The sequence below is a fragment of the Mesoplodon bidens genome (assembly GCF_964165515.1).
Source record: "Mesoplodon bidens genome assembly, contig: HAP1_SCAFFOLD_1048, whole genome shotgun sequence".
NCBI classification, from domain to species: Eukaryota; Metazoa; Chordata; class Mammalia; order Artiodactyla; family Ziphiidae; genus Mesoplodon; species Mesoplodon bidens.
Genome location: NW_027671852.1, coordinates 11,379 through 83,467, shown reverse-complemented (window position 1 = coordinate 83,467; position 72,089 = coordinate 11,379). Strand labels below are relative to the sequence as shown.

Genomic DNA, 72,089 nt, shown 5'->3' with positions numbered 1-72,089 from the left:
CAGTGTGAACACCCTGTCACCCTTTTTGGTGACCTTCACCCATGGGAGCCTAGACTATCTGTGACAGTGCCCCTATGCCGCAGGTGGCCGCCCTGGTCTTCTGGGAGGATCACAGGCCCCACCTTCTGCTCTCTCTGTGCCTATCACCGGTGAGGAGTTTCCTTCCCCTGACGTGCTCACCTCTGCAGGCACTCTGGGGTCTGTTTCCAGCTCTCTGCACCCAGCTATATTGCACCAAGGCCTCCCAAGAGTGTGCCCCAGGAAGCAGGGCTTCTCCTCCTCACCAGGACCAGGAGCGACCAGCCTTGATCCAGATGCTGGCACCCTGGACTGAGAAGGGTCCTCCAGTCCCGGGTCTCTGGCTGAGCGAAGCCTTCCTTCTTCGTGCTCAGCTGGGGTGTGCCTCCCCCGTTCTGAGAGGGGCCCGCTTCCCCTGCCTCCAAAAGGGTCCACCCTCCTCTCCCAGGTTGACATGGGGGCTTTCCTGCGCCATGCTGAGGGCTGAGGCCGTGGGTGGCTGCTGTCATGACATCCATTCTGCTGGCCCAGTGCCAGGAATTGGACCCTCCTTGGGGTCCAGCTTGGGAAAAAGCAGGGCTCCTTGTGTCAAGGGGCCAGACGTGGGCTCCCGCCAGTGATCAGAGGGCTTCCTGAGGCAGGAGTGGAAGGCAGAGGGCAGAGGCGTTAGGGGAGACAGAAGGACAGGCCTCTCAGGGGCACTTGCCATCCCTCGCTGCACACGTCACAGCATCCTGCCTGGTCCTTCACAGGAGCCCTGGGCAGCCTGAGACAGGTATGATTCCTCAGATAAAGAACCAACTCAGACAGGTGCAGGGGTCGTCGGGAGAGAAGACGGTGGTCATCAGAGGGGGCCACGGATCCTCAGCCCCATACGGAGCTGGTACCTAACCCTTGCCTCCATCTGGGGAAGATCTGCCCCCATGGCTGCTCGTTTTCCCATGCCCAAGTCTGGCTGAGCTCACTCAGGTGACAAAGTTTCAGCCAGTATCCAGTGGGCCCCCAGCCCAATATGTGCATAGTTTCCATTCCTACCTGGTGTGTCTGGGCGATTCTGTGGCAGGTGAAGAGCCGCAATGGGTGTGCCGTTTCCCCTTTCTTCTCTCTTCTTCCCTGACCCCCACCACGGGAGAGCTTCTTTCCCTTCCCTTTGTTTTCTCTCTCTCCCTTGTCTCTGTGCCCCTAGGTCTCTCTCATGTCTCCCCTCCTACCTTCACTCCCTTTCTGTCCTCATCCCCTCCATCTCCCTCCCTGAGCCCCACCTCACTCACCTCCCTAGCCCAGCATCCTGGGCCATCCCGGGGGGGTGTCCGGGTCTTGCCAGAGTGCTGGACTCCCGGTGAGGTGGCAGGGCCCCTGGCTCCCACTCTATGCCCTCTTCTCCCCACAGCCTTCAGTGGGGCCCTGGAGGAAGGAAGGGAGGAGAAGGAAGCCCTGCAGCATGGGTTTGAAATGCTGGTCCCTGTGGCACTGGAGAAGGGAGTCTGAGTAGTCTGGGTGGGAGCTACCAAGGCGAAGGAGAAGAAGGGAGGGAAGGAATATTAAAGTGAAGGTACTGAGAGAGATGAGGAGACAGTGCCTTTCGGACAGTAGGATGACAGATGCTCAGTGTTCAACAGGCAAGTGGACCGAAAACCCTTAAAATCAGAAGCAGAGGTGGGCAAATTGGGCTGCTGGATAGGCCAGAACACACTGATCTCTGTTTTTGGTATTAGCGCTTTAACTCAAAGGAAGCATTGCAACCTTGAACTATCAACCACCTCTTCGCTATTTTTGGTTTTGGACAGGACCATCAGAGAATGTTTCCCGAAGTTATTATGCCTGAGAGTGCCTACGAAAATCATTGTCTCTTACGAATGTCGGTGACCTCTGCGCCTGCCCTCAAGCCCTTTGGTTCTTGCCTAGAGTACATGTTGGCATCAGACCCTTAATCATTTTGGGGCACATGGACTCCTGAAAATGACATGGATATAGTTTCTGGAAAAATACCCATAAATACACACACACACACACACACAAGTTGAATATAACACTAGAGACTTCCAGGACCTCATGATGAAGACATCCACTGTAAGCTTTTCCATGGAATTTCCAGGGCCCCTTCAGACCTGACCTCTAACCCTCACCCTACTGGACCCATCTTTTTCCCCGGTCATCAAGGGCCACCCCCCAGGTCTCCACTCCTGATTTCCTCTTCCTTTCTCCAGGATGGCCAGGAGTTACCTTCACCAATTAACATTGACGTTGACACTCCCTACGTAATAAAGCCCTGCAAGGTGACGAAGAGGATCAAACAACATTTGGCGAGTTGCAGGAGAGGCTTTATCAGCCACACAATCTCAAATGCCTTTTGATTCCAGGAATGCTGTATAGGCTCTGTGATTCTGAAGAGTCTAGTCCTGCAATTCCTGCAGCAGTAAGTACCCTTGGGAATCTGAGCAAGGGGAGGAGGGCTAAGTCAGTTGAGGCCACCTAAGCACAGGTCTGCTCATCGGAGTTCTCAAGTCTCATTTGAGGTCCAGACCACAGAGATCGACTGTCCTCATTACTCTCCCTCAGGTATTACTTGATCCATGAGTGTGGAGACCGACTGCATATCCATTGTGCTTATCTCGAGGAGGCCTGCTTCTCCCTGACAATTTCCTTCCATTCCGAGGACCCAGCCCCGTGAGTATCACAGGCCAGACTCTGCTCCTGGGTCATGTGGCTCCCCAGCAGACACAGGCCAGCTCCTGCATACACCCACCACCCACTGTTGCTCTTTGTCTCCTAGAAGCAGCTTGTGCAAGTACTTCAAGGACAGCAGGAATATAAAGAAGCTCAAGGACCCCCGTGAGTGTGCGATGGGAAGACTGGGTGGGAAAGGGCAGTGAAGGGTTCAATCATAGGGCCCAGGGCCTGGCAGCCCCTGACCTTTGTTCGCTTCCCCTCCCCTCACAGACCTGCGGGTCCAGCTGCTGAAGCACACAAAACGTGTCATTGTGCACACCCTCTGTGTGTTGCCCAAGACTCAGCATGACTTCAGCTCCTTCGGGTGCACATGTGGTTCCAGATGGTGAGCGCCTGCTTCCTCCCTCGGGCGGGCCCAGGAAGCCGCGGGTGGGTAGGAGGTGGAGGTGGTGACTGGGCACCTGGGCTCTTCCCTTTCAGGAGATGATGCTCTGCTTCTCTGTCAACGGGGTGTTCGAGGAAGGTGAGTGTGTGTAGACCCTCTCCCCAGATGCCTCACTGCTCCCTCCCCCTGCCCAGGGTGTGCATGGCAGACAGGCATGGGGACACAGGCTGTGGAATTTGGTGGCTTGCATCCCAGGTCCTTACTCTGAGAACTTGGGCCATTACTTAACCTCTCAGTTTCCTCATTTGCACAGTGGGGTAGTAGTATCCACCTCTTAGGTGGCTGTGAAAAATGCATCCCGTAAACTTGTATAGTGTTTGTCAGGGACCAGGTCACTGGACCCAGACTGCTGCTGTAGTTGCCCTCCGCATTCCCGACACCATGGCCCCCGTGAACAACTGCCATCTCAGCATGAGTGTCCAGTCACATCCTCACAGGGGACCACCGTGCGAGCATGTACAGCACGTGCGGCTCTAAGGGGTACTGTTGTTTGTTTGCTGTTGAAGTGGAAGGAAGTTCTCAGGGCTGTGTGCGTGCCTTCACCCGGACCTTCATCGCTACCCCTGCCAGCTGTGCCAGGTGAGAGCCCTGTTGTGGGCGGGAATGCCCATCCCAGCCTGGGCTCAGTGGCATGGGAATGTGCTGGCGCACATCTTAGGTTTACTCAGTATTGTGGAAAGCCAGCAGGGAGATCCCAGGAGCAGTCTAGCCTAGTGGTTAAGAAGAGCATGGGCTCTGCAGTCGGCCTATGGGTTCTCTCCTTGACAAAACACTCACTCACTGTGTGATCTTGGTCAAGTCAGATGACCTCTGTGCGACTCAGTGTCTTCTTCCGAGAATGGGGGTCAGAGCGTCCAGCCCTTGAACTGTGGTAAAGGGTAAATGTGAAATTGCCCGTGGGTTGGGGATAAACCTATAAATTGAGTGAAGGTGGTAGACAGTCTCTCCAAAGGTGGGCTCTGTGGGGAGGGGCAGAGGTACTAGTCACGGAACCTGGGAGACAGACACAGCAGGGGTATGGAAGGAATCTAGTTGCTGAGTGGCAGTGGGAGCAAGATCGTTGTTTGGGGTGTGGGGTCGTCCATCTGTCCAGTTGTCTGAGTGCCCATTTTTCCTCCAGTCTATGCATTGTGAAAGACGAACTGTTTGTGAGGGACGCCAGCCCCAGTGAGACTCAGAGTGCGTTCTCCATCCCAATGCCTACACCCTCCTCCCTCTCCCAGGAGCAGCAGGAAATGGTGCAGGCTTTCTCCACCCTGTCTGGGATGAAACTCGAGTGGTCTCAGAAGTGAGTGCTGGGTGTGCATGGGAATGAGGTTGGGTTAGAACGGCAGGGGAGTGAATCATGGAAACTCGAAAGCAATTTGGAAAAATATCTTTTTGAATATTTTGCTTCCAAAAAATAAAAGTGAGCCCATGAGAAAGGTATCATACTAGTATATGTGTAAAGGGTTTTCAAGATAGTATAATGCTCAGTGACATTATCTTGTATATGGAAAATCCAGGACAATCCACACACACACCAACCAACCAACAAAAAAACAAAACACCCTACTAGAACTGATAACCAGGTTCACCAAATTTTCAGGATGCAAGACCGATATACAAAACTTATTTATATTTCCATGTACTTGCAATGAACAACCCAAAAATGAAATTAAGAAAGCAAGCCCAGTTACCATGGCATCAAAATAGTACAAAGCTTTGAAACTAATGTAACAAAAGAAGTGCAAATCTCATACTCCAGAGTGTAAAACGCGTTGAAAAGAATAAAGAAGGCCTAAATAAAGGGAAAGACACTCCATTTTCATGGGTTGGAAGGCAATATTATTATGATGGAAGTACTACCCAGAGCAAACTAGGTTCAATGCAGTCCCTATCAGAATCCTTCTTTGCAACAGTTGACAAGGTTATCCTAAACTTCATATGGAAGTGCACCAAAACAATCTCGAAAGAGAAGAACAAAGTTAGAAGACTCACACGTCCCAATTTCAAAACTTGCTACAAAGCCACAGTAATAAAGACTACGTGGTACTGGCCTGTGGACAGTGTATGAATCAGTGGAATAGAACTGAGAGTCCACAGATAAACCCTCACATTTATGGTCAACTGATGATCAACCAGACAGAGTGCTGAAAAATCTGATGGGAAAATAATATTGTTTTCAAAAAATGGTGCTGGGACAAGTGGGTATCCGCATGCAAACCAAAGAATTTTGACCCCTGACTCCCACACCATGTACAAACCTAGCCTGAAAATGAATCAAAGATCTAAAAGTAAGAGCTAAGACTATAAAAATCTGGGAAGGAAACATAGGTGTAAGTCTTCACGAATTAGGCAATCATTTCTTACATATGACACCAAAAGCACAAGCGACCAAAGAAAAAAAGTAGATAAATTGTTGACTTCGTCAAAATTAAAACCTCTTGAGCATCAAAGCACAGCATCCAAAAGGTGAAAAGCCCACCAACAGAATGGGAGAAAATATTTGCATATCACATATCTGGCAAGAATATGTGAAGAACCCTTGCAACTCAACAATAAAAAGGCAAACACCCCAATTTTTTTTAACTGGGGAAAGGCTCTGAATGGACATTTCTCCAAAGAATACATATAAACGGCCAAGAAGGAAATGAGAAACTTCTCAACATCGTTAGTCATCAAGGAAATGCAAATTGAAACCACAGTGTGTTACCAGGTCACACCCACTAAGATGGCTTTAATTAGTGAAACAAATGATGACAAGTGTTGGTGAGGATGTGGAGACATTGGAATTCTCATGTGTTACAATGGGAATCTAAAAGGGAGCAGTGGTTTGGGCAAACATTTTGGCACTTCCCCAAAATGTTACACACGGAGTTACCATAAGACCCAGTAATCCCACTCCTAAGTATCCTACCAAGAGAAATGAAAACATGTATACACTCTAAAACTTGTTCAGGAACGTTCATAGCAGCATTATTGATAATAGATGAAAAGTGGAAACAACCCAAATGTCCTGTAGCTGATGAAAGGATGAATAAATCTTGGTATATCCATATAGTAGAATACTATTCAGTCATAAAAAAGAATACTGTTCTGATACATATCATGACATGGATGAACCTTGAAAACATGATGCTAGATGAAAGAAGCCAGTCACAAAAAGTCAAATATTGTATGAAATGTCCAGAATTGGCAAATCCACAGGGACCAAAAGCAGATTAGTTGTTGCCAGGGTCTGGGGGAAGGGGAGGAATAGGGAGTGATCACTAATGGTTAAGGAGCTTCTTTTTGAGGTGGTAAAATTACTCTGCAATTAGATAGTTGTGGTGGTTGCACAATCATGTGAATGTACGAAAAAGCACCAATTTGTATACTTTAAAGTGGTGTGTGCATTATATCTCAATAAAAGATGGTTGGAGACTTGTACTTTAGAATTTTTCATTTGCTATTTCCTTGAACATCTTTCTTGATCAGTATATATTGAATTCCCTTGTTCTTTTGCCCAGCTCTCCTTTTCTGTTTTGAATTCTAGTGGGCATGAATGCTAGTGATAGATGGCTTGCTTTTCACTGGGTCTTTCTTCGTCATTACACATAGTGTTCATACTGGTACATGTGTCCCAGCAAGAAAGTGGCATACATATAGCGGTGGCATTGCATGGTCAGCGTGACTGTACTGTGGTACTAATGGAGATCACCTGTTGTTCTCCCACTGCAGGTGCCTTCAGGACAACGAATGGAACTACACCAGAGCTGTTCAGGTCTGCAGTATGCTCAAGGTGAGGTCTGGGACTCAAGTGGGGTAAAGATGAACGTTTCTGGCCCTTCAGGGAGGCCAAGAAGGTGGAGGCCGGTGTCCTGGGAATGGAATTCGGGGAGCGGGCTCTTCTGACATTCTGATTCCTTCTCTCCAGACCGAGGACAAGATCCCAGAGGAGGCCTTCAAAGAAATCCCCTAAAAGGAGCCCTTGGATGCCATCCTTGTCTTCATCCACATCATCTTTTGTCTCCAGCCTCAGGCCACATTCATGCCTGGGGTTGCAGGCCTGGCTGACCAAGCATCCAAAGTTACGTTGTAGGCCAGGTAACATAGCCACCTGAAGGGTCAGCTGTTCTTTGTCTTTTCCCCACTCACGATTGCTGTTTGTTTTCATAATAAAGAGTGCTGTTGCAAGCTGTATGTCGAGTGTCCTCCATTGCTCTTCCCTGCCCCAATCACTAGACAGTAGGTCCAGGACTGAACGTCCCTGCCTTTGGCCCCGAGGAGGAGGCACCTTCTAACCCAAACAAGTGGGTTTTTTATACACTTTTTTTCCATTTATAAAACATGAAGATTCTGCACAAAAATGGAATAACAATGGGATTTATAGTGCATGCCTCAAAACTCCTTTATGTCCCTTCTAGATGGGTTTACATATATCATGCATCAAGTAGGGAACTTTAAAAATACATTTAGACAATTGAAAATGGAAACACAGCATACCAAAACTTGTGTGACAGAGCAAAAGCAATGATCAGAGGAAAATCTATTGGTCGTTAAGTAAACGCAAATCAAAGCCACAATAGGATGCCACTTCACACCTACTACATTGCCTGTAGCTTTTTTTAAAAAAGGAACATAACAAGATGAACTTTGGTGAGGATGTGGAGAAATTGGAACTTCTGTACATTGTTGGTGGGGATAAAAATGGTTTTGCTGCTGTGGAGAACAGTTTGTTGGTTCCTCACAAAATTAAACACAGAAGTACCATATGACCCAGCTACTGCACTCCTAGCTGTATACCCGAAAGAAATGAAAGAGGTGCCAAAACAAATTATTGTACGTGAATGCACACAGCAGCATTACTCATTATATTCAAAAGGTTGAAACAACCCATCTGTCCATCAAGGGATGAGTGGGTAAACAAATTGTAGTATATACACACATTGGAATATGTATTTTTGCAAAGATTGAAATCCTTGTCATATGTGGTCACAGAAGTTGTCCTTCTATTTCATCAGTGGTCAGATAGTGACTTGACAGAGATTTCCTGAAGGGCCTGGAGCCAAAAAGGAAAGGAAAACAATATTGTCTAGTCCTTGCAGATTGGCTTCTGATCTGGGACACTCCACCAATGCTTAGCCAGGCTGCCTCCAACTCTGACTTAGCCTTCACCTCCGGCTTTTGAGGAGCCCAAAGGTCAGCCACATGTGCAAGCTTGGCTTTCTGTCAGACATTTGCTGAGCCTGTGTCCTACCCTGTAGATATGCAATGCACTCTGGAATCTCTGTGATGCCCTTCAAAACGCTTATTCCCCCAAGAATTTTCCTCATCACCCTCACCCTTCCCAGGCTTTGGGGGCTCTCTGCTGCTTGCCTTATCTTCTTTACCTTGCCCCAGGCAGCTATGGGTATGATACGTTTTTAGATGTTTTTGAGAGACACAACCAAGAAAGCCACTCCATGCCTGGGAGGGGCCGTGGGAAACAAAACTCATCCTCTGTGCCATACCCTCAGGGGTCCTCCATAGAGGTCAGAAGGCACAATCACAGTTTTGGGGGAGAACAAGATCCATATTATGACCCCTGAGACCAGCAAGAAGCACCCTGAATGTGGCTGCCAGTCTCATGGGAGAAGCAAGAGGGAAGAGATATGGGAACATATGTATATGTATAACTGACTCACATTGTTATAAAGCAGAAACTAACACACCATTGTAAAGCAAGCAATTATACTCCATTAAAGATATTTTGAAAGAAAGGAAACAGATTGGGTTCAAGTGGTAGTTTGCAAAATGCAAGACAGAATATTCCTGACACCACATGACACAATGTGAAAAAAAAAAAAACTCAGGGTATAAAACTATATTACAGTATGGATCCTCAGAAGAAAATATTAATGAATGTTAATGATTTTGTGGTTCCTCAGAAGAAGATATTAATGAATGCTTCTGGTTTTTTTGTTTTTATTTTTTTGTGGTACGCGAGCCTCCCACTGTTGTGGCCTCTCCCGTTGCGGAGCACAGGCTCCGGACACACAGGCTCATCGTCCATGGCTCACGGGCCCAGCCGCTCCGTGGCATGTGGGATCATCCCAGACAGGGGCACGAACCCGTGTCCCCTGCATCGGCAGGCGGAGTCTCAACCACTGCACCACCAGGGAAGTCCTAGGTTTTTATGTGTAATTATAAACATTAAGAAGTCAAGGCAAAGGAACGCGTGAGAGTGTCAACTGTGTTTATAAATGGGTGATTGGAATGCAAAATAGTTATTCGTTCAGATCTATGGTTTGCTTGTATAAAAGGATGTTTGTGTCTGGGTCAGCGTCTTCCCAGTTGCTTAGGGTGAAGCACTATACCTGTTGGCTCCTTACGCAGCATAACAGGACAATTTATCATTGATAAGCAGATATGAGTATCTCCTCGCTGATTAATAAGCTGCAACACTTTACATGACTCACCCAACATTTCCTGATGCCCGGTTCCTTACATGTAAAAATCAGGGGTTAGTGCTAACCGCCAGCTTAATTAACATATAGCACACGTACCACTCTCCCTAAAGGATCCCAGTTAATCTCCTCTTCTTCCTCTGGCCCCATGCAAACTTTGATCTGATTTCCATTTCTATATATTAGCTTTTCTTGCTCTAGAATTTCGTATAAATGGAATCACACATCCTGTAATCCTTTGTGTCTGGCTTCTTTAACTTAGCATAATTTTTTTTTTCTTCAGATCCACCCATGTTCTTGCCTTTTTATTCCTGGGTAATATACCATTGTATTGATTTGTTTACCTTTCATGTTGTTTTAATGAAGTTTCAGGAGGAAGTGAAACTCCACCCTTGTGTTCAATCAGCCATCTTCCTGGTCAGTGTTCTCTTCTTACACAATGGATATAATTTCAAACTTTACCACTCCTTTATCTCTCTAGGGAAATACTCTCTTTAGGTCTTTTCCAGGCTTTTCTCTTTTTCCTTTTCCCTCAGTGCCAGTCACTCCATGTGTTGTGTTTGCTCTGTCCCTTCCACGCTTACCCTGGGTTGTGACCGTCTCCTGAAGAGAAGACTTCACTGCCGAGTCAGCCCTGGGCTCCTGGGTGCTTGGCTTTAACCCATACCTGGCTCTGGGCTCGTCAGTGGTTTAGCCTTCCTCCCTGACCCTACCACTGGTGGCCCCTGCCTTACCACTGTGTTTTCCCATTACCTCCCTCTCTCCCTCCCTCGCTCCTTCCCTTCCTTCTTTCCTTCCTTGAAGAAGAGCATTCTCCATTTATTACATGGGAATTCTTATTTCACACTTTAGAGCACGGTTATGTATTTATTATGATTGGAATATTCTATGTATTCATTATTGGAATATTATTATTCCAAAACCACAACTATAAGATTTTTAAACTAAATATTGTAAAATACTTGCACTCTCATCATTTAAATTGTTTAGGCAGTTCTCAACCTTGTTTACACACTACAGTCACTTGGGAAGATTGAAAAAATCACCAGAGCCAGCCTACACCCACAACAATTAAAACAGATTTGGGGGCAGACCCAAGCAATCACATTTTAAAAACTCTTCATGTGATTGCAGTGTGTAACCAAGGTTGAAAACCACTATGTTAAAAGGCATCAGCTTTGGGGTTATGCTTGGCAGAAGGCCTTAGGAATGCCTGCCAGCTCACTTTGCTGACTTTCCACTCAGTGCTCTTTTTGGAGACCTAGTGATTCCATTAGCTTACAGTGGGGATTGGGAATTTATGGCCCACGAGCCTGTTTCTCTATGACCTGCAAGCTAAGAATGTTTTACATAGTCGAATGGTTAAAAAATTCCAAAGAAGAATCGTATTTCCTGGCATGTGAAAATTATTTGAAATTCACATGTCCCTGTCCGTATATAAAGTTTAATTGGAAGACAGCCATGCTGTGTCAGTGGCAGCTTTTGCTCTACAATGCAGATATGAATAGCTCCATCGGAAAGTGAAAGGCCTGCAAAGCCTCAAATATTGGTCATCTGGCCCTTTCCAGGAAAAGGTTTTTGAGCTCTGGCTTAGAACAAGTGTCCTTAAAGCAAATGCACAGTAACAGCGGTAAGTTGATGACAGTTCCGCTCGCTAAGCCTGGGAAGAAAAGTTACTGTAGTTACTTGCGACTTCACTGTAGGGTCCTTCCTCAGTAGTCCACTCATTCATCGTGTTCTGGGTCAAGTGTGGGAATTGACTAACAGACTACCATTCGCCATCACGATAGCTCAAGTCACCAGGCCTAGAGCTTGATTTATTTATTTTTATGTTCTTATATGTTATTATAAATCAATACTTATTAATATTTTATTTGTTTTTACACTGATCAAATGCAACTTTGGAGTATGTTCAGATATTTCAAGATCCAAGGGATCTGTTGATCAATTAGCCACCTTCAAAGATTGCTGTAGGTCAAACCACTGTGACTACCCTTCCAGCCTTGCTGCTTATTAAGGTAAACAGCACTCACCTTGAGGCAGGAGGTTAAGTGTTCCTACTGGGCCTGCAACTCCAGGACCACAACATCCCCACTGAAATGAGGGGATCTCCCATCTCATGTGTGGCCTACACAAGTCAGCCACTTCAGAACACTTCGAAGATGAAGATGCCCTCCGCACTAATGTGTTTCTCAGTGCTGTGGGGAAGGGAGGCTCCTCTGAGTCCCTAACAGCATCTGTTTGGACCACGGACACATTGACTTCAAAGGCATTTCATTCAAGTGACCACAGGCGACAACTCCTGCAACTGTTTCACCATTGTGTGCCATGGGACACCAATATTTCATCCTCTAATGTCAGTTGGATCCTTACTGTCTTCAGATGCACCTAAGCCAAATACTTTTCTCAGATTCCCACTTCCTCCAGGGCTCTTGGCTTGAACCAATTTTGGTGTCAAGGACTCTATCAATCAAAGTTCCCACTTGCCTATGCCAGCTATTCGTTCTAATAGCTATTTCATAAAAATAAGATGTTGTTAATAAAATATATTACATAGCTGACAAAAGCTCTGTGAGGGCCAGAAAAGCCAGCTTGGATGCTGTGCAGCCAGGGGAAGTCCACTCACGCTTTGGGACTGCTATAGCTGAAACACCACTGCTGCCTGTGTGCTATCTGATATGTATGCATTCCAGGCACTCTGCTGTGACTGCTGCATAAGAACCAGAGACCCCTCCCATCATACACAGCTAATCAAGTCACTGAGCCATACGTGGCTCCCATGTCATTCAGTTACACCTCCAATTCTCAGGATGGTGCATATGCTTGATACAACCGAGATCCCAATTAAAACCGAGCTGTAAGGCGTTCTGCTTAATGTGTACACACACACACACACACACACACACACACAGACACTGGTTTCATGTCTTTAGCTTTTTGTTCACTAAAGAACAGGAAAGCATATGAGTGTTAGGTATGTCTGAAGTGTTGCCAATGGAATCCGATTCATAGTTGATTTTATAGAACGTTATAATTTTTGCTTCTGTAAATGGTATATTCAGAATGAAAACGGTACTTTGTACTTGTCACAATTATTTTGTGTATATTTGTCTTATACTCAACAAACTTATTAATCTCTATCATTAATCTTAATTTCCTTAGCCTCTCTTGAATTTACATGAAGGTAACTATGTTTTCTTGAGAGCTTTATTTTCCCTTGTACACATTTATTAATTCACATGTGTGTAGATGCATATATACATGCTGACTCACTGTACTGCCTAGGAAATATAGTGTGATGCTAAAACAAAATGGTCATGTAAGTCATCTTTGTCTCTCTTCTGATTTTAAAGGGAATGCTTCCAACGTTTCGCTCTTAAGTATGACGTTTGATGCAGTTTACTCTTTTTTTAATATTTGTTGTCAGTCTAAAGAAACATCTTTCAATTTATGAATTGCTGACAATTCCTGTTATTGTCAGTTTTACTGCTGATTGGTTGTTTCAATTTTTGTAGGCCTTTTTTACTGAATATTTTGTGATAATCCTCCTTTCCTCCTTCCTTTATTGCACTAATGGGCTAAATTAACGTCACAGATCTCCTAATGTTAAACCAACGTGGCATGCTTGGGGTTAAACACGACTTTGTCATCCTGTGTCTCCTGTCCTAGCCCTGGCAGGATTTAGCTTGCTATTAATTTATGTATATTTTTGCATTTGTGTAACTATCTGAGGTTGGCTAATAATTTTGCCTTCTTGTGTATTCTTTGTCAAGAATACTTTTAATAATATTAAGATTTTCTGTTTCTTTAGCATGGAAAATCGTGTTTTTCCCTGGGATTTGCCTGTTTTCTCTAAATTTTAAATTTATCAGCATATCTTTTCCATAACACTGTTGTATCTTTTGAATCTTTGCTGAAAGTGAAAGTGTGACAGCTTTTCTCATTTCAGAGTGGCTTCTCCGTGCCTTATCTCTAATTTTCTTGACCCTTGTTGCCAGATGTATCCTTCTTTTCTTCTCTCTCTAAAATGTTTGCAGCTAGCATTTTGTTGTTGTTGTTGAACTCTGTCATATCTGTTATCCATTCCATTAATTTCTGTTCTTATTTTTATTATTTTTCCTTGACAAGAGTGGAAAGACATGAGATTAATTTTTATAAAGTAAATGATCCATGAACACGCTTTCCATCTACCACCAAGTTTTATTTTCTAATTTTTATGTTTGAATATAATGAACACACAAATATCCAATCCATTCATCTGTTTGGAAGGGGCCCAAAGCTTTGCAGTGCTGCCACTGCCACCACGTGTATTCAGTTCCACTCTTGGCACATCAGATGATTAAGGAAGAGGGAACTGGAGCACTGAAGTAATAGGATCTCTACTATAAGTACAGCTGACCCTGGAACAACAGGGTTTGAACTGCGTGGGTCTTCTTATACATGCATTTTTTTTCAACAAATGTATAAAAAATACATGTGTAGAACACCGTGTACAAGACAGGTATTGAAGTGGATACCCTATCCTTACACAGGCAGAAGATGTGTGATATTTAATAAAAAATTAATGATGTGTTAGTTTTCTTACTATTTTATAACTTTGCTTTCAAGGACTTACATACCCGTACCAGTACAGTACGTCTTTCTCTCTCTCTGTCTCTCTCTGTCTCTGTCTCTCTCATAATCGGAGAAACTGCACATCAGACTATCATCACCACAGGTATGTGCTTTTTTTAGTATAACAATGTTTCCATGCTGTATTATGAATATGACTGTGATACTGTATGCCATAAAAGTTTTATAATGATTCATTCATTAGCATATGGTCTAGGCTACCATGAAGCAATGGTATCCATCACACTAGACAACCATAAAGCAATCATATTGCTGCTTCTTTGTTATCAATGCACTAATCCTTATACCTCTAAAAAATATGAATTTCTTCTTCACACTATCTTTCTACTTTTGGTGTCTAGCATTAGTAGTACATATAACATCTACCATGTTTTGTATCATATGAGACAGTATTGATGTTGGTACTGACGGACAGACAATTCATTTTGTAAGCAGATGATGCAAACTTTCGGTATCAATAAATACAGTACAGTACTGTAAATATACTTTCTCTTCCTTATGATTTTCTTGATAACATTTTCTTTCCTCTGGCTTACTTTGTTGCAAGAATACACTATATAACACATATAACACAAAAATATGTGTTAATCCACTGTTTATGTTATTGGGAAGGCTTCCAGTCAAGAGTAGGCTAGTAGTAGTTATGTTTTGGGGGGACTCAAAAGTTATCTGAACAGTTTTGACCGTGCAGGTGGTCGGCGTCCCCAAACCCCGCGTTGTTCAGGGGTCAAGAATACATATGTATTTCATTTAAGAGAATAGCATACAATATACAAAAGAGTATGTAAACAACCTCGACTTTGAAAACATACCTGTCTGGATTCAAATCCTGCTCTGTCCCTTACTGCCCATGTGACTTTACACAAGTGCTCAATCTCTCTGCATTTCAGTTGTATCATGCAGCAGTCAGTGGTCCTGTTTGCCAAGTGTTTCCACTTCTCCCCTGTTCCAGGCGCCTGGCAGAACTGCACTTCTTGCTTTATCCCCTTTGTTTGGGCGGGGACATAAATGTGACTAGCTCTGGCTAATGGGTTTGAGTGATATGTGAAATAATTCTGGGCCACAACATATGGTTGTTGGTGTGAGACCTCCCTCCAGGCACAGGGCCCACTTTCCCTCAAGCACAGCAAGTGACAACTTTCTAGATGGTGGCTGCTCTGTCGGGTTCAGTCTCCACGTCATTCCAGTAAGAAGAGATCAGATCTCCGACATCCACCATCCTGTGATGGACGTGCACCTGCCATGAACATGTAGTGGGAGTGAGGAATAAGCCAGTGAGATTTGGGGCTTGTCTCTGACCACAGCATAGCTCAGCCTCTCCTGACTCACGTGTCTCATCTGCCAACTGAAATAACACCCTCTCAGGATTTTTTTGTGGGTGAAATGACTTAACTTACATGACGAGTTTATCTCAGTTCTTGACATATAAAGGAGACTCAAAACATGGGAGCTTTAATTATTACATAATAATAAAAGTGTTTTGGAAAAGTTTGGGATATTTGTATACAATGAGAGGTATGGTGTCTGCTCATCCTGACAGGTAAGTTGTACTTTGTTTTCCAGAGGGGCGCACTATATTTGTTGATATAGATAAGACTGCTTAGTGATTTGCACTTATGCACTTGTCTTTGCCACCACACTATCAGATATATGTTTAGAAATTGAGTTTACCACTGAAGAAGAAAAGGTGAATAGATTTAAGCAGGTGAGAGACTGGCTGATGAGATAAGATAAAATGCATTTCAGAGCAACAATAATTTCTTAAAGAGAAGAAGAATAGATTATAATAATTATAAACATACATTCTCTTGCTCTTAGTAAGCAAAGGCACAAGGTCTTAAAGTGGTAGGAGATTTAGTGTGGACAGGTCTTCACAGAATATTTTCTGGGAACACTCGTTCCTCAGATGCTCTGTGGAAAAATGTATCATTCCCGCATAAGTTGGGGAAACTATCCCTCCCTTTGACATTCATATTGCATATTACCATATTATCTAAAAAACATCCTATGGTATAGGAAATTCATTTATCTGTAGTCCTGTATGTTCCACACGTCTCTGAAGTAGAGTCCAATTTCGCTGTTTTTTTGTGGCCCTAGTGTTTTGCAAAACAAGCTTGGAAATGCTGAAGTGAGAGAAAAATAAAGTGGATTATTTAAGCATCATGTAATATAAATGATCACAAGTGACAATATTCTTGAGCCAAGTATCAAGAAGTATTTCTCCCCCATAAATGTAAACACAGTTTTGCTATTTGCTCAACTTGACTCATTCAACACCACTTGCATGACAGACCAGGACCCTGCTGCTGAGAGATGACATCCAAGTCCATGAACCTCAGCCACCCCATCCAAGGCCGCCCCACCCACCCAGGCCAGGCCATCCTCCTTCTCCACTTCACTCTCTACCAGAAGCTGCTCCCGTCAGTCCAGGTTCAGGCCACTCACACCCACAGGCTTTCTCTGCCAGCTGTACAACAGTTAGGCCGTGTCCAGAAGCCCCCTCCCGCCCCCCACCTCCATCCAACACTCTCTCTCGGGCCCTCAGCTCTTTGCCGGACCTCGATCTGAAGTTGCTTGGGCGCCTCTAAAAGCCAAGTTCCCTGAGTAAACTTTTAGTACCAGTGGGGGCACCTCCTACCCGAGTACCACCCACCACGGCAGGATATTAAAGTTGGTGGAAAGGTTGGGATCTGAGCCAGAGTCTCCTCAATGTCCCCCCTCAGCCAGAGTGACCACCACAGGTCTAAAGGTCTTCTGCACCTATGGGTCTGACTCTTCTGGAGGTTAAGCCGAGCTGCAGTTCAATAGACCCACCCCACTCTTAAAGGGCAGCCCAACCTGCATGACCATAGGTGATCACATCTCGTCGGAGACCACCTGAACCACCGAACTGAGGAGCCCTCAATCTTCACATGACTGAACGGCCTGAGTCTCACGTGACCACATGCTGGCACATGACCATAAGATCCACTTGACCAACAGCGGTCCAGAAGCTGCAGAGTTCACAAGAGTGGAAGAACCTTGGGTGCCACGTGTGTTAGGAGCCACACTGTTGCCCATACATGGATCTACAGTGTTTAGTAGCCCACAACCTTCACGTGATAGAGATTGCTGAGCGTGACATGTACCATGCTGGGAAGGGTACCAGACCATAGCATCCACATAACCCTAAGCAGTAGATCACATCAAGGGGTGAGGCTACCACATGCTGTAGCTAGTCAGGATCACATGAGAGAAGGAGCCACGTGACACGCAGGGTTTAGGAGTCCACCACGCTCTAGTGACTTGAAGGGCTAGATCTACCACAGGGCCATGGCGGCAACAGGGCCAAAGGGACCACATGCCCTTTGGGTTTAAGAGCCCAGGGTTCTGACCGGACAAGAAGGGCTTGGCCTGTCAGGTAACTATTGTCCACAGGATGGCAGCATCTACATGACCCGCACCCTTAGAAACCCACACAGCTCATGTGCCTGGGAGGGCTGAGTCAGCTTTCTGACAGAAGGGTCCAATGACAGTAGGTTTCTACTTGATCTGCAAGTTTGAGGGGAACATTACCTTTGGGAGAACAGGAGATCTGAGATTACCCACATTCCTTATCTCCTCCGTGATGTTGGTGCCTCGAGTGACATTCTAAGCACACAAGCTTGGGCTTTACCTACACCCACCCCTCTCTAATGTGTTCATTTTATGTGCTTTTTTCCCCCCGATAGCACATGAAATTTAACACATAACAAATTAACACATAAGGATGAAATAAGTCCTCCCCAAAACCACAGTTCTCGGTATGCTGTAGAAACTACTGTTAAGAGCCTAAGCAGTGGGTACAGGTAAGAGCTGTTGACTTCAGTTTCATGCAGGTCTAAAGGAAATTAAAGCAAATCTAATGAGTTGTAGTTTTTAATTTCGGAGGAAAAGTGTATAGTGATGACTTCGGGCCATGCACTCAAGAAGGATAACTCATTTAAGAGAGGTAACTCTATAGATTACATACTGTTATGGAACTTTACAGATGCGAACACTGAAGTCCAGAGGTATTAAATCACTCACTTGACTAAGAGGTCACGGATATTGCAGTTGGCACACCAAGAGTGGCCCACACGCCGTCTGGCTCCAGACTCTGATTTCTGCTCACGCACCAGGTTCCTCACCGGAAGGTAACATTGGGTTCAACCTTACTAATTCACAAAATCTGGGAAATCAGCCCAAATTACTGAAAAGTTGAGATCATGAGAGATCTCTTTGGGATGCCACGCTAATTAGACCCAGTCAAATTTGAGTAAATTTCATGGCCTCTATTTAAGGCTTGTGTATAGATATAAACGTATATCTAATATGTGAAAAGTGTATATGAGTGGTTTATGAATTGCTTGATGATAGCTGAAAACATTTCCTTCTTTTAAATAAACACTGAAAAGTAGATATCATACAGATTAGTCACCATACACCCTGTGCCTGATTTACAAAAATTACAAATGAGTGGAATCTGAATTCATTAGATTTTACAGTGTATGTTCTGTCTGTGTCTCCCCAGAAAGAACAGAGAAAGGAGTAGGAGAATATATATTGTAGGGGGTTTTGTATTGCAAATCCAGAAACACCTATTTTGCTGACTTGTGTGGGAAACTGCAGGATCATCAGTATGTCCAAACTAAGTGTGATCTGATCTTTCTAGTTTGTTGGCTTTGGTAAACAATGTTATACATTGTTCGGATTATTTTTCTAGGTTCCTGCAATGTGGCATGGCTGCATAAATGAGCTGAAAAAAATGCAACAGATCAAATTTCCCACTGTGGTTAAAGTTGAGGTATTTAGAAAAGACAAGAGACTCTGTGGTTCTAGGCCTACTGAGAAATGTCCTAGTTTGGGGTATCGAATAGTAAGAGAAAACAGTTATTTGTGCAGGTCACTGTGTCTCATGTAACTGTGGAGAATTATTTGTGGGACACATAAATTCAGGAGACAAAAAAGGAGGCATATCTTTATTTAAAATAGAGCCTATTATGAAACCTTAGGCTGGATTTAGGGAACATCTCCATGTAGTCATAGGATGGAATCCGACACCAAGACCTGATATAGTTGTTATAATTAGATACAGATGAGCAGATCAACAGTGCAAGATGCAGAACAATTTTATCGAGCCTAACTATGGTCACCTGATGCTGATTGGGGACAACTTTTTTCACCAAAAGACCAATTCTGGCCTCCTCATTATCCCTCTTACGTCAGATTTTGCTCCTGTCAGACCTGATAACTCAAAATCATTCTTTCTCTGAGATGACAATCAGGAGTTCCTCAGGACCTTTTAAAAACATTTAGTTGCATCACTGGGGCCCTGTCTCCACCCTCTACTATATATCGTGGGGGCGGGGAAGAAACTCTATGATTAAAGATCTGTGTATCTGGGGTCCAGTTTAGGCATTACACTTATCAGGCACTGTGTTTAGGCATCATGATAAACGATTTCTCTTGAATGTGATTTGGCAGGATTTCATGGGAACAAAATTTCCTTCTTTTACATTTTTGTTTTGAGGTGGCCACTTTGGAAGTTGGTGCCAGTGGTTTAAGAAGGAGGAGTGGCTTTCTGTAACACAGAGAAGTGGGAAAGGGGAGCAAGAGAACAGTTGTGATGCTGTTTCCCTAAAGGTAAATACTCAAATTCTTCTGGTTCTAACACACTTATGTACAACTGAACTAGATGTCCTATGTGACTTTATTTTCAGAAAGCAAAGTTGACTTACCTAGCAACAGTACACAGGAGATAGCGTCAGATGGGGCTGTATCATTATGCAAGTTGCATTCAGAACCTGTTTTTCTTTGTTCCTTTGGGATATTCGTTAAGATATATGGAAGTAATTTTATTGTCAGTGTTTTTTTTTTAACATCTTTATTGGAGCACAATTGTTTTACAATGGTGTGCCAGCCTCCACCCTACAAGAAAGTGAACCAGCCACATATACACACGTTCCTATATCTCCATTCTCTTGCGTTTCCCTCCCTCCCACCCTCCCTATCCCACACCTCCAGGCGGTCACAAAGCACGGAGCTGATCTCCCTGTGCTATGCAGCTGCTTCCCACTTTCTATCTCTTTTACGTTTGGTAGTGTATATATGTCCATGCCACTCTCTCACTTTGTCACAGCTTACCCTTCCCCCTCCCTGTATCTTCAAGTCCATTCTCTAGTAGGTCTGTGTCTTTATTCCCATCTTACCCCTAGATCCTTCGTGACCTTTTTTATTTTTACTTAGATTCCATATATATGTGTTAGCATACGGTATTTGTTTTACTCTTTCTGACTTACTTCACTCTGTATGACAGACTCTAGGTCCATCCACCTCGAAAGAAGAGAAACGGTTGCAGTTACTGTCCTGTGGATAGAGTTGAATATCCCTACCCACCAACCATCACGATGGAAAATTCAACAGCCCTAGGTTGAATACAATAGGTCGAAAGGAGGCTCATCCTGTGAGGATTAGCATGTCATGGAAATAGGAAATTATATCCACAATTAACATTTCTTCCGGGCAAAGGATGGAGAGAAGTGAGAAGACAGGGATTGTGTACAGGGTGTTTAATCATGAGCTGTGTTGTTTCTCATGATATGACTCTCCAGTACAATTTGGAAACCGCTTCCACATAAAAACCATTGAAAATAAAATTGTGGTTCATAGATTTTCATAGTACTAGTCGAGAATGAACGTTTTCCTGGGCTGCTTCTTTTTATCCAGTCAAACATTTTCCCATTCAAAACATAATTCTAGAGTGTGATGTCAGGGAATTGGCAGAATAGGAGCCTCCAAATAAACATTTTGCCTAATCAGCCATGGGCCAGTGTGTTTTTGTGGGAGCCTCAGTATCCAGTGATGAAGCCCCAACACCCTGATCCATTAAAAAGAAATCCAAGGACAGACACGTTGAAGAGAGTAGGAAGAACAGCTTCACCCTACCAATATCAAACTTCCCCCAAGGCTACACATATCAATGCCTAGATAGATGCACTAGGCCTGCAATTCCTCCCATGGGGGTTAGTGAGAGTGTGGTGAGCACCTGAATACCCAGTGGTGCTAGCCGCTGCCCAGGAATCTCACTGCTGTCTTGCCCAAACCCAGAACCCAGAGGCGAGGAGCATGGCTGAATAGTCTTGGGATAGCAAGGAGAAGGGGAAAGAGCAAGGGCTCACAGCAAACAGGGCACCAAGCTCAACAAAGGGCTGCAGTTCTTCTAACTGCCTCACAGACTGTACCCTACAAACCCCATAGGACCCATCACCTACAGAAGCCTCAATTTGCCCATGAGCACATCCAGCACTCCATGTTCCTGTTCCCCTGAGAACCGGCATTTCATGGACACCCCTGCAGAAGGTGCACTCATGCCTCAACAGATCATGCACATGTGCATAAAGAGATCTGGCACCACTCTGCTGGATGGTGAGAAGAGACATACCTTAAACACTTCAGGGTACTGAAATGGGGAAAATAAACAGGAGGCTGTCTGTCAGCATGTGTCCTGGCTTTGTGCAATTGAGAAAAGGCGTGTATCATCCAAACACTTCCTTCCCAAGATGGAACAAGAGGGGCAGAGTAGGTGAATCCACAGAACAGTCCTCAGAGACCCCCCAGTATCGCTAGCTTGGCTGAGTGGTGCAGGAGTTTAAAAAAAAAAAACTTTGTTTGTGATATTTCATTATTAGTGTATAGAAATGCAACAAATTCCTGTATGTTAATCTTGGATCCTGAAAGTTTGCTGAATTCATTCATTAGTTCTAATAGTTTTGGGCTGGAGGCTTTAGAAATTTCTATACAAATATGTCATCTGCATAGGGTAACGGTTTTACATTTTCCCTTCCTGTGTGGGTAACTTTTATCTCTTTTTTCGTCTGATTGCTGTGGTTAGGACTTCCAATACTATGCTAAATATAACTGGTGAGAGTAGGCATCCTTGCCTTGCTCCTGAATTTAGTGGAAAGTCCTTCAGCTTTTCACCATTCACTATGATGTTCGCTGTGGGTTTGTCTTAAAAGCCCTTATCATGTTGCAACATGTTCCCTCTGTACAGACTTTGTTGAGATTGTTGTCATGAATGGATGTTCAATTGTGTCAAAAGTTTTCCTGCGTCTATTGAGATAATCATGTGATTTTTATCTTTCAATTTGTTGCTGTGGTGTCTCACACTGATTGATTTGCAAATGTTGAATCATCCTTGTGACCCTGGAATAAATCCTAAGTGATTTATGGTGTATGGTCCTTTTGATGTATTGTTAGATTTGTTTTGCTAATATTTTGTCCAGGACCTCTTCATTTGTATTCATCAAAGATATTGCCCTCTCATTTCCTTTTTCTGTAGTGTCTTTGTCTGGCTTTGGTGTCAGGGTATTGGTGGCCTTGTTGCATTCTTATTTTATCATGTCTTTGAAATGCCATGTGTTATCATTTCAACAAAGCAACAACATATACAATTCATTTAACATGTTTGTCTTTCTAAGTCAGAAATGCAGTAGCAAACTGGAGGTAAGAACAAGTTATTAACTATTTTTATTAAGTATTAATTAAGTTTTACATTATTTTCTGTTTTTGAAATGCAGTTTATCACTTCAACATGTAAGCAACAAGAAAAAATAATTGTAAAAAATTTTTACTGAGTCTTTAAAATGTGTGTGTTATTATTTCAACAAGGAAACAGTGTAAACATCATTCATTACTTTTACATTCTTGTTTCTTACTAAGTCTTTAAACTGCAATCTGTTTTCATTTCAACAAGGAAAATGCAATCTGTTTCCATTTCAACCAGGAAACACTATACGCAAAATACTAATAATTTTTCCATTCTTTTCTGTTATCAGATCATTGACATTTTCTATGTTACCATTTCAACATATAAACAGTAGGAACAACCTATTAATTAACTTTCTTTTCTATCAATTAGTCTTTGGAATGCAATGTTTTATCACGTTGACATATAAACATATAAACAGGTAATTATAACATTTTTCTTACTAAGTCTTTGAAATACAATGCTATCATTTTAACACATAAGGATATAAAGAATTTAATTTACATTCTTTTACCTTTACTGTCTTTGATATGCAGTATGTTATCATTTCAACATGTAAATAATACATGTAAATTAGCAATTAGTTATTCTACATCCTTAGTTTCTTGCTAACTCGTGGATACACAGTGTGCATTCAACCCTAGTGTACATCACATTTGAGAGTAGCCAGATTTCTTGAGTTCAGAAGCCCCATATGGTTTGTGTGCACCGTACTGAGCAGTGCAACTCTAGTGGAAGAGCTGAGGGAGCAAATACATATGCAACAATGTGTACCATGAAGGAAATACATATGGTACCTTAAGAAAAAGCGGCAGAAGAATAAATCTACTTAAATGGGGAAGTAAGAGAAAACCTAACTGAGGAGGTACTATTTAAGCCATGAACTGAGGCCTGAGCAGCTATCTAACAGCATTAAAAGGCCAATGTTATTTGAGCAGGCTATGTAAGGGGAAAAAGTGAAAAAAATACTGTGTTATGGGGGAATAAATAATTTCCCAAGTCCTCTAAGAAAGAGTAGAGAAACTGATAAATCATAGGAATGTCTACACTCTGAGTGAGATCAGGGACCTTATCTTTCTTAGCACCTGGAAAAGTACCTAAATCATAACAGATACTTGGTGAATGTGTGTGGAATAAGGAATAACTGAGCCAGGGATCTGAGACCTGGGAAATCAGGCAGCAGTATGCTGATGAGGTTACCAGTAGGTAGTGGGCATAGTTTGTTTGTTTCCTTTTAGTTGCATATAGTTTCTCATAAGCCACCTGAGGTAATCAGAAACACAAGAAGACTGCAGGTCCCTAGAGGGTAAAATTGTTCAACAACTACCACCTCTAGGAAGAGTTTCAATTGATCTGACTTGTGTCAAGTGCCCATAAAAGGTTATGTGAACCAATCAGTGTGGATAAGGAAACGATATACCATGACTGGGTCAGCTTACGTCACATACTCAACACTGTGGTTAGTAACCAGAAGATGTAGAAGGCAGTGGGCAAGAGATCCAGAGGACCTTTCAAATTCCTCTGTTTCCTTTTAAAATTTCCTCTTTTATAAAGATCAGTTTACATATCCACTGTTCCTAACCCCAGTTTCCTAGAACATTAGAACTTTACATATGTGTCTCTACAAACTTGGGTTTCAGGCAAAGAAAAGAAAAAGGAAAAAATTGAACGCTTTCATGGCCACACATCAGTGTTGAAACACCTCCTTGTACTGTGGAAATCACTTTGAACAAGGGACCCATTTCATGTCGTTCCGCTGTGCCCCGTGCAGCATCGCCTGCAACTGAGCCTGAACTTCAGCAAGTTTTTGTCGGTCCAAACTGTCATGAAAATTCCCTTGCTCGTAGCAATGGAGAGGGACAGGATAAATCACATACTTCAGCTTCATCAAGGATGTCAAGTGCTGTAGAAGACTCTTGAGCACAGGCATCGTAATGGGATTGAAGACAAAGCTAAGGACACGGAGGTGGGTACAGTGGCTCAGGGCTGGGAGGACGGCAGACAGAGTAGAATCAGTTATCATACAATTGTTTATCTCCAGATGTTGCAGGGTGCTTGAGACCTTCTCCAGCAGAGCCTGGAAGGGCTCATATCCTTCTGAGAAGATCTCGTTGTTACTGAGACTCAGTTCCTTTAGGTGGGTGGCCTGGGAGCTCTCGGACAGGACAGTGATGTCTCTGTTAGAAAGGCTACAGTAAGGTAGATACAGTGTATCCAACTGACGTGGCACAACTCTATAGAGAGAAAAGAGTAAGGTTATTTCAGAAGAATGAGGGCAATGAGCCCCAAATTATAGGTACCTAAGGCTCTAGAATAAAGTACTGTGTTCACGGTTTGCAATAGGTGGTTAACAATGTGGACTTTGGGATCAGACTTTATAGATTTGTGACCTTGAGAAAGTTACTTTACAACTCTGAGGTACAGGGATTTAATCTTGAAAACGTGCACAGTAGTAATTATTATAAAGAACTGCGGGAAAGATTAAGTGAAGAAATTGCATGCACTTAGTATATATGACATAATCAGTGTTGCATCTGATTCACTTATTTGGCGAGGATGGGTCTGGGAAAGCAGCCAACTGAGGGTTTCCTTTGACTAGTTCCCAGATGACAAGCTCTCCATTCAGGGTCTAAGGCTTGGGGGAAATACAGGAGCAAAATTATCTGGCAGTGTTAACTATTGGGGCCCATCCATGGGCATGTGCATTAGTCCTATAGCTTAATGTTTCTCCATCTGAATGCCTCCCCTTCCTCTCCAGAGAGCTGTAAAGTCCAATAAGAGAAGGACTGAGTCTTTTTCACCAATATATTTACACACTTATTATAGTGTCTGCCCACGGTCACTGAATGAATGAATGAATGTATGAGCACAGCTTCCTTTTCTAACCTCATCTGCTGCTCACCATAAGGTACCCCTCTCTCCCCCGGCTAGGTTCAAACTCCCAGCAGTGCCTACACTGAGGTAAAAAGAGAAATGGGTTACAAGGAGCTTAGGAAGATCCAAGCATGGTCTCTTCTGTCTTAACAATGGGGTGTTCAAGGAGCACAGGTTCCTCCCCATCCCCTCACCTGAGAAGTTTGTGCAGTTTATTTGTGAGGTAGACGAAAGGCAAGCTGAGCTCCTGGAGGTTGTCCAGCCGCCCAAGGCAGAGGAGAAAAGATATGAACTTCCTTCTCGGATAAGAGTTAAAGGGGATGTTACACAGAGTAAGGCTGTTCAGGTGGATCACCCGAGGCAAAATGGTGAGGACTTCACTCAGATCAGTCTCATCCATTTCCAGGTGATCAATGCACCCCAGATCAAGAAACTGCAGGATACTTTTGTGGGCAGACATTCTATCGATTTGCAAATCTCTGCAGCAGATGTGCAAGGACCCAAAGCCCTGCTGAATTTTACTACAAAGGAAAGAGAGGAATTGCTCTGTTCTCAAGGTACCATTGAGGGAAATATCCACTAGTAATTCCATGGGTTCCTGAGCTGACTGAGGCGCAGACCCAGAATTACCAATCCCGAGGCGCCTGACACTATGCTGAGCTTCTTCTATCTTAAGGATAGAGCGCTGAGAGTATTTGCATGACTTAAAACAGAAAGGGAATGTGGTCCGAATCTCAGAGCATATTGTCTTACACTCCGGGTCACGCCTTAAATCTAGGATCCTCAGTCTGGGCCCCCTGTAAGGAAAGGAAGAGACAGAACACATGAGAGATAGCTGATTTTAATATAACCCAGCAAGATCAATGATGAGAAGCAGGGACAGTGCACTTTAACCCTGGTTTTCACTTCATTGCCATTCACCAAGAAGTTCTTTCCACACAAATGCAGCGTCTTTCATCCTTTCCCCACCCCCTCCTTCACCTCCAGGCTTTCCCTGCCTCAATGCCCATATTCCACTTGTGTGTAATCGCACTCAAATCCATTCATAGTATCCTAAAGCACTTCTATTCTATAATCAACTCTATAAGGCAATAGAGTCCCGAAGGTGACCCCAAGTGCTGACCGACAGCTCTGCAAAGACTGCAGTATTCACCATTGGCTACTGTTGGGAGACGGTTAGGTATTCCCCTGCCCCAGGCTACAGCATACCCTCCTGCTGACTCCCTGTGTCTCCACTCATCATAGTCTTACCAAGAGGTTGAGTTCTGGGCAGGGAGCATCTGCAGACCATCAATCATGGCTTCCAAGATGGCATAGTATGACTTCTGTGTGTACAATGACCCAATATGGAGACAGCGAAAAGGCCAAACCCTCACCATTGCCGTTAGCATCGTCTTATGCCCACCCAAGAAGGCAGCGTTGAACAATGGAACAAAGAGGTCTCTTGGGATTTCGTCCAGGGCATGGATAGCTACAGGCTCATTATTCAGCAGACTCTTTGCAGCAAGCTCAAGGAGGGTGACTGTGGTCTTGTGGTCCATCTTCAAAAACCTGCTTCAGAGTGGAGAATATTTAGAAATCCTGAGAAGATATCTATAGTCATTTGTTTGCATCCAGGGTTAGCTATGGAAAAAATACTTATTGAATAAGTATGTGGTCAATCATAGGGCCAACTCAAGTGACTTCTACTATAGGAATAGAATGAAAATGGACCTGTGAGTAATTTAATTATATATGTGTATACACACGCATGCACGCCCACACACACACACACATTTACATGAGATAAAATGACATTAGAAATCAGAGGTACGTTAGCAGAAGACAATGCTTACCACCTAGCTGACTTCGTCAAATTATTTCCTCTTGAGGAGCTTCAAGATGGAGGAAGAGGAAGACGTGGAGATCACCTTCCTCCCCACAAATACATCAGAAATACGTGTACATGTAGAACAACTCCTACAGAACACTTACTGAACACTAGCAGAAGTCCTCAGACCTCCCAAAAGGCAAGAAACTCCCCAAGGGCCTGGGTAGGGTAAAAAAAAAGAAAAAACAGAGACAAAAGAATAGAGACAGAACCTGCACCAGTGGGAGGGAGCTGTGAAGGAGGAAAGGTTTCCACACACTAGGAAGCCCCTTTGTGGGCAGAGACTGCTGGTGGCGAGGGTGGGAGTTTCGGCTCCATGGAGGAGAGCGCAGCAACAGGGGTGCAGAGGAAAAAGTGGAGAGTTTCCCGCTCAGGGGGTTGGTGCAGACCAGCACTCACCAGCTTGAGAGGCTTGCCTGCTCACCCGCCGGAGCGGGCGGGTCTGGGAGCTAAGGCTCAGGCTTCGGAGTTCAGATCCCAGGGAGAGGACTGGGGGTGGCTGCATGAACACAGCCTGAAGGGGTCTTGTGCGCCATGGCTAGCTGAGAGGGACTCAGGGAAAAAGTCTGGAGCTGCTGAAGAGACAATACACTTTTCCTTGACTCTTTGTTTCGTGGTGCACAAGGAGAGGGGTTTAGGAGCTCTGCTTAAAGGAGCTCCAGAGAAGGGAGCGAGGAAATAGTTAATCCATTCCAGGAAGCACATAGAATCCCATACAGCATAAAACCAAGGAGAAACATGCCAAGACACATATTAATCAAACTATAAAAAATTAAATACAAAGAACAAATATTAAAAGCAGCAAGGGAAAAACGACAAGTAACACATAAGGGAATCCCCATAAGGTAAACAGCTATCTTCCAGCAGAAACTCTGCAAGCCAGAAGGGAGTGGCAGGACATATTTAAAGTGATGAAAGAGAAAAACCTACAACCAAGATTACTCTAATCAACAAGGATCTCATTCAGATTTGAAGGAGAAATTAAAAGCTTTACAGACAAGCAAAAGCTAAGAGAATTCAGCAGCACCAAACCGTCTTTACAACAAATGCTAAAGGAAGATCTCTAGGCAAGAAACACAAGAGAAGTAAAAGACCTAAAATAAAAAAAAAACCCAAAACAATTAACAAAATGGTAACAGGAACATACATATCGATAATTACCTTAAATGTAAATGGATTAAATGTGCCAACCAAGACATAGGTTGGCTGAATGGATACAAAAACAAGACCCGTATATATGCTGTCTACAAGAGACCCACTTCAGACATGGGGACACATACAGACTGAAAGTGAGGGGATGGAAAATGATATTCCATGCAAATGGAAATCAAAAGAAAACTGGAGTAGCAATTCTCATATCAGACAAAATAGACTTTAAAACAAAGACTATTACAGGAGACAAAGAAGGACAGTACATAATGATCAAGGGATCAATCCAAGAAGAAGATATAACAATTGTAAATATTAACGCACCCAACATAGGAGCACCTCACTACATAAGGCAAATACTAACAGCCATTAAAGGGGAAATTAACAGTAACCCAATCATAGTAGAGGACTTTAACACCCCATTTTCACCAATGGAGAGATCACTCAAAATGAAAATAAATAAGGAAACACAAGCTTTAAATGATACATTAAACAAGATGGACTTAATTGATATTTACAGGACATCCCATCCAAAAACAACAGAATACACATTCTTCTCAAGTGCTCATGGAACATTCTCCAGGATAGATCATATCTTGGGTCACAAATCAAGCCTTGGTAAGTTTAAGAAAATTAAAATCGTATCAAGTATCTTTTCCGAACACAACACTATGAGACTAGATATCAATTACAGGAAAACATCTGTACGAAATACAAACACATGGAGGCTAAACAATACATTACTAAATAACCAAGAGGTCACTGAACAAATCAAAGAGGAAATCAAAAAATAGCTAGAAACAAATGACAATGAAAAGACGATGACCAAAAACCTATGGGATGCAGCAAAAGAAGTTCTAGGAGGGAAGCTTAGAGCAATACAATCCTACCTCAAGAAACAAGGAAGATCTCAAATAAACAACCTAACCTTACACATAAAGCAATTAGAGAAAGAAGAACAAAATACCCCACACACTTAGCAGAAGGAAATGAATCATAAAGATCAGATCAGAAATAAATGAAAAAGAAATGAAGGAAACGATAGCAAAGATCAATAAAACTAAAACCTGGTTCTTTGAGAAGATAAACAAAATTGATAAAACGTTAGCCAGACTCATCAAGAAAAAAAGGGAGAAGACTCAAATCAATAGAATTAGAAATGAAAAAGGAGAAGTAACAACTGACACTGCAGAAATACAAAGGATCATCAGATATTACTACAAGCGACTCTATGCCAATTAAATGGACAACCTGGAGGAAATGAACAAATTCATAGAAATGCACAACCTTCCCAGACTGAACCAGGAAGAAATAGAAAATATGAACAGACCAATCACAAGCACTGACATTGAAATGGTGATTAAAAATCTTCCAACAAACAGAAACCCAGGACCAGATGGCTTCACAGGTGAATTCTATCAAACATTTAGAGAAGAGCTAACACCTATCCTTCTCAAACTCTGCGAAAATATAGCAGCGGGAGGAACACTCCCACACTCATTCTACGAGGCCACCATCACTCTGATACCAAAACCAGACTAAGATGTCACAAAGAAAGAAAACTACAGGCCAATATCACTGAGGAACATAGATGCAAAAATCCTCAACAAAATCCTAGCAAACAGAATCCAACAGCACATTAAAATGATCATACATTATGACCAAGTGGGGTTTATCCCAGGAATGCAAGGATTCTTCAATATATGCAAATCAATCAACGTGATACACCATATTAAAAAACTGAAGGAGAAAACCCATATGATCCTCTCAGTACATGCAGAGAAAGCTTTTGACAAAATTCAACACCCATTTATGATAAAAACCCTCCAGAAAGCAGGCACATAGGGAAACTTCCTCAACATAATAAAGGCCATATCTGACAAATCCACAGCCAACATCGTCCTCAATGGTGAAAAAATGAAACCATTTCCACTAAGATCAGCAAATTGACAAGGTTGCCCACTCACGCGACTATTATTCAACATAGTTTTGGAATTTTTAGCCACAGCAATCAGAGAAGAAAAAGAAATAATAGGAATCCAAATTGGAAAAGAAGTAAATCTGTCACTGTTGGCAGATGACATGATACTATACATAGAGGATCCTAAAGATGCTACCAGAAAAGTACTAGAGCTAATCAAGGAATTTGGTTAAGTAGCAGGATACAAAATGAGTGCACAGAAACCCCTTGCATTCTTATACATTAATGATGAAAAATCTGAAAGAGAAATTAAGGAAACACTCCCATTTACCATTACCACAAAAAGAATAAAATATCTAGGAATAAACCTACCTAAGGAGACAAAAGACCTGTGTGCAGAAAATTACAAGACACTGATGAAAGAAATTAAAGATGATAGAAATAGATGGAGAGATATACCATGTTCTTGGATTGGAGGAATCAACACTGTGAAAATGGCTCTACTACCCAAAGCAATCTACAGATTCAATGTAATCCCTATCAAACTACCACTGGCATTTGAGGATACAGGGAGGGGGAAGGGTAAGCTGGGACAAAGTGAGAGAGTGTGAAGGACTTATATGCACTACCAAACGTAAAATAGATCGCTAGTGGGAAGCAGCCGCAGAGCACAGGGAGATCAGCTCGTTGCTTTGTGACCAAATAGAGGGGTGGGATAGGGAGGGTGGGAGCGAGGGAGATGCAAGAGGGAAGAGATATGGGGACATATGTGTACGTATAACTGATTCACTTTGTTATAAGGCAGAAGCTGACACACCATTGTAAAGCAATTATACTCTAATAAAGATGTTAAAAAATCATTTTCTCCCAAAAGGATACAAACCAATAAGAAGGGAAATCTATATTTACACAAAAGCCACACCCTCATCATTACTTGAAAATGGAGAAGGCCAAAAATTCAAAAGAATTGTAAGTAAAAAAGAAAAATCTTGAATCCTGGCATAAGATTTGTCACACTCCCATTACTAGGCTTTGTGGAAAACAAAAGACAGACCAAGAAAAGCTGCCAAGAGAGAGGAAAGAAGATGGAAAAGGGATGAAAGCTCATCTAGAATGCCTAAGCCCAGAATAAATCTAAAAATACCAAAAAGGTGTCCTAGAATATGAAAGCCCGGACTACAGGGAACGTACTCCACAATCAGAGCTTATGAAGGGACAGGGATGATTTAAAGTGCAGTCTTTGAAAGATATAACTCTTAGGGAAGAATAAAGGCAAACAGTTAGGGAGAAGCACCCATCGGCACTTGGGTAATGATGGAGAAAAGAAACAAAAGGGGAAAATTAAGGATCTTGCAAGACATAAGAGAACCGCAAAATCAGAGCACTCAGGACTTCTCCCTTCATCACCAAAACAAACAAACAAAATAAAAAGGATCTGGTCTTTGCCATACTAACAAAAAATCACATTATTAAACTAGGAATCTTGTTGAAAAAAAACAATATCATACAGATGAACAGAATGAAGGGAATTCCATACCAAACTTTGTAAAAAAAAAAAAAAAGAGGGATGAGGAAACAAAAGTGCATATATATTAAACAACCATGAAGGAGAAAAAGACTGGAAGTCAACACTCCAAACAAAATTAATTACACTCAAGCAAGCATTGGAGGATAGGAAACCCACCTTAAACAGAATATTTTAAAAAATGAAAAGACAGTGACTGACTAAAAAGAAAGGCTGAAGCAAAGATTTTTTAACCAACTGGGGTGTCCCTTAAATATCACAGCCTATAGAAAAAGCTTTTCAATTTGCAGAAACTTAGGAAATTCTGCACCCCTCAGCCCTTCCTAAGGAATCTACTAGAGCAGGGGTCTGCAAACTGGCCCAATGATCCAAATCCAGCCCACTGCTTGATTTTGTAAATAAAGCTCTATTGGAACAAAGCCATGATCAATCATTTATGTATTGTTTATGAATGCTTTTGCACTACAGTAGCAAAGTTGAGTAGAGAGACAGTGACACTGTGACCCAGGAACTTACAATACTTCCTATACTTCTCTTTACAGAATGTTTGTCAAGTAATTTAAAACAGGAACTGGGATTGTGGTCCCACTGCGATGAGAAGGAAAACTTCACCAAATTACCTAATGGAGAGTATTTTACATACAATAGTAAAATCAAGGTGGAGGAAAGAGGAGAAGACTAATGTACAAAAGGTTTATGCTGTGAAAAAAGAACACAGAAACTGTGCAACTAAAAATGAGAGAAGGGAGAGAAGTAGAAGGAAATAGAATAAACATTTTATCATAATGCAGTAGGTGAGTGTTAAATGATACGGGAGGAAAAAATGCATAGGCCAGAGAGTAAAGTGTTAAGAAAACAGGTGGTTCAGAATGATTTTAAGAAAGCATTAAACGTGACCAAAAACATGTCTCAATGACAAAAGCCAAAACTCACAAAGAAGATATAACCCTTAGGAATATTTATGCACCAATAACAAACAAACACCTTTATAAACCAAAAATGAAAGGAGACGTAGATAAAATAATAACAGGAAACAGTAACAGTAGGAGATTTAATACACCAAACTCAGTCTAAGGCTGATCAAGTCATATAAAAAAAAAGAGAAAGCTAATCAATAATGTTATATAGGGAATATATATTTGTCAAAATGGATCATAATTATCTCACAGAGATTAGATAATTTGGTTTCTATAAAGTAGAAAAAGTACAAACAATCCTCTCTAACCCCAAAGCAATAAAAGTTAGTAACAAAAATTGAAAACAGAAAGCCCTTTCCACCTGAACAAAATTTTTAAGGCTTCTCTTAAAAACTGTTGAACATAAGAGGAAATGCAAACTGAAGTTGTAAAGAAATTTTTTAAAGGAATGACTATGAAAAACTACATATCGGCATCTATGGGATACATTTAGCGCGGTGATCTGAGGCAAATTCACACAGGATGCACTTTTATGAGTAAAAATGGAAGAATGAAGATAAATTAATTAAAGTATGGCCTCAAAAAATGAAAAAAAACCAAGTAGGAAAAAAAGAACAACTAAAGAAAGCAAAATATAAAAGCAGAAATGAATGAGATACAAAATAGAAAAACGAAATCTTGTTTTTCAAAATGAACAAGCCCCTAGCTGGCTTGATGAAGGAAGAAAGGGAGAGATCACACATAGACAAAATAATAAATGACAAAGGAGAAATAATCATCGAAACAAAAAAAAAGAGATTACTTTGCCAACATCTATGCAAATAAACGTGAAAATCTATATGAAATAGGTAACTTCCTAGATAAATACAGATTACCAAAGTTCTGATTCTTGTGTTAGAAAGCTTAAATTAGGCAATTTTCAAAGAAGAAATAAAGTTATTACAGCAATACCCCCAAGAAGCACCTTGCTCAGATGGTTTTACAGGTGAATTCTAGTAAACCATCAAAGATCAAAAAGTACCAAAGCTCTATGAGTTATGTAAGAACATTAGAAAGGAAGGAAACTTCCCTAACTTCTTTTATGAAGCCAGTAGGATGCTAACAGGTAAAACGTAGATACCAAAATACTAAATAGAATATTAGCAAACATCCAACAGTACATTTAGAAACTAATATACTGTGATGAAGTGCAATTTATTCCATTAATACAGGGCTGGTTCTATATTAGGAATTCCATTGATATCATTCACCATAGTAATATAATTAAGGACAAATATCATATGATTAAAACCACAGATGCCAAACAAATCTTTGGGAAACTTCAACACCCATTCAGTGTTAAGAAAAGAAAAACCTCAAGAAATGGGAAAGAGGGATGCATTCTTAACATGATAAAAGATATATAATTAATTCCTCATGCAAGTATTTTATTTAGTGGGGGACTACCAGAGGTTTTCCAATAAGGTCAGGAACAAGAAAAGTATGCCCATTATATCATTCCTGTTCAGTCTTCAACTACAAGCATTAGTCAGTTGACTAGAGAAATCAATTAGATTTATGAGAATGAATAACAAGCAGTAAAGCCACCTCTGTGTGCAGATGATATTACTGTACACCTGAAAAGCCCTATAGAAACAACGACAGATTAAGCAAAACAATAAGAGAGATCAGCAAGGTAGTAGGATATAAAGTTACATACAAAAGTCAATGGTCTTTGTGTACACTCACACACACACAGCTAGAGGACACTTTAGTAGAGAAAATTCCATATACAATAGCAAAAACAAACCTTAAATGCATAGAAATAAATTTAATGAGAGCATCTATGCAAGGAAAAATTTTAGACACTCCTGAACGACATAGAAGGAAATTTAAATAAGCACAAAGACATTGGTCAATGTTCTTGGATAGAATAACTCAACATTAAAAAGATGTCGGTTCTCCCTAAACTAATGTATAAATTTAATATAATCTCAAAAATATCAGCGAACGTTTTTATGTTGTAGATCAATGGATAGTAAAATTAATATTTTTTTAAATCATGCAAGAATAGCCAGGATATAAGTGAAAAAGAAAACCTATAAGTGGGGAGTAATGATACCAGGCATTAAAGCACGCTATAAAACCTCGGTAATTATAACACTGTGGTACTGGTACATGAATAGACAAATAGTCCAGTGAAACAGAATAGGAGACCCAGAAAAACAACCATAATATATGGAAATTTCAGTATATGATGAAAGGGCATTTAAAATCACTGAGGCAAAGATGGACGTTCAATAAATGATGCTGGAACAACTGAGACATTTGGGAAAAGAATCAGTGTAGATCCATATCACACACTATACACAAAAATAAACTGTAAACGGGTTAGGAATCTAAACAAATGAAACCATAACAAAATCTTTAAGAAAATATGGCAGGACCTTGCTTTAACCTCAGCATAGGGAAAGACTTTCTAACTGTGACTCAAATTTCCAGAGGCAATGAAAGAAAACAATGATCTGTGTGACTACAAAGGATTTTTTTAATGTACAGCAAACACATCATAACTAAATCAAAAGGCAATTGACAAATTGAGATAAAGTATTTGCAGCAAGCCTCCCGGACAAATGAATAATAGTCCAAGTATATACAGAACTCTGAAGTACGGAAGGACAAAAGGCTAATATTTCTACAGAAAAATGGGAAAAGATATGAGCAGATAATTCACAAAAAATATATAAAACAGTCCTCAAAATATAGAGTCAAACTTTCTCATAATTAGACAAATGCATACTAAGACAATGCCGAGATATCATTTCTCACCTACCACATCAACAAAGGTCACAAAAGTAGGGCAACATGTTCTGTTAGTGAGTCTGTGGGGAAACAGTCACAGTAGCTAGTGGGAATGAAAACCAGTACAACCCTTCTGGAGAGAAATTTGGAAATACCTAACAGAAATACACATGCACTTCACTTTTGGCCCAACAATACTACTGCTGGGAATAAAACTTGAAGATCCATTTCCACCAACACAAAAGTACTTATGCCTAAGGTTATTCACTGCAGCATTGTTTGTCATTGCAGAGTGTTGAAAACAAGTTAAATGCCCCTACATATGTCAGCGGAGTCCAATGCAGCTGTAAAAAACACAGAAACAGAAACAAAAACAAAAAAGCAATGAAGCCCTCTATGGCATAAAGAGTTTTTTTATGGAATGCTGCTAACTGAAAAAGGAAAAGTGCAAAGGAGCATTTTAAGGTGCCGTCCTTCATTTAATAAACAAGGGAATATAAGAAAACATATATGGATCAGTTCATTTGTGCAGAGTAAACACAGGAAAGATTAAACCAGAAACTAAAGAGATTGGTTATCTACAGGGGGAGTGTGGGAAATAAGTGGGGAACGGGAAGGGGTTAGAAGGCATGACGAAAGAGTGACACTTGTCTAATAGATGTTTCTGTGCAGCCCTGACTCTTTGAATCACAGTAATATTTCACATACCCCAGAATTAATTAAAAAATCAAAATCAACTAAGATGTGGGGAGGAGGCAAGCTCAAATACAAACACCACAAAATTAACCTAACTATATGACAAGTGAATGTCTTAACCACAGCTGAAGAGGTGAGAAAGAAAATAGCTAAGCTAAGCAATGTGGGGAAATAGTACTTCTTTGATTGCATCCTCTGAGGCCTAAGGCATAAAGAACTGTACACAAACACAAGTTATCAAATCTGTTTCTAACAGGTGTATTGGGTAGCATTTCTGCAAGTACTTCATGTATATATCAGGAATGAACAAGTAAGTAAATATTGAAGATAAGGAGAGCCAGGTCACACAAAGAAGTTACAAACAAGGCTACAATGGATTAACATAAGAAGTATCAGTATGAGCTCCTGGCTTTCAATATCTATACATATAGGTAGAGAAACTGAGAAGTATCTGTAAACCGGAATATATACATACAATATATTTCCTTCATTTATGGATGGAGAGGGAGGACTTAGCAGCAATGAAACCACAATAGCAATGAACACACACTGAGATATTGGTTTCTAAATGTCATTTTCCAAGGAAAGGAAGCTTGGCTCTTTGCAGAAGTGTTTTTTGTTTTTATTTCAGGGCCGTGGTGGGGACAAAAACACAAGATGAACAGGAATACCTTACAGTGTCAGCAAGGAAGTACACAAAAAAGGATCAGGTCTTGCTGAAAGAACACAGACCCCACCAAAAGAAGCTTGCAGTCACCAAAGCTGGAACAATTCAAGAAACTAAATAATGATATAATTTGATTATAAGTCACAATGTAACATAGTTATTCATGATTCAATACTGACATAAATAATTTGATTAGTTATTTGATTCAATAATTTGAAATAAAACAATTTTTATAAACAACTTGAAAGTTTATAAATAAATAAATGGGGGAGAAAAGACAGCTCTTCAGAATTCCAATGAACCAATGTAGTAGGAATAAGGAAATAGAAAGTCACCATTAAGTCATAATTGTTGTAGGCAAGATCAACAGATGGATTTTAAAAGTCGTGAATAACAGTCTGAGAAGAAATAGGATATTTTCATAGTCTGAAAGTATTTCCTACACGATATTTATTACTTACAAATAGGAAAACAGTACCATTACAATGGAGCCACACAGTTGTCCCCACCTTAATCAAGTGTTGCAAATGAATAGCATCATTAACACAACATATGGACATCATGTACCCCCACACATGATGCTTGGAGAAGGGAACAGAATCGCTTTTGCAGCGCCGTGGTATAAGACCTAAAATTAAGGCACAGTGACATGTATGCCTTGACATTTGGGGGAAAACCCAGAGGGTCTCAAATGGACTCACCACAAGTTCCCATTCCCCTTTTGTGCTCCCAGGAAGAAGGTCCCCTAGCCAAAGAACCAGCCTTATCAGGGGAACTAGCCACAGTGCCTGCTCGCCCCTGACTATCAGGTTTCAGTTCCCTACCAGCTCACAGAAGTATTCAAACAAGCCAATCACATCCTCCCATGTGAACCAAGGGTCACCTCGTCCTCTTGCTACTACAGACTGTCCCCCACAGCCCCTGCTTGTTCACTCTCTTCCAGAGAATGACTCCTGTGGGGCTCTACCTGGCCAGTAGTGTCCTCCTCCCCAGGCTGTGAGTAAATGTTACTAATAAGCTGCTGTGGGTAGTATCTGTCCAGTGTCAGGTGTCGTGTGTTCAGCCACCCCCATAACACTAGGGTGGAAATTCCTCCATCATCAATGGGATGAAGGGGAGGAGAATAAAACCGGTATTGTTGCCAAAAATTTGTAATTTCAATCAAATCACAAGAATACATCAGAGAAACCCAAGCTGACAGACATTCTATAAAATACCTGACCAGTATCTTCAAAAGCGTCAAGACTGGGAAACACCCAGAAAGCTTAAGGAACTGTCAGCCTGGAGGAGACTAAGAAGTGATGGCCAAATGCAATGTGGTATCCAGAATGGGATGCTGGAATAAAAAATGAGATTACTGGGACAAATGGTGAAATTCAAATAAAGTATGTAAATTAGTTAATAGTACTGCATCAATGTTAATTTCCTAATTTTGATAATTTTTCTATGGCTATATAAGATGTTAACATTAGGGAAAGCTGGGTGAAGGCTTTCTATACTGTTCGCAAAGTTTCTGTGAGCCTAAAATTATTTCAAAATAAAGAATTTTTTAAAAAGTTCAGTGGTTAAAGGAATGGTTATGGTATAAACGACACTGTTTAATAATCGTTTAACTAATTGAAATACGGTTGGGAGGATGGATAAATGCTCGTGCCACATCATCCAGCACAAAACTATTTCAAACTGCTTTAGAGAGCCCATTAAAATAAATGAAAGTGCAGTCATCTCCAAGATGTAGATGAGTATTTATCTGCTCTTCAGAAGATAACCATTTGAAGTATAAAAGCAATGAAATACCATATATATATATAGATAAGGAGAGACCAGAGAGAGATAGAGGTGGGGGAGGGGGGAGAAGGAGACAAACATTTCAATACTTACAATTTAAAGTCTGAGGTATCAAAACAAACCGCAAACAAAACTGAGGTGCAAAGGAGAAACACAATTTTTTTTTTAACAAGCGGGAGGCTGATTGAGGGATTTCAAAGAGAGAGTGCGAAATGATTAGCCACACACCTGAAGCGAATCACAGCTGAGGAAAGAGGAACGCACGGCGCGTGGACAGGACAGTGGACCCAGCAATCCGTTCGACTGCCTTTCTTATTAACCCCCAAACCTTGATCCTGGGTAATTTAATTTAGGTCAATAGAGGCGTAATTTATAGAAAGAATGCTGTTGTAATTTACCTGATTGGAACAAGAGTTGGAAAAAACTTGAGCTGTCCAAGACCCCAGCAGTAGGAGAAGGTTCCTGCCTCTCCAGAGCTGGAAGCAGACAAGCCTCAGGGCTGCCGGCTTGGGCGTCTTAACCGCTCCCTCTCAAAGTTAAGCTCGCCGGAAAAGGACTTGGATTGGTGCAGCTCAGATCACGTGACCCCCTATCGCTCAATCTACACTGTACTGGGAGGCGGGGCCAGATTCGCGACCCCACCCAGAGGAACCGAGGGGAGAGATCCTTATGCGTGAGAGGGTCCTTCTCAGGCGCCAGCCCCACCCTCCTGCATCTCCTTGGCCCAGTGTCTTTCCTTGTGGCCTGGGCACCGCCTGGTCAGGGTTTCTGCCAGGCCGGCTCTCAAACCTAGAGAACTGACGTCGAACTTGATAGGCTACACAACAGAGGGTGTGAACTTAAAAACGAGTGGCGGGCTTCCCTGGTGGCCCAGTGGTTGAGAGTCCGCCTGCTGATGCATGGGACACGGGTTCGTGCCCCGGTCCGGGAAGATCCCACATGCCGTGGAGCGGCTGGGCCCGTGAGCCATGGCCGAGGAGCCTGCGCGTCTGGAGCCTGTGCTCCGCAACGGGAGAGGCCACCACAGTGAGAGGCCCGTGTACCGCAAAAATAAATAAATAAATACATAAAATAAACATTAAAAAAGAATTGAAATCTCGCAGAGTGTGTTCCCTGGGCACGATGGAATCAAATTAGAAACCAGTAATAGAAAGCAAGAAGTAGAATCCCTAAACACTTGGAAATGGTGGTTGACACATCATTCCAGGTTATCATTCACACCCTTGTTATAGAGGAGCAGAAGTGAGGAAGAGTTGCCTTCTGAGCTGAAAGGCATTTCAGGCTGGCCCAATAAAGAGCTCACTCTGGCTCTTTCAAACAGCCTATTGTTCAGGGCAAGGCTGGAGGGAGGGAGACTGTTCAGGAGGTTGTTACATCAGTGCCCCCTGACATTAAAGCTCCTAGTGCACTGGCAAAAGAAGTCCAGCCAGCTTGCTGGTTGTTAGTGGAATTGGTTTGGTGACTCATTGGATTTGGGAAGCACGAGAGAGGTATTGGTGTGGTTGCTGGAAAGTCCTGAGAGAAGGCAAGATTCGGGTGCCTTCCTGGTATATATATGACTGCTGTCCAGTCTAACCCATGGACGCATACAGCTCGGTTCTTTATCAGTCCTGCTCCACTGTTTTAAAAGTTTCACCGCAGTTGTCCTCTCCTCCCTCCTCCTTCTCCTCCCTCTTTCTCCTCCTTGTCCTCCTCTTCCTCATCCTGCTCCTCCTCGATTCTTCCCCTGATAGTGCCATCTGTCGGATAAAGCTGTCCTCTCTGGACAGGCAGAAGAGTGTCCTTTCTGAGGTTTGTGGGATTGGTCCCTTAGGCCAGGTTGGCACTTTGCCTGCCCTACCATGCTGTTAGCCTAAGACATGGTACGTGGTAAGTGGACCACAGATGTGTCTGCAAACTTGTATTTTTGTTCCTCTTTTCAGAATACAGTGATGGTGGTAGACCGCCTCAAGGAAGAAAGAAAGGTTGGAGTTCTTTCCCAGGTAATTCTGGTGAGAGGAGCCCTCATTATGACCTTGTGGGAGTACTTCAAGGACAGCAGGAATATGAAGAAGCTCAAGGACCCCTGTGAGTGTGTGATGGGAAGACTGGGTGGGAAAGGGCGGTGAAGGGATCAATCATCGGGCCCAGGGCGTGGCAGCCCCTGACCTTCGCTCGCTTGCCCTCCCCACATAGACCTGCGGGTTCAGCTGCTGAAGCACACAAAACGTGTCATTATGCACACCCTCTGTGGGTTGCCCAAGACCCAGCATGACTTCAGCTCCTTCGTGGTGGACACGTGGTTCCAGATGGTGAGCGCCTGCTTCCTCCCTCGAGTGGACCCAGGAAGCCGCAGGTGGGTAGGAGGTGCAGGTGGTGACTGGGCGCCTGGGCTCTTCCCTTTCAGGAAACGACACTCTGCTTCTGTGTCAACGGGATGTTCAAGGAAGGTGAGTGTGTGTACACCCCCTCCCCAGATGCCCCACTGCTCCCTCCCCCTGGACAGTCTCACTGCCAGAACCTCCCAGCTTCCTGGACCCCTTCACTTCCTTTCCCTTCCCTTCCTTATGCATCATTTCCCTTTTCTTCCCTTCCCTCCTGTCCCCGCCTCCGCTCCCCACCTCCCCTCCCCTCCCCTCCCCTCGCCTCTCCTCCCCTCCCCTTCCCCACTGTGTTCTGCTGCCCTCAGGCTTCCCACAGACACCTCAGGTTTGAGCTGTGTCTACACCTGTCTGCCCTGCACACACTGGGCATTGGGGACACGGGCTGTGGAGTCTGGTGGCTCTCATCCCAGATCCTTGCTCTGAGAGTTTGGGCCATTACTTAACCTCCCAGTTTCTTTATTTGATAATGGGGTAGTAGTATCCACCTCTTGTGTGGCTGTGAAGACTGCATTGCATCCCGTGAACTTGTATAGTGATTGTCTGGGACCCTGTCACTGGGTGCAGACTGCTCCTATATTTGCCCTCCCCATTCCTGACACCTTGGCCCCCATGAACAACTGCCCTCTCAGCATGAGGGTCCAGTCACAGCCTGACTGAGGACCACCATGTGAGCATGTACAGCACGTGCGGCTCTAAGGGGTACTGTGGTTTTTTTGCTGTTGAAGTGGAAGGAAGTTCTCAGAGCTGTGTGCGTGCCTTCACCCGGACCTTCATCGCTACCCCTGCCAGCTACTGCAGGTGAGAGCCCTGTCGTGGGTGGGAATGCCTATCACAGCTTGGGCTCAGGGGTGTGGGAATGAGGTGGCGTAGACCTTAGGTTTGCTCAGTATTGTGGAAAGCCAGCAGGGAGATCCCAGGAGCAGTCTAGCCTAGTGGTTAAGAAGAGCATGGGCTCTGGAATCGGCCTATGGATTCTCTCCTTGACACAACAATCACTCGCTGTGTGACCTTGGTCAACTCACATGACCTCTCTGTGACTCAGTGTCTTCTTCCGAGAATGGGGATCTGACCATCCACTCCTTAGTCTGTGTGTCTATTTCTATAAATAAAATCCCCACCCACCGCCTCTCTCTCTCTCTCTCTCTCTCTCTCTCTCTCTAACTCTTTCTCTCTCTCTCTCTCTGCCCTCCTACTCCTCCAGGGTCTCCCATCATCCATATATGAGTCCATTTAATGGTGTTTTAAAAATCCCATAGATTTTCCCCACTCTTTTTTATTCTTTTTTTTCCTCCTCTGGTTATATAACTTCAAATTACTTCTTTTTCAGTTCATAAATTCTTTCTACTGCTTGGTGAAGTCTGTTGTTATAGCTCTCTATTATATTTCTAAATTCATCCATTGTATTCTTCAGCTCCATCATTTCTCTTTGGCTCCTTTTTATGATTTCTAGCTCCTTGTTGACTTTTTCATTCTGTACAGGTATTGCTTTTCTGATTTCATTGAGATGTCTTGCAGCTGGCTGGGCATATTTAAAACAATCATGTTGAATTCCTTGTCAGGCAAATCATGGACCTCCATTTCTATGGGGTCAGTTACTGGGAAATTATCTTGTTTCATTGGTGGGGAGTTGGACTTCCTAGATTTTTCCTGCCCCTGAAAATCTCGTGTTGGTGTCTTCACATTTAAGGAAGCAATCTCCTCCATCAGTCTTTACTGACTTTTTTCAGGAGAGAAACACCCGCACCACTCAGCCAAGCTAGGGATACTGGGGGGTCTCTGAGGCCTCTTCTGTGGATTCACCTGCTCTGCCCTTCTTGTTCCAACTTGTGAAGGATGTGTTTGGATGATACACGCCTTTTCTCAATTGCACAAAGCCAGGACACATGCTGACAGCCTCCTGTTTATTTTCCCCATTTCGGTACCCTGAAGTGTTTAAGGTATGTCTGTTCTCACCATCCAGCAGAGTGGTGCCTGTCCTCTTTATGCACATGTGCGTGATCTGTGGAGGCATGAGTGCACCTTCTGCAGGGGTGTCCATGGAATGCCGGTTCTCAGGGGGACAGGAACATGGAGTGCTGGATGTGCTCGTGCGCAAATTGAGGCTTCTGTAGGTGATGGGTCCTATGAGGTTTGTAGGGTACAGTCTGTGAGACAGTTAGAAGAACTGCAGCCCTTTGTTGAGCTTGGTGCCCTGTTTGCTGTGAGCCATTGCCCTTTCCCCTTCTCCTTTCTATTCCAAGACTATTCAGCCATGTTCATCGCCTCTGGGTTCTGGGTTTGGGCAAGAAAGAAGTGGCATTCCTGGGCAGCGGCTAGCACCACTGGGTATTCAGGTGCTCACCACACTCTCACTTTCCCCCATGGGAGGAATTGCAGGCCTAGTGCATCTATCTAGGCATTGATATGTGTAGCCTTGGGGGAAGTTTGATATTGGTAGGGTGAAGCTGTTCTTCCTACACTCTTCAACGTGTCTGTTCTTGGATTTCTTTTTAATGGATCAGGGTGTTGGGGCTTCATCACTGGATACTGAGGCTCCCACAAAAACACACTGGCCCATGGCTGATTAGGCAAAATGTTTATTTGGAGGCTCCTATTCTGCCAATTCCCTGACGTCACACTCTAGAATTATGTTTTGAATGGAAAAATGTTTGAGTGGATACAAAGAAGCAGCTCAGGAAAACGTTCATTCTCGACTAGTACTATGAAAATCTATGAACCACAATTTTATTTTCAATGGTTTTCATGTGGAAGGGGCTTCCAAATTGTACTGGAGAGTCATATCATGACAAACGACACAGCTCATGAATAAACACCCTGTACAGAATCCCTATCTTCTCACTCGCCTCCATCCTTTGCCCGGAACAAATTTTAATTGTGAATATAATTTCCTATTTCCGTGACATGGTAATCCTCACAGGATGAGACTCTTTTCGACCTATTATATTCAAACTAGGGCTGTTGAATTTTCCATCGTGATGGTTGGTGGGTAGGGATATTCAACTCTACGCCACAGCACAGTAACTGCAACCGTTTCTCTTCTTTCGAGGTGGATGGACCTAGAGTCTGTCATACAGTGTGAAGTAAGTCAGAAAGAGAAAAACAAATACCGTACGCTAACACATATATATGGAACCTAAGGGAACATAAAAAGGTAACAAAGGACCTAGTGGTAAGATGGGAATAAAGACACAGACCTACTAGAGAATGGACTTGAAGATATGAGGTGGGGAAGGGTAAGCTGTGACAAAGTGAGAGAGTGGCATGGACATATATACACTACCAAACGTAAAAGAGATAGAAAGTGGGAAGCAGCTGCATAGCACAGGGAGATCAGCTCCGTGCTTTGTGACCGCCTAGAGGTGTGGGATAGGGAGGGTGGGACGGAGGGAAACGCAAGAGGGAGGAGATATGGGAACGTGTGTATATGTGGCTGGTTCACTTTCTTGTAGGGCAGAGGCTGGCACACCATTGTAAAGCAATTGTGCTCCAATAAAGATGTAAAAAAAAAAAAACACTGACAATAATCTTACTTCCATATATCTTATTTCGTTTATAGTTTTCAGGTCTGTTCTTTGTTGTTTGGTTTTTGGATTTTTTTTTGTTTTGTTTTTTGGCATTATCTCTCTGAGGTGGGCTGAGGTTAATTCCAGCCATTTGACTATTTTCAGAAAATTCTGTTACTTTGTACAAACTAACTTAAGACAATCTGCCACACTACAGCAATAACTTGGTAAATCTATGCTTGGAGGAGTCATCTTCCATTCCGTGGAGCTCAATTTCAGTCTCTGTTTCCCCAGGTAGCATCTGAATGACCCTAGACAAGCTCCAGCACCTCAGTAAGCCTCAGCAACCTTGGAAAGTTGGTGATTCTGATATCAGAGCCCCTTGTGAGGAATTCATGAAAGAATAGAGGCAATGTAGCAAGTACAGAGCCTGGCGTACAGCTAGAACACAGAGTTCTCTGGGTTTGCCGTACGAAGGAACACAATGTAGTGTAGCTGAACCAGAGTCTGGCATACAGAGCTCCCTGTGTTTGTAACCAGAAGTATCAAGGTCCCCTAAGCCTCCTGATCCCAGATGCCCTCCTCTGCAAGGGTGGTACAGTTGGAAAGAGTTCCCTGGGTGTTAGGCTGGTAGCAAACTCAGGGGGCAGTAATTACAGGAAGTTAAGTCTCCTCTGGCCCCCAGGGCTGTCCTCCTCTATGCCCTTGGGGAAGGGACTTCCTGTTAGGACTCCATCTTGTTTGTGTGGCTCTGACAAAGTGGTTTGGGGCTTGCACTCTCCTTCTTCGGCAGTCCTTCCTGATATTCTCCAAGCCTCCAGCTCCAGACCCACAGATTCTCTTCACGAGCAGCCTGTGAGGAGGGTGGTGACAGATCACTGCCTTCAGGCCACCCCATGGGTGAGTTGGTCAGCATGAGACCTTGTCCTCAGATCCCCACAGGGCAGGAGGGGTTCTGGGTTCCCTCCCTAACCCCAACCCACAGGACCCCCAGCAAGCTGACCCCCGTTTAGAGAAGGCAGGCAGAGGGCTCAGGCTCACTATTTCCCACTCTCTTGAGGAAATGGGCCAAGTGGGCTCTGACACACCCATCCTGATTCCATGTGGAAAACCTCCCCTCTTATGGAAATGGCCATGGCTGAGGTGAATTATTTCCCCTGGCTAAGGAAAAGGCAAAAGTCATGTGATCTTCTCAGGTCTAGGGTTTGGAGAGTAGGGAGGGTCATCTAGGTGGGGCGTGGGATTGTGTAAACTAATATTCATTGGATTTATATGAGGTGGGGGAGGGACGGAAAACCCACCATTACCACTGAGTATTACATTAACTAGTCAGGGTAAATTGTATTAGTCCATAGAAGCTTACTGAGGCTTGCTTTGTTGCCCAGCATATGATCTATCCTGGAATGTTCGATGAGTAGTTCTTATGCGCATTGTTCTATGTCAATTAAATACATTTGTTAACTTAAGTAACATTTTGAAACCTTCTCCCTCTAGCTGAGTTTTTGCCTGCCATATTGTGCATCACTCAGTGAGCTGTGTAAAAATTTCCCACTGTGACTGTGAATTTGTCCATGCTCTATTTCTGTTAGATTTTGCTTTGCATATTTTGGCTCTATTTTAGGACATGCATACAAATTTAGAATTTTATATTAATATCTCCTTATTGCATTGAACCTGTTATCAAAAAGAAATCTCCTTCTTTCTCTAGTGATTCTTTTTTCTTTAAACTGTACCTTTACTTTTACTAATAGGGTTATACCAGCTCTCTGTAGGTTACTGTGGAAAAGGTATACATTTTGCCATTATTTTTTTATTTTAAAATTTCCTAGATGATTAAAATTTGCATGTGTCTCTTTTCAGGAGCATTTGATGGAGGGTTTCTTGTCCAGTCTGATAATAGCTGTCTTTCTATTTGGAATAATAATCTGAAATTTTTAATGTAAAAGTAGATGTAATTTGGTTTATACATACTATCTTACTGTATATTTATTTTTGTCTCTTCTAAGTTCTTTTTCCTTTCCTTTCCTTTGAAATGATTAACATTTTATAACTATTAAATTGTTACCTCATGTGGCTAGATAAACATTCTTTTGCCATTCTTGTAGTGTTTACCCTTCAGATTACAATGTACATTTTTGCCCTTTCAGTCTAATGTTAATTAATTAGTTCTTTAGAACTCCTCAGACAATTAGGGGACCTTGAGACACTTTGATTCCATATACTCCCTCCAAATTTATTGTCATGCATTTTCATTGTCTATATATTTAAATCCACAGAAGAAATTACTATCACTGTGTTATATAATCAACACTCATTTAAATTTGCCTACATATTCACAAATGTCATTAGTCTTTCTTTCCTGTATCTATGTGCCTCCACCTGGGAAGATATTTCTTCTGCCCAAGAAAGAGTCTATAATATTTCTTTTACTTTGAGTCTTCTGGTCACAAATTTTCCGAGTTTTTGTTACAGGATGAAGAAATGAATGCCTTTTTTTAAAGAATGTTTCTCTTTAAAGCTTACTTTTTCTCCTGTTAAAATAATACTGTTACACTGAGTTGATATCTTGTTACTTTTGGAAACCTCGAGAAAGATCTCTTCAAATACCACTTCTCCACTGTTCCCTCCCCTTCTTTCCGGGACTCCCATTAACCATGTGTTAGCTATGTTCACTGCATCACCTTTAATTATCTCCCCCTCGCTTTTGGTATTCTCCATGCTATGTCTCTCCAGGCTGCATTCTGGATCTTTTCATCGGACTTATCTTTCATATCTCTAATTATTTCGTCAGGCAGGGAGATCACCTTTGACCCTTGAACCACCACACCAGGCTAGATTTCAGGGTAGGTTTTATTGTGCCCCTAGAGCCGAGCAGACAAGAGAGAGTTAGAGGTGAAAAGCCACTTGTCCCAGGTCACATAACCTGAACCAAGCAGAGCAGGGACTAACATCACAGACTAAACCCTGGGTCCAGACCCTTTTGTCTGTGCTTGCTTTCTTCTTGGCTGTGAACACTCCCCACCTATCATTTCCTGAGAATTGGAACCACAGTGAAGTCTCTCAGCCTTTTTTTTTCTTCCTAACTATGATAATTTCCTATTTAGATTATAAAGTTGGTGGTATTTCTTCATTAGCTGTGATATTTACCCAGGAATTTTTCTGGTACTGAGACCATTGATGTGATATTCTCAATTTCAGGGTACAATAAGCAAGTAAACTCCTTACAAAGAAGAGCAAGATGCTGTCGTATTTACAGAAGGAGGTATAACAGCTGGTCTGAACAAGTCAGACCTGGTATTCATCCTTCATCCCAGCAACAACAAGATGGAGATCAAGCAGAAAGTGATGTTCACAAGGACAATGGAGTAAGATAGTAAGTGACCAGTCAGAATAGCTGAAGTGCACCAGCTAGTGGAACAAAATCATGTAGCTAAATATGTCACTCTTCTCTCTTAACCTGGAAGAGTGAGGAATGATGGGACCAGGTTAACGGTTGAGCAATCTTTATTGTAGCTCTGCTATCATTGGGGAAAATGTAGAGAGGACTTCCCAAGACTATACGGACCACTTTCTTCTCTCCACTTCCCCACAGTGCTCCCTATGCCCTTCCATCCTCTCATCGGAGAGGCAATTTTCAGGAACAAGACGAAACCCCTGTTAACAAGGAGACAGAGCAAAAGCCTCCAGAGAGAAGAATGGAGAGAAACAGGCAGGATGAGACCTTGGGGAGCTGGTTCAAGATCAGAGTGAGTGTGCTGGCTAAATGGACCTAACATGTAGAAGAAGATGACAGAGAGAGTCATGTTGGGCGCATGTAGAGATGCTGGGACTTTTCTCTCGTGGCAGTGGAGCTGGTAATCTCTCTTGTTATTACTAGGAGTTAACTTCCTAGATCATGTGAGGGCAGGTTCAGAGAAGCAATATAAAGGGAGCAGACTGACTGCAGGGAGCATGGGAGACGCTGTCTAAAACAAAGGAGGAAACTACTGCCAAGGAGATGGAGCAACTCCACACCAGAAGACGCAGTTTGGCTCAAGCTGAGTGTGGGAGGAGGTTGAGTCTCTGGGATCCTCGTCAGAGGGGCAGGCCAGGTCTGCCTTAGGTAGGATCTCTTAGAACTTTATAAAAGTAAGTACGTGTGAAAGATATGAAGTCGATTATTTCAGGAAAAGTATTTAAATGGAAAGAAAGGATATATAGGAAGTCCGTGTCTGGTGTAAAAGTTAGCGATAACAGATATTGTCCTATCTTAAGAAATTACCTAAAGCCTGAAAAAAGGTCCTAAAGCAAGACACAACTGGGTCTTATCTTAACCTTGGATTCCATTGTATCACTTTTCTTTCCCCAATTATTTCTTTGCCTCCTAGGTTCCCTTCGGTATTAAATATGATGAGAAGTGGCTGCTGAATTTGATTCACAAGCAATGCAGTGTCCCCTTCACCCCTGTCGAAGTAAGAGAGGACATTGAGGCCGATGAGAGGAAACGGGGTAGATGGCAGGCCCAGATGAGAAATGGCTCTGGTCTCATATTATGCTTCTCTTGTCACTCTCCCTACAGTTTCACTATGAGAAAATGGAGGCCCAGTTCTTCGTTCAGAATGCCAACATTGCCTCCGCACTGAAGAATGTCAATGGCAAGATTTACAATGAGGCTAATGAAAGGGTGTGTGTCAAGGGCATGAGCAGGGCTAGCTGGGAGTAAGCGGGCAGGGCAGGGGCATGGTCTTGCTTGATCCCAGGGCTCAGATTTCCTGGAGCTTACCCAGCCCCTCTCGTGTTCTCAACAGATACCTATCTTTGTTGATCCCTGTGATGCACCCCACTCTGTGCTGAAGGAGATGAGGTCAGAAAAGGTGGAGCAGATAAAGGTAATGCAGACTCAACACAACCTGTGCACTCACAGCCAGACCCACCTATTGCCCCCGATCACCACCTCAGACTCAGAGCCCCTGAACCCCATCCCTAACTCAGCAGCTGCCCGTGAAGGAACGATATGATGCCTCCCAGCAATCTCGTGACATCCAGAGAGTCCGCTCCGACCCTGGTATGGCTACAGCAGCAATTGTAGAGCAGGTGAGAGCAGAGCAGTCTAGCTGGGAAGGACACTCAGGAATGGTAACTCGGGGAGGGGTTGGTGCTGGAGCTGTACCAGCCAGGAGCCTCTCAGCCCCCGATTCCCTCCTCCTGGCTTCCTGGAGACTTGATGACCCGTGATACTGGAATGGCGCAAAACCCTAGAAATGGCATGGCTGCCTCCCTGCAGATCCATCCAGGGAATATGCCCAAGATGAGGACCTTAGACCCAATGTTGGGGCTGGTGGTGATGGTGGGAGAGATTAGGTAGAAGAGGCAGATTGGTCTCAGGTATCCCCTGCTGGGGTCCTCACTCTAACTCTTTCCTCATCATAGCTTTTGGCCTTGGACCTGAGCGATAAGAAACCCTACCAGCTGCACGGCCTGTCCAACACTATGCCGAATGCTTCCAGCACCAAGAACTGGAACCTGTCCAACACTGAGGTGAGGTGTGGTACCCAGATCCGTCTTTGAAGGGAAGGTGGGAAGGCTCATGTGATGGTGACAGAGGAAGGGAAATGGATTTGTAGGAAAAGGAAGGGACTATGGGTGCACGGCCATCCTGGCTCTGTTTCTCTGGCCCATGTGGTTCCTCCTCATAATCACAGGTGAAGTCTGCAGGGGAGATGGACAAGGGTGAGCGGCTGGAACCAGAAGGGATGTGTGCAGAGAGAAACCCCCTGTGCACCACCTTCCCTGATAAGTCAACCAACATAAGGTCAGATGTATCCTCTGTTACCCGCTGGCAGCCTGAGCTACTCCCGAAAGTGCCCGTTTGCAAGGGGCAGCTGATGTGGACCTCAGGGTGGACTATAGACCCTATGCTCTCCTCTCTGCATCACAAAGTGGACAGAGTTTCAACCACAATCCATATGGGCCCCCAGCCCAACATGTGCATATTTTACATTCTTACCTGCTGTGTCTGAGCCATTCTGGGGCAGGTGAAGAGCTGCAAAAGGGGTGCCATTTCACATTTCCTCTCTCTTCTTCCCTGACCCCCACCACGGGAGAGCTTCTTTCCCTTCCCTTTGTTTTCTCTCTCTCCCTTGTCTCTAGGCCCGTATGTCTCTGTCATCTCACCCCTCGTACCTTCACTCCCTTTCTGTCTTCATCCCCCTCCATCTCCCTCCCTGAGCCCCACCTCACTCACCTCCCTGCCACAGCATCCTGGGCCACCCATGGGGGGAGTCCAGGTCTTGGTCCAGGTCTTGGCAGAGTGCAGGACCCTAAGTGAGGTGGCAGAGCCTCGGGCACACACCCCAATCCCTCTTCTCCCCACAGCCTTCAGCCGGGCCCTGGAGGAAGGAAGGGAGGGGAAGGAAGCCCTGCAGCATGAGTTTGAAATGCTGGTCATGGTGGCACTGGAGAAGGGAGTCCGTGCATTCTGCGGGGAGCTACCCAGGGGAAGGAGAGGATGGGAGGGAGGGAGGTGGGGAGGGAGGCAGGGCATGCTCTCCCTCTGTGTCAGTCGATGGGGGACGTGTTCAGGGCCCTGGAAGGCTGGGACACTGGGGTGTGGGTGTACTTGCTCCCATGAGGAAGAGGGTCACCTCCACAGTTTTGCTGACTTCTCTGTTTTGTCTTGATTTTGGCAGCTCCATCCTGGAATTGTTCCCCAAGTTACTAACCTTGGTAAGTGTATTCCTTGTTCACAGACTCCTCTAACTGGCACTGACAGCACCCACAAACTACTCTGAACCCCATTAGGTCTTGCCACAGTTACAGTTTTGAAACTGACCCTTAAACGTCCTGGGCGGAGGGGGATGGTACAGCCCCTGTGGGAACCTGACAGAGGCTCTGGATCTTCTTCAGCCATGTTCTTCACAGGCTTTGGGAAACCCACGGTGATGATCCAAACTGTAGTCCTGCCCATGGAATTTCCAGGGCCCTTTCACCCCTGACCTCTGACCCTCACCGTCTCTTGGGCCCATCCTTTTCCCTGATCATCCAACACCACCTCCTGGTCTGCACTGCTGACATCCTTTTCTCTTCCCCAGGATGGCCAGGAGACATCCCCACAGGCTAAGTGTGGTATTGAAGCCTGCAAGCGCTTACCAACCTGCAAGGTGAGGATGGAGGACTAAGCCGGGTTTTAAGTGGAGCATGAGAAGGGTGTGTCAGCCCTGGTCCTGAGGACTGTTTTGATTCCAGGGAAGCTACTTTGGATCTGATGAGCTGAAGAGCCTAGTCCTGCAATTCCTGAAGCAGTAAGTACCTCTTGGAAGCTGAGCAAGGGGAGGAGGGCTAGGACAGGTGAGGCCACCTAAGCACAGGTCTGCTCAGGGGAGTTTTCAAGTCTCATTTGAGGTCCAGACCACAGAGATAGACTGTCTTCACTGCCCTCCCTTAGGTACTACTTGATCCATGACTACGGAGACCGACAGGTTCTCGCAGGGGCTTATCACGAGGAGGCCTGCTTCTCCCTGACCATTCCCTTCCACCCCGAGGACCCAGCCCCGTGAGTATCACAGCACAGGCTCTGCTCCTAGGCCGTGTAGCTCCCCAGCAGACACAGGCCAGCTCCTGCAAATACGCACCACCCACTGTTGCTCTTTGTCTCCTAGAAGCAGCTTGTGCGAGTACTTCAAGGACAGCAGGAATATGAAGAAGCTCAAGGACCCCCGTGAGTGTGCGATGGGAAGACTGGGTGGGAAAGGGCGGTGAAGGGGTCAATCATAGGGCCCAGGGCGTGGCAGCCCCTGACCTTCGCTCGCTTGCCCTCCCCTCACAGACCTGCGGGTTCAGCTGCTGAAGCACACAAAACGTGTCATTGTGCACACCCTCTGTGGGTTGCCCAAGACTCAGCATGACTTCAGCTCCTTCGTGGTGGACATTTGGTTCCAGATGGTCAGCGCCTGCTTCCTCCCTCGGGCGGGGCCAGGAAGCCATGGGTGGGTAGGAGGTGGAGGTGGTGACTGGGCACCTGGGCTCTTCCCTTTCAGGAAACGATGCTCTGCTTCTCCGTCAGCGGGGTGTTCGAGGAAGGTAAGTGTGTGTAGACCCCCACCCCTGATGTCTCATTGCTGCCTCCCCCTGGCCAGGCTCACTCCCAGAACCACCTAGCTTCCCTGACCCCCTCCACTCCCCTCCCCTCCCCCACTATGTTCTCCAGCCCTCAGGCTTCCCACAGACAACCCAGGTCTGAGCTGTGTCCATGTTTGTCTGCCCTGCACACCCTGGGCGTTGGGGACATAGGCTGTGGAGTTTGGTGCCTCTCATGCCAGATCCTTACTGTGAGAACTTGGGCCGCTATTGAACCTCTCAGTTTCCTCATTTGCACAATGGGGTAGAAGTATCCACCTCTTGGGCGGCTGTGAAGAATGCATCCCGTGAACTTGTGTAGTGGTTGTCAGCGGCCATGTCACTGGGCGCAGACTGCTCCTATAGCTGCCCTCCCCATTCGCGACACCCTGGCCCCCGTAAACAACTGCCCTCTTAGCATGAGTGTCCAGTCACTCCCTGACTGGGGACCGCCGTGTGAGCATGTACAGCACGTGCGGCTCTCAGGGGTACTGTTGTTTGTTTGCTGTTGAAGTGGAAGGAAGTTCTCAGGGCTGTGTGCGTGCCTTCACGCGGACCTTCATCGCTACCCCTGCCAGCTACTGCAAGTGAGAGCCCTGTCGTGGGTGGGAATACCCATCCTCGCCTGGGCTCAGGAGCGTGGGAATGTGGTGGCACAGACCTTAGGTTTACTCGGTATTGTGGAAAGCCAGCAGTGAGACCCCAGGAGCAGTCTAGCCTAGTGGTTAAGAAGAGTATGGGCTCTGGAATCGGCCTATGCATTCACTCCTTCCCCAACACTCACTCGCTGTGTCCTTGGTCAAGTCATATGACCTCTGTGTGGCTCAGTGTCTTCTTCTGAGAATGGGGATCAGAGTGTCCAGCCCTTGGGCTGTGGTAAAGGGTAAATGCGAAATTGCCCGTGGGTTGGGGATAAACCAATAAATCGAGTGAAGGTGGTAGACAGCCTCTCCAAAGGTGGGCTCTGTGGGGAGGGGCAGAGGTACCAGTCAAGGAACCTGGGAGACAGACACAGGAGGGACGTGGAAGGAATCTGGTTGCAGAGTGCCACTGGGAGCAGAGTCAGTATTGGGGGTGAGGGTGTCCATCCATCAGTTGTCTGGGGGTCCATTTTTCCTTCAGTCTGTGCATCGTGAATGACGAGCTGTTTGTGAGGGATGCCAACCCCAGTGAGACCCAGCGGTGTTCTGCATCCCAGTGCCTACACCCACCTCCAGCTCCATGTATACCATCTCCCAGCTGCAGCAGGACATCATGGAGGCATCCACCACCCCATCTGAGATGAACCTCTAGTGGTCTCAGAAGTGAGTGCTGAGTTTGCATGGGGATAGGAGGGAGCTGGGACGAGTAGAGGAGGGATTAATGGGAATTTTCAGGTCATTATTTTAAATCTATTTTTTCTTACAAATGTTTACTTGTGAAAAAGTCCCTAATTTCACACTAATACATTTCCATGTACTATAAAATATAGGTTTCCTATCTTATATACTGTTTTGAAACTTCTTTTATTATTAGTACCAGCATAGTTTCTTCTCAGTATATGTGAAGCTACATTACTCTTTCTAAGATCAATATATCAAACAATTGAATTCCTGGAAGCCATAAGCTACTATTGATAGCCGTTTACCTTTTCACCTCTTTTTCAGCATTACATGCAATGGCATCTGCTCATTCTGGTACATACATGTTGGTAAACTTGAAGACTTGCTCTTGTAGCATAGATTTAGCAGTGAAGTTGTGTGGTCAAGTGTCTCCAGTTTGGTCCTAAGGGAGGTCATCTATCCTCCCCCACTACAGGTGCTTTCAGTACAATGACTAGACTATACCAGAACTAAACATTTCTTTACTCATCAAAAAGTGAATTCTGAGAATTCAGAGATAAGACGAAATAGACCTCTAGGGTTTCAGGAAGGTGAAGGCGGACAGAAGTCAGGTGCCCTGGGGTTGACACTCACGGCTGCTGGCTCTGCTGACATCCCAATTCTTTCTCTTTACTTTCTTCAGTCCAAGGGCAAAATTCCAGATGAGACCCTCATCCACTGACCTGGGATCTTGAGAACAAAACTCTGCAAATGAGCCTTTAGATGTCATTTTCATCCTCATCATATTTGTTACCTCTCTTCTCTTAACTGAAGCCATATCCATGACTTAGCTTGCAGTCCAGCTAATCACGAAGCCAAAGTTTACCATGTAGGCCTGCCCGTTGCTCTATATTTTTCCCACGCATGATCCTTGTGTATCTTTATATTAAAGAGTAACATTGCACATTATATGTTGTGTGTCTTGGATTGCTTTTCCCCTGACCGAACCATGAGTTAGTGGGGCCAGGACCAAAAGGTCCCATCTCCCGCATCATCCCTGGCAGTCTCTAGCATTTATATCTGACCTACACAGTGCTTGAAAATTATACAGTAACAACTCCATTCCTGGACTACCCTAAAATCCAAGCTTTGCCTCCTGATAACCTTCTCTCCACCACTTCAGTACTCACAAGTTGTGACCGTTCTGATGTTCACTTCTATAAACAAATATAATGGATTTAGCAAGTAAAGTACCATATTTACTCCAATAATTATGGGTTTCTTAATCATTTAACAGGTCTAAAACTTTGTTAACATTTTTATTAGGTTCTTAGGCTCTGTACCTAAGACTGTATTCCCCACAAATCCTGTGTTGTTTTTTTAACTTTTTAAATTTGAAATAATTATAGATTTACCAAAAGTTGCAAAAAAATGTGTAGAGAGGTCATGTATACCCATCACTCACCTTCTCCTAATGATAACACCTTGTATTACTTTAGTACAGTATCGAAACTAAGAAATGGACATTCGTACAATCCACTGAGTTTACCACAATTTTGCCATTTTACATGCACTCATTTATGTGTTAGAACACTTGTGTATAATACTTATATATATAATTCCATGCACTTTTACCAGCTGTGTAAGTGTTCTAACTATCACCACAAACAAGATAAAAAACTGTTTCATCACCACACGTTTCCCTCATGTTAGCCTTTATAGCCACACCCACGTTCTTCTTGATTCCACATTCCTGAACTCTGTCAAACAGTAGTATAATTTCCTAAATGTCATAGAAATGGAATCCTATAGTACATTACCTGTAGGAATGGACTTCTTTCACTCAGCATAACTCTCCTGAGATCCATCCAAGTTGTAAGGTGTGTCTATCGTCTGTTCCTTTTTATTGCTGAATAGGATTCCATGGTGTGAATGTACCACAGTTTGTTTAGCCATTCCCCCATTGAAAGCCATCGGGGCTATTTCCCCTTTTTAACTATTGTGAGTAAAACTGTGATGAACTTCATGTAAAGGTTGTTGTGTAAACATAAATTTTCATTTCTCTGGGTAAATTGCCCAGAGTGCAACTGCTGTACCGTATGGTAATTGCATGTTTGGAAAAACCTGCCAAATTGTTTTCCAGACGGCCTGTACCATTTTGCATTCCCTTTGGCAATGTATGAGTGACTCAGTTTATCCAGTGTCACCTGCATTTGGTTTTGTCACTTTTTTTCAGCCATTTGGATAGGTGGGTTTAACATTTCATTGTGCTTTTAATTTGCATTTGCATGACGGCTAAAGATGTTGAATAGCTTTTCCTAAGCCTATTTGCCTTCTGTTCATGTCTTTCATCGATTTTATAATTGGATTAAGAGGCAAGAAGTTACCTCTAGAGAGCTGCCCTGGCTCTGGCTAACAGGCAGAGTAAGAGAGTGTGAGGCCCCTCGAGACTCACTTTTCTTGACAGGGAGGGCAGAAGTGGGGCTGAAGCTATTAAATGTTCCTCAAATTAGGACTGAACTTGGATATGGAACAGGATTAAGAGGTGGGGGCATCTCTGGGTCCATCTGTGGAGATCTGGATAGGTCAGAAAAAGAAGGGGGATATGGGGGAGAGGAAGAACAGTGGAAGGAGGGAGATACGGCGGGATGCCTTCTAAATGATGCTGGATTCATCACTCTCAGCCTGCTCAATGGAGTGCACAAAACTATTCTCCTAGACATGTGGTTTTCAACTCTGGATATCCATTAGGATCCCCTCTAATGCTCAGATTCAACCAACTGAATCCGAGCCTCTAGGGATAAGCCCAGTCATCAGTATCTTCAAGGTTCACCTCAGTTGATTCTAATGAGCTGTCAAAATTGAAAACCTTATCTGATGGTGTATTAGTTTGCTATGGCTGCCATAACAAGATACCACAGGCTGAGTAGCTTAAACAACACAAATTTATTTCTCACATTTTAAAGGATGGAAGTCCAAGATCCAGGTGTCCACAGGTTTGGTTTCTTCTGAGACTCTCTTCTTGTCTTGCAAATGGCCTCCTTCTTAGTCCTTCTTCACATGGTTGTCCCTCTGTGCATACACAACCTGGTATCTCTTTATGTGTCCTAAAGTCCTCTTATAAGGAAACCAATCATATTGGATTAGTGTCTACACTAACGGGCTCATTTTAATTTAATCACCTCTTTAAAGGCCCTATCTTCAAACACAGTCACATTCTGAGGTACTGGTTGTTAAAGCTTCAACATATGAATTTGAGTAGGACACAGTTCAGTCCACAAGAGATGGTATGAGCAATACCTCGGCCGGAGAAATGCGTCTCCCTTTTAGCTACCTTCCTGGAACTACTATACAACACTTCTGCCATAACCTCATTAGGTAGGAGTTGGTCATATGACCATGCTTGCCTGCAAAGCAGGCTATAAATATGTTCTTTTACTGGAAACATTACTGTACCAAATAAATGTGGGATTGTTTTATTAAGAAAGAAGGAGAATTGGTATAGAACACATGCTACACTTTCATACCCAAGGCAGCTAGAAGCACTACCTCAATTATCATGTCCTTTCTACCCAGCTTTCCAACCACAGATTTCATGGGTTCAAACCAAACTGCTGCTTCAGAGACACCTGAGGTCCCTCTCCCATCCCCCCAAATCCCATGTCCCAGACCATGCCTGAGTCCTCACAACTTAGCGTGCTTAATCTACGTCATTCACTCACTCATTCATTCATTCAAAAATATTTATTGGTTACCAATGATATGTGAAGCACTGTGATAGGCACTGGTGATAAACCAGAGAACCTGAGAGACAGGGTCATGGTTCTCATGGAGCTCACATTCTACAGGGGTTCATTCACTCAAGATTTAAAAGCCATTAAGAAAATAATATGGGAAAATGTGACAGAGAATGACTAGGGAAGGCAAGGAAGGATTTTCTGAAAGCGTAACTTAGATTTAATATTCAAATAACAAGAAGTACACAGTCAGCAGTGGGAAGATATCGGAGCTGAGCCCTCGAGGCAGAGGGAAGAGCAAGACGAAAGGCCCAAAGGTATGGGCAAGCTTGGCAGTTTTAGGGAACACCTTGTATGCCAGTGTGTATTGGGAGGACAGCGTTCGAAAATGAGGTGAGAATGGTAGGAGGGGCCCAATAACAGAAGGTCCTGTGGGCCATGGTAAGGACTCTGGCTTTTGATCTTATTATGATGGAGCCATTGGGTGCTTTCTGAAAGGAAGGAAAATTATTATTATAATCTACTTTATTAAAGCTCATTCTAAATGTTCCTCGGAGGACAGACTGAACTAGAGCAACTGTAAGATCAAGAGACAAGATTAGGAGGCTACGATACACATGACAGTGAGAGTTACAGTCTCGTAGACCACAGTCGTACCAATGGAAGGGGTGAGATGGGGTTTGAAATGATATGTATCTTGGAAGTACTGAACTTGTTGATGAAGTCCACGTTTGTGGTAAGGGATAGAGAGGAAGTAAGTGTGTCTCTTGCAATGTGGATTTTAGCAGCTGGGTTAGGGCGGTTTTCTTTGATGGGGAAATGAACGGAGGACGAGCTTTGGTGCAATGCCAGGAAACTGACAGTTCTCTTTTGACCATGTCGTTTGTGGAGCCTATGAAAAATCTGGGTGGGGAGCATGTGGTTGGATGTATATGTCAGGAGATACTGAGAATATTTTTGGTTGTGGCAAAAAAAAAACAAAACCCAAAACAAAACAAAAAAACAAGCATGCAAGCAAACAAATGAAAAACCCAACTGTACAGTTCAATCTGAAAATACAGGTTGATTTCACATATGAGCATGACGCAGGTCTAGATTCTGGAAGGGATACAACGACATATTAAAAACCAACTTCACTGAGCTATAATTTATGTTCAACATAATGCATCTATCTTTTTTTTTTTTCTGTGCTGCGCGGCTTGCGGGATCTTAGTTCCCAAACCGGGGATTGAACCTGGGCCCAATGCAGTGAGAGTGCCGAGTCGTAACCACTGGACTTAGCTATAAGGCTAAGGCTCTGGCCTGCCAGGGGCTACTAAGTGTCAGAGAAGAAAGATGTATGTCTGGAATATAACTATCATTCACCCACCTATTCATTCATTCATGCACCTAGCGCATGTCAAGCTCTGTGCTAAGAAGGGAAGATAGGACCATGAAAAAATTCAGACAACGTCTCTGTCTTCCTGAAGATTAGGAGGCGAAATAGAGAACTGCAAGTGGCTCTGGTTGCTAAATAGTAAGGGAGGTTTTGGTGAGATAATTGGGCCCCCAAAAGGTCTAACCCCAGTGTACAGATGCAACTCTTCCCCTTCTGCATGTCTCATGGACAATGCTGTGGCATGACCTAGAATATAGAGCTGTTAGAATAGAATGAGCCTGAACATGCTGTGCATAAATGGCTGAGGAAACAGCTTTCCAAACCTTCCACCCAGCAAACAGCCCTGATGATGTGCAGAAGTAGATCTCAATTTCATATAATTCTCACAGTTGGAGTTGTATGACTAATTATTTTGTCTCTGTGTCTAATTAATAAGCTGAGGTTAAGAAGGGTCAAGTATCTTGGAAGAAAACAGCAGATCTACTGATAATAGGAAAGTGTTAGATTTTAAGCTGTGAGCTCTTAACTAGTGTGGATGACTAGTTCCCATCCTTTAGGTCCAGGCTGAGGTAGTAGCAATGCAAGTTTCCCAGTCAAAGGCCTGGGATTCATTGGCCATTAGAGAATTGTAGGAACTGGAGAAGCTACAGGAAAATGAAAGCCTAACATGCCATCCTCCTGCCTGCTCCGCATCATTGCTCCTGCCTCTGCTCTCTTGTTTTCTATGGTAACGTCATCTTAACATTAGGTTTTGTTATTGACTGAAGTGTGTTCTTCCAAAATTCATATCCTGAAGCCCTAATTACCAGTGCCTCAGAACGTGACTGGATTTGGAGATAGGGCCTTTAAAAGGGGATTAAGTTAATTTAAGGCTGTTAGGGGATACCTTAATCCCATCTGACTGGTGTGCTTATAAGAAGAGGAGTTTAGGACACACAGAGAGACAGCAGAAGTGTGTATACACAGAGGGACAACCACGTGAAAAAGAAGCAAGAAGATGGCCATCTTCAAGCCAAGGAGAGAGGCCTTAGAAGAAATCACCCTGCTCACACCTTGATCTTGTACTTCCAGCCTCCAGAACTGTGAGAAACAAATTTCTGTTGTTAAGCCACTTTGTCTGTGGTATTTTTGTGTCACAGTGTGCACAGTCTAATACAGACATTATGAACATGTTTCAGTAGGTTATGAAGCAGGTAGAGTAGACTGTCAGAAAGGATGAAAATAAAGTGATGGTAAAAAATACCAATGATCAGTAAAACTGAAAGGAACGTGGTTAATTTGTATTACTATCAGGCAAAATAGACATCAAGCAATTGCAACAAAGAAGGTTGCTATCAAACCATAAAAGAAAATGTATTAAGATTACAAATTCTGAACTTACATTCACCTAATAACATATCTTCAAAAACGGATATAGCAGTAAGTAACAAAGTTACAAGTAACAGAAAGTAAAATCCACTTTTGTGTATACCATAAGGAAATACACTTGCTTATATAACTGAGAGCCCAGAGGTAAAGGAAACTTTAGATTAGTTGATCCAGTGGCTCAAAGATATAAAGACTCAGGCCCAACCTTGAACCAATGACTCTGGCTAGGGACATAGGATTATTGCGTGAGATCTAGAGTAACTCTGGTCTCACCCTTGGAACTAGCAGTCAAATTCCCCCCAAACATGTGACTGTATGAGGGAGGAAATGCACTAATGAAAATTTGAGACCAGTTAGGAAGATGAGGAGTGTATATTGCGTAGGTAAACAAAAATGTCACCTTCAGGCACCATTTGAAAGCACAATTATCAATATGAGCATAATACACACAGTACTCAAGCTCAAATGGCTTTCAACTACTATGTCTTTCCAGGTAACAAATACTTCTATTCAGGAAATACCTACATTGAATTAGTGAATGGGTAGTTAGAAAGCACTAGAGCTCTCACCCCTGCAGTAAGTTTAGGAAGAACCACAAAGTCATCCATGGTAGCGTACTTAAATCTCATTTTCTTTCTCAAATTTTTGTCAAAGCTTTTTCTTTACTATCGTACCTTGATATTATTGTGTCAGGATAGTTTGACTAGAAGGGAATGGATTCTTTATAGTTACAATTTTATCAAGTATTACCATTCTGTAGTATACAACACAGAGTTCATAAAGATATGAAAGATGAGAAGCAAGAAAATTGTCAACATTTATGATCAGCAACAATTTTCTTTAAAGAGCACCATTAAATTTCAATATGGAATATCTTTAAATGCTTCAAGCTGGGCTTCCCTGGTGGTGCAGTGGTTGAGAGTCCACCTGCTGGTGCACGGGCATGGTATCGTGCCCGGGTCAAGGAAGATGCCGCATGCCGCGGAGAGGCTGGGCGCGTGAGTCATGGCCACTGAGCCTGCGCGTCCGAAGCCTGTGCTCCGCAACAGGAGAGGTCACAACAGTGAGAGGCCCACATACCTCAAAAAAAGAAAAAAAGAAAAAAAATCTTCAAGCTTTTAGAAGAAATTCAGTCTTATAAAAATGTAATAAAATTAAAGAACATCTTCTGTTAGTGTACATATTTGTAAATATGTAAAAAGGAATATTCCTCTCGGAATACTAGCCCAAGAACCACCACAGCCCTGCCGCCTGGCATACCAGGACCCAGCCCATACACCAACAGGCTGGCACAATCTCTGGGACACATTGGGCCCCTCAACCAGCTGCTCCTTGATCTGGCCCCACTCACCAGTGGGATGAAGCCAGCCTTGGGACACCCCAGACCCCATACCCAGCTATGTCAGGAACTGGCCCCACACACCAACAAATTGACACTAGCTTCAGGACTCCGAGGCCCAGTAGTCCGTAGACCAGGAACCTGGCTGTGCCCACCAGCGAGCGAGCACTAGCTCCAGGACTCTCTGGGCCACAGCCCCACCCACCAGCAGGCCAACACTAGTTCCAAGACACCTTGGTCCCCACATCTAGCTGCCCTGGGATCCAGCCCCACTCAACAGTGGGCCATCACCAGCTTTTGGACACCCCAAAACCCGGCAGCCAGCCATGTGGAACTGGCCCTGCCCACCAGCAGGCTGACACTACATACAGGACCTCTAGCCCCACCACCACACACTGCATAGACTAGAACCACCCACCAGTGGGCCAGCGCTAATCCTGGGACTTCTTGATGCACTGCAGCCAGTAGCCTCATGAACCAGCCTCACTCACCAGTGGCCACCAGCCACTGCACAAGGCAGGGCCTAGCAACCCAGTGGAACAGGGGCCAGCCACACATACCACACCATGCACAGTAGTGTGCTGTTCACAACAGAAGGACACACGCAGCCCTAACAGGGGACTCCCTTAGAGCATGTAGCTCTGGTGACCAGAGGGGAGAGCTCGGCTGGGACACAAAGGACGTCTCCAACAAAAAGCCACTTCTCTACGGTTGGGAAATATAGCCAACCTACCAGATACAGAGAAATAAATTAGAAAATTGGACAAAATGAGGCAACAGAGGAATCTATTCCAAACAAAGGAACACGATAAAACCCCAGAAGAAGAACAAAGTGAAATGGAGATAGGAGATCTACCTGATAAAGAGTTCAGGGTAATGAACATAAAGATGTTCAAAGAACTCAGGAGAAGATTGGATGAACAGAGTGAGAAGTTTTTAACAAAGATTTCGAAAATATGAGGAAGAACCACACAGAGAAGAACACTATTGGAAATGAAAAATGCACTACATGGAATCAACAGTAAATGAAATGATGCAGAGGAATGGACGAGCAAGCTGGAAGATGGAGTAGTAGAAATAACTGAAGCAGAATAGAAAAAAAGAAAAAAGAGAAAAAGAAATAGGGCAGTTTAAGAGACCTCTGGGACAACAGCAAGTGTACTAACATTTGCATTATAGGGGGCTGAGAAGGAGAAGAGAAAGAGAAAGAGAAAGGGGCAGAGAACATATGTGAAGACATGATAGCTGAAAACATCCCTAACCTGGGAAAGGAAAGAGATATCCAGGTTTAGTAAGCACAGAGAGTCCCAAACAGGGTCAAGCCAAAGGAGACCACACCAAGACACACTGGAGTTAGAATGGCAAAAATTAAAGATAAAGAGAGAATATTAAAAGCAGCGAGGGAAAAGCAACAAATACCATACAGGGGAACTCCCATAAGGCTATCAGGGCAACTGGAATGAATCCAGCTGGATCACGGTGTATGATCCTGTTTAATGTAGCGTTGGATTCGGTTTGCTAATATGTGGTTGAGGATTTTTGCATCTATATTCTTCACAGACATTGGCCTGTAATTATCTTTCTTGGTAGTGTCTTTGTCTGCTTTTGGTATCAGGGTGATGGTGGCTTCATAGAATGAATTTGGGACTGTTCCCTCCTCTTCAACCTTTTGGGAGAGTTTGAGAAGTATAGGTATAAGTTCTATGTATGTTTGGAGAATTCACTGGTGAAGCTGTCTGGTACTGGACTTTTGTTTGCAGGGAGGTTTTTTCGTTTTGTTTTAATTACAGATTCTATTTCACTTCTAGTGATTGGTCTGTTCAAATTATCTGTTTCTTCTTGACTCAAATTTGGCAGGCTGTATATTTCTAGGAACTTGTCCATTTCTTCTTGGTTGTCTAATTTGTTGGCATATAACTGTTCATAGTATTCTCTTATGTGTTTTGGTTTTTGTGAGTTTATTTTTTTGTATTTTTCTGGTATTAGTTGTTGCTTCTGTTTCATTTTTTATTTTGCTTATTTGGGCCCTTTCTCTTTTTTTCTTGGTGAGCCTGGCTAGAAGTTTGTCAATTTTGTGTGTCTTTTCAAAAATCTAGCCCTTGGTTTTATTGATCTTTTCTATTTTTACCTCTATTTTATTTATTTCCATCTGATCTTTCCCAAATAACTGACTTTGGGAATTTTTTCGTTCTTTTTTTTCGAATTCTTTTTCTCTTTTTGTTTATTTGAGATTTTTCTTGTTCCTTGAGGAAGGCCTGAATCGCTTTTTACTTCCCTCTGAGAATTGCTTTTGCTGCATCACATAGATTTTGGAAGGTTGTGTTTTCATTGTCATTTGTCTTGAAGTATTTCCTGATTTCTTCTTTGATTTCATCATTGACCCACTGGTTTTTTGGTAGCATGTTGTTCAGTCTCCATGTATTCGTTCTTTCCCCATTTTTCTTTCTGTGGTTGATTTCTAGTTTCATAACATTGTGGTAATAAATGATGCTTGAAGTCATTTCTATCCTCTTAAATGTGTTGAGGTTTGTTTTCTGTCCTAGTATGTGGCCTCTCCTAGAGAACGTGCCTTGCAAGCTTGAAAAGAATGTGTATTCTGTTTATTTGGGGGATGTAGTGTCCTGTAGGTAAAAATTAAGTCCAAGTGGTCTATTGTGTCATTTAGGGCCTCTGTTGCCGTACTGATTTTCTGTCTGGAAGATGTGTCCATTGATGTCAGTGAGGTGTTAAAGTCTCCTAGTATTAGAGTATCCCTGTTAATTTCTCCCTTTATGTCTGTAACTATTTTCTTTATATATTTAGGTGCTCCTATATTGGGTGTATATACGCTAACAAGTGTAATATCCTCTTCTTTATTGATCCCTTTATCGTTATATAATGTCCTTCTTTGTCTTTATGGACTTTAAGTCTATTTTGTCTGATATGTGTATTGCTAACCCCGCTTTCTTGTTGTTTCCATTTGCATGAAATAGCTTTCCATCTCCTCACTTTCAATCTGTCTGTGTCTTGTGCCCTGAAGTGAGTCTCTTATAGGCAGCATATTGTAGGTTCTTGGGGTTTTTTTTTAATCCATTCAGCCACTCTGTCTTTTGATGGGACCATTTAGTCCACTGATATTTACAGTAATTATTGATAAGTATGAACTTACTGCCATTTTAAACCCTGTTTTCCATTTGACTTTGTAGTTCTCTATATCTTTCACTTTTGCCATTTTAATTATGCTATGTCTTGCTGTCACTCTATTTGGGTTCTTCTTGGGTGGGACCCTCTGTGCTTCCTGTATCTGGATATCAGTTTTCTTCTTTAGGTTTGGGAAGTTTTCAGCCATAATTTCTTCAAATACATTTTCTATCCCCTTGCCTCTCTTCTCTTCTTCTGGTACCCCTATTATGAATATGACTGTGCACATTATGCATATGATTATTTATATTACGCATGCTGTATATTATCCTATAGATGTCATATGTTTTCTTCATTTTTAAAATTTATCTTTCTGTCTGCTGTTCTGATGTGCTGATTTCCATTATTCTATCTTCCAGATCACTTATTTATTCTTCTGCTTTGGTTAGTCTGCTATTTATTGCTTTTAATTTGCTTTTTATCTCAGCAATTGAATTGTCTAGTTTTGATTGATTTCTCTTTATAGCTTCTACTTCTTTGTTGCAGTGATCTGCATTTCTATCAATAATCTTCCTTAATTTCTTTAGCCTTTTTCTTACCTCCTTTCTGAATCTGGGGTCTAGTAGCCTGGTGAGGTCTCTTTCATTATTTGTCCCTTCAGGGGACTTCTCTTGTTCTTTTCATTGGGATGGGTTCCTCTGTTTTTCATTCTACTTAACTTTCTTCATTTCTGAATTTAGGACAGGCATGAATCTACTGTGTTCCTGAAGGGGGTTTTTTTAGGTTGGAGGATCCCGGTGTAGACGGCATGAGTTCAATATTTAAGGTGCAAGGGCTGGTTATGGTGTGGTGCTTGCCACGTATTTCCTTAAAGTGGGCTGGCCCTTGTTCCCTTGATACGGGGTGTGTTTGAATTTGTATTGACCAGAGCCTGCATTGCTTGTTGGCTCGGGCCTCCTCTTTGCTCTATGGCTGTCACAGCCCTGTTGGGGCTGGGGTCTGCTTCCCAGCTGTTGGAGTAGAAGCACTGAGGTCAGGTTCAGTCACGTTCCACTGCCCCTGAGCACAAGCCCTGATGCAAAGGAGGTGATCACTGAAGGTAATGAGGCCCGTGTGGTCACCACAAACCTATGTGCCTCCAGTGCAGGCATCCATGGTTCTGCCCAGAAGCAGCCCAAGGTTGCATCCCTTTCTCTGTTGTGTTCACCCCAGACCTAGTGCTGGGATGTGGTGTGGAGTAGGCTGGTGCTGGGGGCCGTGGCCCTGTGGCTACAGGAATTGAGGTGGTTGTGCCGCTGCCTGGAACCTGGGCTGCCTCTGTGTCAGACCTCTCCCAGGACCTGTCAGCTCCAGATCTGGCACCAAGCTATGGTGTAGAGTGAGCGGGGCCAGTGTGCTCCCACCGTGAAATGAACGGCTCCATACTCCTGTCCAGAGCCCGTCCAACCGAGATGCAGTGCCCAGCTGCTGTGCCCTCCGTGGTGCCATCTGGCGCACGTGTTGGCAAAGTCCACCATGGCCAGACCTGACCCCACTGTGTGCACACTGACAATGGGCACTGTGGCAGGACCTGCCCCCACTATGTGCGGGCTGACAATGGGATCCTTGGTTTTGCCCAGATCATACCCCAGGTCCTCCGGGCTGTCTCCACACATCTAGATCAAGTCCTCTCCCTGGACCTGTCTAGCTAAGATTCAATGCTCAGTTGCTGTGTACATCTGTGGCCCCACCACCTTGTGTGTGCTTTGGATTGGGAAGTGCAGCAAGGCAGCAGCCGCTAGTGCCAGTCTCTCTCTGCCCTGATTGTTAGCAAGCCAGCATGCATGCATTCCTTGTGAGTAGAATTTAGGCTTTTCCAGCCCCTCCATCTATCCCAGTGGCTTTTCCAGCAGGCAAAGGGGCTCCCTGGGGCAATGGTCTGCCAATGTGTACCTTTCCTCCTTTACAGATCTCCCCCAGGGGGGCCAGGACCGTCCTCATGTCTTTAAAATTTTTTTCTGTCCTTCCTGGATATGTAGAGATATTCCTTGCAGCTTTGGTTGTGTAGGAGATCTTCTGCCAGTTTCCAGTTGATTTTCTGTGAGAACTGCCTCACATGTAGGGGTATTTTTAATATGTTTGTGGGGAGAGGTGAGCTCCACATACTTCTACTCCACCATCTTGATCCCCCTCCCTATTTGGGAAACTTTGAATTGCATCAACGTGTCCCATATAAAAACAGAAACACTAGACTAAATTAGAGTTTCAAAATCCAGTGATAGTCAACTATTGCTAGTGCATGTCAGTTTTTAGAGAGCACAGGATATGCCAGGTTTTTCCAGATTTTGTGGGGAAAAAAAGGTAGAGCATCATGTACATTTTAGATTATCTTTGGACCCAAATGGGCTACATGAAGTAAATAATTAAAACATCATCTGCTGATGTTACGGAAATACAGAGTTCATTGATATAACTTAGTCTTCAAAGCCTGCTTTTATTCTAAAGAAAACTGGCAAATGTCACTCCTTTACATCATATGGGAACATATCCACCAGCAGTAGATGGCAGTGTGATATCATAACAAGAAAACAATGTGGCTGTTTACGTAAAAACCCATCTCACAATACTTTCAAAGACTATAGTTAGAATTATTTGGGGGGTGTGGCAAAAAAACTAGTTACAATGAGTGGATAACCAGAGGCACGCTAGGACCACTTCAATTCTCCCTAATAATTTTTAAAGCCTTGAAACACACTTATTTAATTTTGAAATGGTCTTCACGTGGATGGGATTTTCAAACTGTGCCAGAGAATCATACCATCACAAATGACATAGTTTATGAGAAAAAACTGTGAATGGAATCCCTGCCTTCTCGACCCTTTCCATCCTTTGTCCTCAAAAGAAGTTTTCACTGTGGATGTAATTTTTAGTTTCCTCGCTGTGGTAGTCCCCAAGAAGGAGCTCATCACCTAGAGCTGTTAAAATTTACACTGTGCTGGGGGAAGGAAGCACACTGAGTACTCTGACAGGGAGCACTATCTACAATTGTTTCTCTTCTTTCCCATTGCTTGACACTGACAGTAAAGTCACTTCTAGTTAATTAACGAGCTTCTTAAAGGAACAAAGAAAAACATGTTTCGATTACCATTTCTATAAAGGTACAGCAATATCTGATAAGTTCTCTTGGATAATTTTACCATCTTAGGTCAATTTTACTTTGTGAAAGTAAATTCACTTAGGACCTCTACTTGAGTTGTACATATTTGTGTTTGAACCAAAAGCATTTGAGTATTTGTGTTTAATTTAGCAGCATCACAAATGTCTGCTCTTCTCCTTTCCCATTTCTCTGTGTTAAACAAAGCCACTAGCACTGACCTCCAAAACGTCCACCCCAAAACAGAAATATAAAAGAAGTAAAAGTTGTTCCCAGTAAACCTTGCCAAACAACATTCAAGAAGAATAGCTTATCAGCCTGCCTCACCTAAACAGAAACAGCGCCTGATACGTGCAGTGCCTAAACTGCCTAGCGCACATAAGCTGTGTTCATATAGGTGTTTATCCATAGCCTTAGCGTCCCTTCCCCAATGTATGTAAGAAAGACCTGACAGGCACCCACTGGTGTAACTAAATATATTTTTTAATCCTAAAATAGCTCCTGGTAATCATCGCAGGGCAAGAATAAATGATACGACCATTAGTTCTGACAGGAGAATATCTAACCTTTCGCAAGAAAATTATAATTAGAACTCCAGGGTTTGCCTTTTGGTGAAAGAAGTTGACCTCAATCACCATTAGTGGATTTGTCCATTACAGAAGCTTCAGTTGGGACAGACATCAGGTCTTGATGGTGGATTCCATCCAGTGATTGTATACAGATGCTTCCTAATTCCATCTTGAGGTTTCATAATAGGCTCTATTGTAAACACGTGGCTCCATTTTCATACCCTGCATTTACATTTGTCCCATAAATAATTTTCCAAAATTATCTAAGTAACACCCATGTGCCCAAACAGAGTCAGTCCAAAAAATCACTACTTCCTTCAATAGGCTTACAACTACAAGCAGTCTGTTATCCTTACTAGTATATTCAAATTTAAACATGGTGCAAAATTTGGTCTGTTATATTTTCTTCAGGTTATTTATGTAGCCATGCCACGATGCAGGGTGCCAGCAAAATAATCCCACTGCTTGTATAGCATTAAGTTTGCCTAAGCCAGCAAACACGCAAGTTCACTTCAAATCTCTTTTGGATATACAGACAGATATTCAGTTTTCCACACAAATCAGCAGAAGAGGTGTTCGTAAAACTGCGATTTAAAAAAAAACAAAACTATATTTTATATTCTCCTTTCCCTTTCTCTGTCCTTTCTAGGCAGATGCAAACAAAATATAAGTGCAGTAATATCTAATTCAGATTATGCTTACTTTTAACTTTTGGAACTGTGTAAAGAGCCTTAAATTCTGCAGTATTTCTCTTTAGAGAAAAAGAGCCATAAAGTCTGCAGTATTTCTCTTTAGAGTGTTTAAAAATAAAAGAAGGAATCGTTTTCAACTAAAGTCTAGCATTTTATACCACCTTTTATATACACATATACTTCACTTATTAAGGATAAGTTTATATTTATACCTTAAAAAGAATCCAAGGGCCTTAACTGGCTTCAGCTACGATTAGTTCTAATTACTGGTAGTACTGGAAATTATTTAAATGGCACTTTAAAGAGGTCCTCTATGATCTCATCTTTTCAGTAACTGAGGATGCCTTTCCGCTTAGTCTGAATAAGGAAGACTGAATTATTCTTAATTTTCTTTGGAGGCTCTTGTGGGTGATCCAAACACAAAGTCTGGAGCCAGGGTGCCTGGGAGTAAACCCTGGTTTGGCACCTATAGGTTCAGTTACCACTTAGGCAAGTGACTTAACACATCTGTGCTTCCACTTTCTCATATGTGAAAACTGGAATAATAATCGTAACACCTAGTTGATAGAATTGCCACTATTAAAGGTGCTGACGTTTTAACGTTTCTGACACATAGTAATCATTATATACATTTTCTTCAAATTAACAGCTAAAATTCACTTACTGTGTTTGCTTTAATTTCTCTTAGACTTGCATGAAATTATGGCAACAAAGCTTATCTGTACCCACTGCTTAGGTTTTTGAAGTAGACTCTAAAATATGGTAAAGGTTATGGATTTAGGGAGGACCTAGTCCATTGCTATGTGTTAATTTATGCATTAAATTTCACGTGTTATTAGGAAAAAAATAGCACACGAACGAAGCACATTAGCACATTAAAAAGGGTTGGGGCAGGTGAAGCCAGCTTGTATTCTGAGGAAGAACATCCGGAGGCACCACCATCAACGGGAAGCCCAGGAATGTGGACAATCTCAGATCTCCAGCTCCCGTGAAGAGAACGGGCTCCTGAAACACGCAGCCGGGAGAACCCTACTGTCACTATGCTACACTCAGGAGGCTGACGCAGCTTTTGAGCACCGTGGGCTCCTATGGCTATGTTCACGTGGATGCGGCCATCAAGTGGCAGGCCCAGACAGTTATGTGGAAGGCCCAGACCTACTGGCCATGTCAGCACCATGAGCCCTTAAACCCTGAGCTCGTGTAGTCTCTCTGGACCTATTGCCACTATGATCATGTGGTAGATCCAGCTTTTCAAGTCGCTAGAGCATGGCAGACTCCTAAAACCTGCCCATCATGTGGATTCATCCTGTCATGTGGCCCTCAGGAGCTAGTGGCATGTGGCAGCCTCAGCCCTCCAAGTCACAAAGGTGACCTGCTTCTGAGAGTCATATGGATGCTATGGTCGGTCACATATCCCCCTTGGTCACACATCAGGCTCAGCCATCTCTAATCTCGTGAAGATTGCTGCCTACCAGAATCTTCAGATCCCTGAGTCAACAGGAATGTGGCCTCTACCATCACATGGCAGGCAAAGCGCCTGCCGTCATGTGAACACCGCACCTTCCCTTCGGCTGTTGGTCGTGTATATTCTACGGTCATGGGACATGCTGTGGTCTCCTGAGGCTCAGTTCTCTCAGTCACAGTTCACGATTGAGGGCTCCTGAATCCTGACGTCACCTGCATCCTTCTACTCTGTGGCCTCCGCCAGCCAAGCCCCTGGAAGTCAGGTAGGGCCCCACAGCGGCGCGTTACGTTACGTAGCTCCCGCAGTCACGTGACGCCGTAAGGTCGTGACCTAGGGAGGCGCCGTTATAGCGTGAGGAGAGCCTGCCGAACGGTGGGTAGCTCGGCTTAGCCTTCTGAGGAGTCAGACCGAGAGGTGAAGAAGACCTTTAGAATTAAGGTACTTGTCCTGGCTGAGGGGGAACTTGATGAGGCTCTGGCTCTGATGCCAACCTTTCCATCGACATTCATATTTTGACACGGTAGGCAGTAGTTGGGTAGGAGGGGCGCCCTCCAGTACTAGAGGTTCACTCAGAATTGGCGGGACAGCTGGCGGCAGGCATTCATGGGCTGCTCTCGGCAGCTAGGCTCGGGAAACTCGGTGGACCCCTCTCTTCCCTCTTCCTTCCCAACCCCCACATTAAAGCCCTACTCCTGCTTATCTCTGTTTCGTATCCATATTCACTACCTGCCATGTGATGGTGTCCTCTGCGCTCCTCTGACCACGTTTGTTATTAGGAACAGCAGAGAACTCCTAGATGCCAGTTCGTATCGATGATTTCAAATCTGATCTGAGTTTCTGTCTCTTAATTTGTTCTGTGGAGAGAGGCAAGGAGAGAGACTTTTTTTTTCATTTGATAGTTCTCCAGTAAAAGTGTGAAAGTAGCCAGCACGTTAAGGTTCAGAATTTGTTTTCTGTATATGCTTTGCCGATTAGTAGTTTTTCAAAGTGTGTGTGGGGTGGGATGCCATAATCTTTTTCTGCTTGGACTCTCTATACGGCTTAAATTAGTCCAGCCAGCCACTATTGGCTTCTGATTTTCCTCTTGATTTTCTAACCATTCCTTGTTACATTCCT

General features: G+C 43.4%; 2 protein-coding genes and 1 pseudogene across 3 annotated transcripts in view; 2 read left to right on the top strand and 1 right to left on the bottom strand.

The window, feature by feature from the left end:
* Positions 1-7,076, top strand: part of LOC308610897 (nuclear RNA export factor 2-like) — a 9,726-nt pseudogene extending 2,650 nt beyond the window's left edge. The window contains exons 9-21 of the transcript in view: positions 771-901; positions 1,409-1,463; positions 2,114-2,294; positions 2,379-2,434; positions 2,578-2,685; positions 2,792-2,850; positions 2,959-3,073; positions 3,169-3,211; positions 3,640-3,712; positions 3,802-3,846; positions 4,254-4,421; positions 6,836-6,896; positions 6,948-7,076. The product of the transcript in view is annotated as a nuclear RNA export factor 2-like (transcript). The remainder of the gene's footprint in view (positions 1-770; positions 902-1,408; positions 1,464-2,113; positions 2,295-2,378; positions 2,435-2,577; positions 2,686-2,791; positions 2,851-2,958; positions 3,074-3,168; positions 3,212-3,639; positions 3,713-3,801; positions 3,847-4,253; positions 4,422-6,835; positions 6,897-6,947) is intronic.
* Positions 7,077-24,443: 17,367 nt separating this feature from the next.
* On the bottom strand, positions 24,444-27,138 carry LOC308610896 (melanoma antigen preferentially expressed in tumors-like; the record flags this gene model as incomplete). Its single annotated transcript, XM_081259888.1, has 3 exons — positions 24,444-24,957; positions 25,792-26,394; positions 26,849-27,138. The coding sequence occupies 3 exons, from the start codon at positions 27,136-27,138 to the stop codon at positions 24,444-24,446; spliced, it is 1,407 nt and encodes a 468-aa protein (XP_081116014.1).
* A 645-nt stretch (positions 27,139-27,783) lies between these two features.
* LOC308610894 (nuclear RNA export factor 3-like) lies at positions 27,784-54,156 on the top strand (the record flags this gene model as incomplete). The annotated part of the gene is made up of 25 exons (XM_081259887.1): positions 27,784-27,907; positions 39,448-39,584; positions 40,233-40,364; positions 40,834-40,978; positions 41,087-41,202; positions 41,298-41,340; positions 42,000-42,072; positions 43,238-43,381; positions 45,592-45,677; positions 47,976-48,150; positions 48,370-48,523; positions 49,145-49,228; positions 49,336-49,440; positions 49,565-49,645; positions 50,187-50,294; positions 50,459-50,568; positions 51,446-51,482; positions 51,848-51,916; positions 52,002-52,057; positions 52,201-52,308; positions 52,415-52,473; positions 52,582-52,697; positions 52,793-52,835; positions 53,386-53,458; positions 53,994-54,156. 25 exons carry the CDS (start codon positions 27,784-27,786, stop codon positions 54,154-54,156), a joined length of 2,541 nt encoding a protein of 846 aa, XP_081116013.1.
* Between the last annotated feature and the right edge of the window lie 17,933 nt (positions 54,157-72,089).